Below are 72089 nucleotides of genomic sequence, written 5' to 3' on the forward strand. Positions count from 1 at the left end.
TTTTTATATTAATTTCTCAGACCTATGTTTCTCCTTCCCAGTGTGAACTTTAGAAGATGGAGCTAGCAGCCCCTCTAGTTCACCATGTTATTTAAAAAAAAAAAAAAAATACAGCCCGTGGCATGTGAGATTCATGCACATATCCAGCAAATATTTATACAATGTTTACTATGTTCCCAGCCCTGTTCTCTGTGCTGAGGATAACAGAAGTGAACAAAACAGACTAAAGTCCCTCTCCTCGAGGGATTACACTAGTGGGGACAGACAGAAAATAAACAAGTAAAATCTAGTGCATGTCAGTTGGTGATAAGTGATGTGGAAGCTAGGTAAAGGGGTACAGCTTAAAATAGGTCAGTCAAAGCAGACATCATCCAGCAGATGATAACGAGTTGAAGTCCAAGTTGGTGATGGAGTGAGCCCCACATATCCGAGGGCAGTTTTCTAAGCAAGAAGAATCACAAGGGAAAAGTTCTGACCAGGAAATGAATTGGTAACTTGAAGAACAGTGAAGAAACATGTCATCGTGCCTGGGCAAAAAGACCCAATGGAAAAGGGGAAGGAGAAGAGGTCAGAAAGGTATCACCATGTACGGTCAGTGCACAGACTTTGCATTTTCCTCTGAATGAAATAGAACACTAGAGGTTTTAAGCGGAAAAGTGGTATAATATACTTAGGTGTAAAGGATCATTTCAATTACTATGTTGAGACCAGAGCTGGGAGTGGGTCAAGGGTACTTGAGAGAAGAGCAATTAGGAAGCTATTGCAAGAATCCATGTGTGGTATTATTGTGGCTTATACTAAGGGTCTGGAGAAAGTCTAATTCTGGATATACTCTGAAGGTAGAACCAACAGGCTTTGCTACAGGTTTTGCTGTAGGGGTGATATGGAAAAAGAAATCATAGATGACTCTAAGGTTTCTAGTGTGAGCAAAAAGAAGAATGGACAAGATAGAAGGAGACACAAATTTGGGACAAGATAGAGTTCAGTCTAGAATGTGTTATGTTTGAATTGTCTCTTCATTATCATCATGAAGATGCCAGGGAGAAAGTGACACATGAGCCTGGAAAGAAAGGAAGAAATTGGGTGCCTGGGTGGCTCAGTGGGTTAAGTTTCTGCCTTTGGCTCAGGTCATGATCCCAGGGTCCTGGGATCAAGCCTCGCATTGGGCTTTCTGCTCAGTAGGGAGCCTGCTTCCCCCATTCTCTCTCTGCCTGCCTCTCTGCCTAGTTGTGATTTCTCTCTCTGTCAAACAAATAAATAAAATCTTTTAAAAAATGAAAGGGGGAAATCCAGGGTTGGGATATAAATATGTGTTGTCAACATCTAGATGGTATTATTGCACTAAGTCCAGATGAGATTGCCCAGAGAGGGAATTTAATCAGGAGAGTTGCTCTGGGGCACTCCAACATTTAGAGGTCGAAGAGTTGCAGAAAATGTAGTGAAGACCAAGGAGATGCAACCAATAAGACCAGAAGAAAATACGGATGCCAAGTAGGTAAATGTTTCAAGGATAAAGGAGTGATTAAGTGTGTCAAATTGTGCTGGGAGAAACCAGGTGAGCTAAGGGCTGAGAACTGACCACTGCATTTTGCAGCATGGAATTCTTCGTAACCTTGACTATGCACATTTCTACTTTATGTTTGCCCAACTTGTTTTTCCAACGAAACAGAAATGCTCTAAAATTTCCTCTTGCTACTGTATTTGTGATACTTTGTCCTTGTATTTCCAATCATTTTTTTCTTTATATATGTCAATGAAATGTCATTTGGCTCATAAATTTTCCTAAGAATTTTATCTTCATTGAACTTTCCTCTTAATAATAAAAAAAAAATTTCCTGTTTAAAGCTTTTCTTTGAATTCTACTTTTCTTTGAATTCTATCTTATTGTGAACTCTGAGTTAATACCTTTTAGAACTACACCAAAATCAGACAAGGTCCACAGATGTTACAACAGAATTGGAAGAAGAGTGTAAGGTACAAAGCAATTGAGTGAGAACTGGAAACTTGTTTTACTGTTCTAGAGCAATTGTTTTTTCTTGGAGAAGAAGCCAAAGCATGAATGTAATTTTTAGATTTCTATTCAGAGCTGCTATGATAAGCAGCCTCCCTGCTGATGGGCCAATCTTCTTGCACCACTTACTGATCTTGACCCTCTGCTTCCCACCACAACCCCCCCACCCAGCCCCCCACCAGTACTCCTCATCCTCTGTATCTCATGAGTTATCTAGCTACAAGCTAACCATGGTGACTCTTCTCTGCTTAGACATCACTTTGGTTGGACTAAAACTCATGAGAATCTTCTCAGTCCTACAGTTCATGTATCTTGCTTCATCTTCTGGATCTATACCCTCCTTACCCACCCAGTACTGTCCTAGAACCATTCATTGTGTTTTGTCATAGGCTATGTTTTCCTCTCTAAAATATTGGACTTCTTCTTTACATTAACTGATGAAGGCTCACTCATTTTCCAAGACTCTTCTTAAAAGTCTGCCTGTCTCAGTGTGAACCTTTCCTCAGGCAGAATTGGCCTCATCTCTCCATTGATTTGTCCCACAATTTGTTGCCATCTCTATGGTGACCATAATCTTGTTGCATTGCTATTAGTTGCTTCCTTCTCTGCTGGAGCACCTGGAGGACGGTGATTGCACCCAGAACAGGACCTGATACCCCATGAGTGCTTAGTATATACTTGTGAACTAAGAAAAATCAACTGCTAAATATATTAATATTTAATCAAGACAACTGCAATAAAAACTTATATTTTAGTCTGTGAACAGACAACTGCAAAAGATTTTTTAAAAAGTAGAGGTTAAATTTTAAGTAGTATCATTCCTGATGGATCCCATAAAATCATAATACTTTCTTTTTTCATCTCCAGTGTATCTGTTTAAATATATAAGTGGTCATTTAATGAACAAAGTGCCCTGGCATCACAGTGCTTAACTTGAACATTTTTTTTTTTTAGCACACCAGGGAATCTAACCTTGAGGGTTGTAAGTCTACCCTTGAGTGGCTTTAATCTCCCACAACAACCAAGACCCAATGCTTACTTATCGGAATCTGCTTCAGATAATGGTATACATAACTATTTTTAAAAGCCATCTATAAATTTCCGTAAATAAACACACTAGGAAAAAGGAAATATTTGGAGATACTTTATTTATATGATAGAGAAATCTCGCATGAAAGTCTTGATCATTTCATTAATTCACAAAAAGGACTATCTCAGTTAAAATTAAAGGAAAAGATTCACACCAAGCCATAAGGACTTATTTTGTCTCCTTTTCTTCCCCCTGTAATATGAACAAAAATATGTTAAATTCTAACTCAATAAATGGGTGCAGAAGGTAACTGGTTCTATTATTTTACATCAGAGAAATACTAAATAGAAAGGAAGGTCTTCTGATGGCATTCTCTGAAAACTTAGAAACAACCCAAGAGAATTTTGAGGTTGTTGAGTCACTGATTTACCATTATGGATGCAACTTTGCTCTGGTGTTTTTAACATAAACTTTTTGTTGAATCACATTTATTTTTAAGAAAAGAATTTAACAGTGGGTCTTAGGACATATTTCACTATGGACCAATATTTTGGGAGAATGCTCACTCTATTTATCCTTGTCTGAACTTTTTGTTACCTGAAGTAATTTAAACTCCCAAAGCAGCACGAGTCTTTGAAATCAGTTTTGGACCCTGAAAATTAAAAACGAATAAAAGTTATCAAACAAAGAGATGAAGGACTGTGTCAGGTATACAGGTAACTCTCCATTATCCAGAGGTGAATTCAAGTACATCTCTGATGCCAACAAGCTGGGACAATGGAAGTCAGAGGAAAAAAAAATCTACCCATACTACAGCAGAGAGAGTTTGTTCTAACAATGCCACTCTCCAAATTGTGACCAATCGTCACCACAGCCCTCACCTTCCTCCACTAGTCAGTCATAGAAATTGGAAAGTTTGCAGACAAAGTACAGTCACCACGAGTTAACGGTCTCTATAACTACGTGAATGTCTTCTCTCGTCAAGGGACATTTATCCGAAATGGTTTACATCAAACCTCTTTTACCAGTTTTGTCTTATCTGATTTAGTTACCTGTGTTCCATCCCCTTCTACTAAAAACACAGCCACACTGGTAAATGTACACTTGGCAAAAAACGCAGAATCACAGGATATCTTTTAAAATTATAAAGATGCTGCGCCGCTAGGTGGATTAGTGGTTTAAGTGTCTGCCTTCAGCTCAGGTCATGAGTCAGGGTCCTGGGATCAAGCTCCCATTGGTGGGGGGGGAATGGTGTCCCTGCTCAGTGGGGAGCCTGCTTCTCCCTCTCCCTCTGCAGCTCCCCCTGCTCGTACAAATCCAGTTAAAATTGCTAAATGATAAGCTTAAGATAATTCCTCATCACTAGTCTGTTGGAATACCAAGGCATACTCCTAAATGAGTTCAAAATGTTTTTTATAAAAAAATTTCCCCAATATCTTGTTTGCACAATTATTTTGCTATTAAATCCTTTTAATCCATTTAGCTGAATTGATCAGTTTTAGGCCAGAGACTGTCTAAATTATCATCAATTAATTATATGTTCACTTTATAGTTTCCTCTACCAGGAAACAAATCAAACTTACTAATTCTCTTAACATATTTGAAAATTACAGTTCTTCCTAATATTTAGTGAGAAAATTGGGATTATTTCTTACATAGCACAAAATCCTTCAATCTACTTCTTAATAAATTAAAATCCTCTGGCATTATTTTCAAGGTCTAGATTAGTGAACTATTCTTTTCATTATGTATTACAGAAAACACACTAACAAGGATTTCAAGTGTGAAAATGAACTGCACATACCTCGTCCTCAAAGCAGGCATCCTGCTCTTGGCCTTGGCAGCACTTTTCCAGTAGAGCAGAGAAATCTGCAATGACAGCCTCAAGTTGTTCTTCTGTTATTTGTGGCTTTTGCTTCACAAGGTTAATGAGAAATCTATAATTTAAACAAAAGAGAAATCTGTTACGCAAAGGTACTTTTCTAAAGCCTTCCTAGTGCAAGGAAATTTTCCTAGTGCAAATTTTCCTAGTGGAAAATTTTTAAAGCCCTTGTGACCCTTCACCACAAACCCTCATTCCATCAACCCCTACCAGACTTACAAGTTATACTATGTCCAATGCCTTCTTCAGAAAGACGGAGGCTAGAAATAAGCAGGTGCTCCACTGCTCTGGGTTTGTGCAGATTGTGGGTGAAACATGATTTTATAGTTGTACCATACTTAGGTGTAGTAAGGCATGGTCTTTTTCTTACTTGTCTCCTTTCCAGTTCTCCACTCTAAAGTACATCTTGTCTATACTCAAAAGCCCAGATCTCCAAACTCCTGCCGTCCATAATTATCACACCCTTAACTGAGCATTGGCTCCACCAAACACCTACACTACTCAATTAGCAACACCTTCATGTGGGAATTAATATTGACCAGGGAATAGGGAAGACTTGTCAGAGGAGGCAGCATTCTTACCGTCCCTTGGAACATGACATAGGTTGTGACAGCAGAAAAGGGAAGATCAAGATCTCCGAAATGAAGGGAGAGCAAGTGAGTATTAAATGTATGGGAATTGGAGAACATAAGTTGCATTGACTTGGATTACCATCACCAGTACAGAATGCCTCCCACAATGAACTGAAATGTGCATTCCATCTCACAACACTCATACTTCATGGCTGAATCAAATATTATACTTATTCTCTTCAAAAAGTAAACAGAGTGAAAAAAAAAAGAGTCAATGGTGTTTTTCAAGTGTTTTGGAATGGAAGTACCCAAACTTACTGCCAAGACATATCCTAATCTCCAAAATAGATTGCCTGCTTTCCCTCAGTCCCAACACATAACACAACAAGAGTTACAATGAAGACTATTTTTACAAACAAAAAATTGTCTGCCCTTGTGAATTTTTCCAGATCTATGTTCCAAGGAGGCTGTGAAGACACTGAAACAGAACTATTTTAAAAGCCACCTTCAGTGTTTTGAGGCAGTAATGTTCTCCTAAGAAGCCCAAGATTGTCGGGTGTGTAAGATAGAAATCTCAACTACTATTTCTTGTCATTGGTCTTCTCCATGCTAGCAAACGATGATTTCTTACTGTTGCTTCATTGTTTGCAGTGCCACACCCTGAGCTTGGCACAGATCCTTATGGAAGATGAATTTATCGGCAGAGAAGGGTGAAGGGGTGTATGTTTCGTCCACCACTAAGCTGCTGAAACACGGCCTCCTGTTGGCGTATGAAGAAGAGCAGCACTGGCCGACGCCAGGGTTTACAGGAGTCTCCTCATGCCTGATGCACAATTGTCCAATAATAAGATCAGCCTGGTTGGGAGAATGTGGAAGAAGACAGCAAGGCGATTCAACATTAGCCACTAAGTGACTCAGGTTTCCAGACAAGCATTGCAATTTTTAATGCCCAGTAATATATAATTAATAATACAGAAAAATTTGTTATCTATGGAGGGTCATGTGTTGCCACATTGCGGATTCATTTTTACCCGTCTGTTTGGTATCAACCTCACGATTCAGAGGCAGGTATTCCCGAGGTAACATTGGAGATAGCCCTTTCACATAGTTGTCGGCTGTTTGAAATGCATTTCCAATTACGTACCTACTTCCAAAAGGGAAACAATTATCTGCCCTAACCCAAGAAATCAATATAGGGCTTAAATTTTTCATGTATATCTAGCTGAGCCTTCCGTCTTATTTTTGGGATCCAGAGACTTGCTTTCTGAAGGAAAGAATTGAGCAAGCCTAGCCTGTCCGCATACATACATATATACCCACCTGCATGCATATGGCTAATATACAATCTTAACTGAAAAAACGTAAGTCTGGGGTGCTGGATGGCTCAGTCAGTTAAGTGTCTGACTCTTGATTTTGGCTCAGATCATGATCTCAGGGTCATGGGATCATCCTGGATTCTGTGATCAGTGGGGAGTCTCTTTTGAAGATTCTGTCTCTCCCTCTCCACCTGCCTCTTTCTTGCCTTCCCAAGCACACTCACTGTCTCTCTCAAATAAATAAATAAATCTTAAAAAAAAAAAAAAAAAAGAAGGAAAAGAAAAGAAAGAAGGCTAAAGTGTGTTTGTGTGTGTGTGTCTTTTAGGGCTTTCCTAATGTAGACTCCTCCTACCTTCCACACTTCAGAGATATTTTTTAAACACCTAGCAATAACTCGCAATAACTCGTAATAACGCAAGATGTTTTGTGTGCGCACTGTGTTTCGGGCCAGTGCTGAACGAGTTACAAGGATTACCTCATTTAAGACAGTCATCCTATGTGGGTGGTACAACTCTTATTCCTAAATGTCAGCTGAAAAAGCTCAAGCCTAGAGATAAAACTCGCCTTCCAGAGTGACACTACTAACAAGTGGTGCAAGTGGGAAGCGGGTGTGGGCAGGAGGCTTCCAGAACCGACACTTCTGGTCGGTTACAACATCCTGTGTCCCTGCAGCCTCTCAACGTGTGGAATTCAATAAATGATAAAGAAGGTGCTGAATCACAGGGATCTTTTTACTCCTAACTTTTGGTGGAAAATTCTGAGACATGATGACTAGCTAATTCCTAGTAATTCAAGTAGTTCCTCACCATCAGAAAGAGGAAAAGGGCAACAATGAATGTACAATCGGATTCGCAATTGTGATTTTAAGGGAAAAAATAATGAACGAGAATTCAGCCTATAATCTTAGGTATGACGTCAGTGACACTAGAAAGTCATGCTACTATTCAGAAGGACTTACCCTGTTCTATACTCTTTCCCTTGTTAAGGGGTGGGGGGAATATCCCTAATGTAATAAGATGATATTACAAAAGGCAAACATATAGGTATGGCTGAAAATAAAGTGACTAATTTTCATCTCTCAGAAGTGAAGCTTTCATTTTTTTAACCCAATTCACATTTTTTTCACTGTGTCCATTAGACCGAACTCAGTGCTCATGGGTGCAAAGCAGCGTAACTGAGATATATGTGTGAACTAGATGTAAGGGGATAATAGCACAGCAGCAGCAGAGGTGTATGAGACCCGCAAGGAAACTCTGAAGAAGGTATGGCCTTGGGTGCTGGAGCTTGGGCTATGGAAAGACGTGCATATGCATCCAAATATCAGACCCACCATTTCCTAGCTGGAAGAGCTTGTCCTAACATAACTTATTTGAGCCTCATTGTCTTTATCTATAAAGTGAAGATGGTAATGGGGCATATCAAAAGGGAGTATTATAATCATTAAATGAGATAATACTTTTTAAAAAAAAAAAAAAGTACAGTATGGGTCTTTAATGTAATCCTGAAAAATTTCTATGTTATTAGGGTGAAGTAACGGTCGCCATGTTGGTTTAGGAAAGGTGTCAGTGAGAGGCAGGGTCTCAAGGTGTAGGGGAGTTTGAAATCCAATAGACTGTCGCCTTGGCTTTCCTTTTCTTCTTCTTAGTCATCTTCTTTTTCTTAACAGTAGAGTATTTAGTGAACCAAAAGAAGAAATCACAAACTGGATGACGTGTTGGTTAGTCTGTCTTTCTCGTCCATAAAGCTTGCTAGAACAGTGTTGGATACACTGGCTGCACGCCCACTGGCCATTCTAGAGGGACGGGAAGGCTGGCCACACGCCCACTGTTCAGAGCTGAGTGCACAGCCTCTCCAGCTGAACGAGTTGAACTAGTGTGGTAAAGCCATCTCCACAGCAGTTTTTACCATTTCCTCTAAGTGGGAATCATGAGACTGTTTCAAGCCAAATGGGGCAGAAACACAACGGGACTAAACAAAACACTCACCGCTCCTTCGCCACAAGCCAACTGTTTGTCCTCACTGAGTTGGCAACAAGTAGCTGCTGCCGTTGCCATTTTCCTGGTAAAGGCCATCAGCTCAGGTGGGGTCAGCTGAGGGGCCTTCTTTGTGTATGCAACAAGAAACCTGGAAGAAGCATTTTTCACCAAATCCTGAGTCATTCGTGAGTTTGGGGGCTCCTCACTCCTCCAACACCCTTTTTGGTATTAGCAGCCCTGAAATCAGCTCATTTGTTTTATGCACATGACACTAAAACCACCTTTCAAGATGCATTTACTCTAACCACCACCACGGCACTTCTTTTCTATCAACATATCACAATGTGAAAACAGACTCGGGATGGTAGGCTGACTTCCACTGCCTACGTCAAAGCCTCAGTGATTTTAATTTTGATCTACTCCTTGTTTCAACAATGACAGACTCCAAAAATCTGCACAGCTGGGGGAAGCCAAAGCCAGTACCAAAGATCATTCACAAGTCATTCTTCTTCCTCCCTAAAAGAGCGAAATGGGGATGCCCACCTCCTCCCAAGGGAAACTGGGTGATCAGAGTACATTGATTTTTCAATCTGAAAAGGGGCCTGAAATTAGAGTAGTGTTGGGTGACTAATCAGGTTGGTATTTCCCTCACTAGCTCATCATTTTAAATCACGAAAAATACTGTTTAAAAAAACTTACGCATTTTGTAAGTAATATTCTCCTAGTTTCTGGAAGAGGCCACAGCTTCTCTTTGCCAATGCTTGGCTTTCTTGGATATATTTCTCTAATTCTTCTTCCTGAAAATACCAGCATTATTACATAATTTTTTTCTCTTCCTGGACACAAAACTTCGTATGTAAAAATGAATCAATAACATATTATTTTATTATGACACCAACCTTAGAAAAAAGTAATTCTAGACATTTTTTAAATACTAAAGATAACGAAGTATGAATTGGGAGAATTAAAACAAATGGACTTTGGGGAGATTAAAACTTTGTGACTCACACAGAATCCAATCTTTGGATAAAGGACTACAGCTCTTTCTGTACAAATGCCTGCTTTTCTGGAACTGTTCAACGATGAATATTAGTTTTATTCTGTGTGTCAAGGAAATTTTGGTTACCATTTTTACTTCTAAAGTAGACCACTAGTTGTTTACTACTATTTAATAACTACTTAATATCTAGGTGACTACTAAATAGAATAGCTAGGTACTAGTTAATAACTGGATGCTTTCAAACAAAAAGCATTTTTGATGGGTAACCTCCATGAAGCGTTTCAGACTCTCCTTATAGCTAGAGCACTTTACCCCTTTATCCCGGCAATCAAGAGGGTTTTCAGACTGGGAGCACTTCTCCAATAATTCCTGGTATCCTTTAGCAACTCTTAGAATAACTGGGACAGCAAGTTTCGTATGTCTTCTCGAATATTCATAAGTAAATCTGAAATAAGTGTGAAAAATATCCTGTTACTGGAACTATGAGACTTTATTCCCATGTTATATGGAATGCAAAAGTGAAAATTAAAATACATAAACCTGGAAGTCAAATTATGACTTGTACTATACGCATGGTAAAACCATTAATACAAATAACAACCCCTCCAATTGTTCTAAAATGGTATTTTGTTTTCTTCTGCATTCTTCACCTGGGTTTTTCAATTATGAACTTCACAGTCATTCATTCAACAAATGTTTTTTCCAGCACCTACTCTATGTAAGTGTTTCTCCAGGCAATAAGGATTCAATAATGTATACGATAAAATGCCTGACCTCTCAAAAGCATACCTTATAGGGAGACAAAAGCAATCTTTTCTTAAACAAGAAATAGGTCATCAAACTCAGGTGGTGATAAATCAGTGAAAAGAAATGAAGGAAGATATGATAGAGGGGAAAAGGGACTCCTGATTGACAGCATTGTTTAGGAAATGTCACTTTGGGCCTCTCTTTCGAAACAGAACCTGGGTGAGGGAAACCACATAAGGATCTGGGCGAAGATCATTCTCAGCTGAGAAAATTTCTACTGCAAAGAACCTTTCTAAGTGAAGAACAATTTCTGTTAAACAATTAGCGTTGGATGTGCAGGTGGGTCGATTTAAAGATAATTCTTGGATTTACTAATTGTATTTCCAAGTTATAGAAGTAAGTCATATTAATTCTGCCACCAATAAATTGTCAATGCAGCTTTCTTCAATCTGGACTTTGCTCTTGTGTGCGTAATTTTACTGAGCAGTGCAAACAATGTGTGAATGTCCAGTCTGAAAGCAACGATAAAGTGATATCCTTAGGGAATATTAAAAAGAAAATTGGGCCTTTTTTTTTTTCATTATTACATTAGAAGCAGACTCTTAAATTTATAAAGGCCTTTGGTGATCATTAAGCATAATATCTTTAGAGTTGCACAAATCCCTCCTCTGATGGTGTCCATAGACACACACTGTACACTAAAGGACAATGTATTAACTTGACGGTTTGCTTCCCTTAAAAGCAAATAGAATGGGAACACGTCCTATCAGTTACAGTGATACAATCAACTACTATGCTGCAAGTGTCTCAACATATGTTTTGATTTTCTTACAAAAACAAAAACAAAAAAAAAAACATACATTAAATAAATAGCAAATAAACTGTTCTAATGAAAGCCCTTCTATCTATCACTGAGTTACACTTTGAGGGAAAGTTCTTAAAATATGCCCAATGAAAAAGCACATTCTTCACCCTGAGCCCTTCTTATCACAAAACATTTATATCATATTTGGTAGCTCAGTGGTGGTCTTCATATGAGTAATCCATATGAAGATGGCACAACAATGCTTCTGATGCCAGAGAAATTGATACAAAATAAAATATAACTTCAGCTAATTACAGCAACAGTGAAAGCTTCATCGGTATAGGATAGGTCCCATTTCCTTGTTCCCTACTTACCTGCTTAAATATATTTTGGCTCAGAACATTCTAGCATCAACCTCACATACTAAGCTCAAAAACCATAGCCATCATTCCCCATTTCAGCCACACAGAGCTGTCAGCTACATCCTAATCTTTACTTATGTGAACATACATTTACAGAGTGCATTACCTTGCCATGAAAAGATCTTTTTCCCTTGAAGAAAATTGGTTGAAATCTCTCTCTCCTAAAAACCTATTTAGATTTGGAGATAAGCCTTCAGGTTTGTCATCATTTTCTGCATGAATTATGCATTGGCCAAGTTCAAGCATGGGCAATTTGCAGCATTCTGCTATTTTGCTTGACAGAATATCTTGTTGAGAACATATGTAGGACATAATTTTTTCCTGTAATACGAAAAATAAAGTATAAGTTTTAAAGGTTTATTCTTTAATGCAGGACCTCGGGGCCAGCTTTAGAAAGGAAGGAAAGGAGCCTGGGAGGGAGGAGAGAAAGGAGAGGTGTGGGGGAGAGGAAAGAAATAAGGAAGGGATAGGAAACAGGCATCCTACCTTGTCTCCCATTTTAGAGCTTTTTCACCCTGGCTTGCCTTTCCTCACTCCTTTTCACCTAACCCTTTTTTTCCGTTCTTCTTTTCATAGTTGTCAGCTAAAACCTATTTTATTGTATTAGGAAGACTTTTGAAACAAGAGAGAAATATCCTCTTCAAACTGAATGACAGGCACGTTGGTGTACATCTTCTATTCCTATTGAGATTTGCTACTGGACGACGTTTGCGGTCAACGTCCTAATAATACGGAGAGCAAACTTTCCGCTCCATTGCCAACAGAATGATCTGCAGTGACCCGCTGTGACCTCCAGAGGGCAGGCTATAGATAATGAAATGGCAGCTCATCTAGGCGGCCAGAATGAAGCAGAGCGGCCACGTAAACTGTCAGGGGACTAAAAATGCTATGTATTCTCAATAAGGACAATTAGAAAGCATTATTCAGTCATTAAAATCAATTTACATGCCGTACTGAAATTAATTTTTCCATCTTAAAGGAAAAGGGTGGTTATGAGCTCCAAAAATGTTAAAATAATTTTTAAGTGCCTATAGAGATAATAGTAAAACTGTCAACTAAAACCAAGAAAACTAACTTCAAACAAAAACAAAAGAGTTCTTTTTATGGTGCCTGCTATGCAGGTAGAAAATTCTAAGAAGAAAAATAAATGAAATTGGAACTCTGTCTTTGGGACTATTCCCCCCGTTCCGCATACCAGGATCTCTGCCCAGGCTCGGACACCGTCCCCTTGGGACCTCTCACAGCCTCAGCTTCTGGATGCCTTCCAGGACTCTTTCAGCCAAACTGTGGAAGGACCCGCTGAAATAAGCATTTTATCCTCACATTTGATCTTTGGGAAACCATGTTCAAGCCCAGAATTTCAAGGCATTTTAATATCTAAGAGCAATGATTTTAAACTTTCTTGGAGAAGAAGGTGTCCCACCAGGGACTGGAGATAGAGTAATCTGGGGATAGACAGGCCTCTGGCACAGTAGGTAAGAAGCCTAAGATTGGCCCAAAATAGATGAAAGCCACACTGCTTAGTTGGTGACCAACTATGGCATGCACAGGGTTCTGTGTTGGAGGGCTTGGGGCTTTGGTTTTTAATTCTCCTAGAGCCCTCTATCCATACTTCTCTTTGGCATGTTTAGCTTTGTACCTTGTAGAACAGTTTCTTGTGTTCTTTTTGTTTCTTGTGCTCCCTTGCTGTATTCACAGAACAGATCTATCTATCTGGTGGACATAAAAGAGCCCCTTCCTGTGCCAGGCATCCTGCTCTCAGCCTGTGGAGATAACAGTAAACAGAAGACAGCCCCTATGCGTCTCATCTCTACCAGACTAGAAACTCCCTGAGCGCGTGCCTTCCTAACAAGTGTTCGTCACAGCGTCTAGCACACAGAAAGGATTCAATATGTATTTTTCAAGTGAAATAGCAAGTGGATGGAAAAACAAATTTGTTGTGAATGAAGAGTCTGCCCCTCCCCCACCCCAAGATCCGATGTGGAGTTTACAGTCTACCTCGGAAGGAGGAAGGAAGGAGCACTGATGAGCTCGCGGGAGGAAAACATCGCTTACGTGAAGGTAGAAGATGGTTTCAGTGTCACTACCAAGAAGTCTGTAACTTTCCTCAGCCCCTGGGTTACCCTACCCTGGGACCGGCTCAGACAGCTTTCTCCCATCTAGAATGACAGTCAAGGAAGGAGGAGGAAGTGGAATCATCTCAGGAGGCAAGACTCTTTACCCCATCCTGCAGACATTCCAGCACGTTTCCTCCGCAACATTCCTCATGTATGTGGGCCACATCCAGGACCAGTTTCTGAATTTCAGTAAAATTCGCTTTGGAAAACTTTTGACTCAGTTTTGTAACGGTTCTAAAGGGGGGAAGGAAATGCAAGTCAATCCTGGTTATCTACCAACATCAAATAATAGAGCGTTAGTGTAGCTGCTGCTCCCAAGAGAAAGAACTGAAGTGCTCTGGCTATCTCAGAAGAAAAGCTAAAGGGTTCTAAGTCCTGTCAATTCCAGCCTGATCTTTCATGGCAATTGCTTTCTAAATTGACCTGTCCCCACAAGTAGTTTGGACATGATTCATTTGTCTTTAACACTTTTTCTGTGAATCTAGAGGAAATCTATCTTTCCACTGTTCATCCACGACGCTGGGTGTTTGGAGTGACCCTCGTGAGTTGGCAGGAAAAAAATAAAAGGACAGACAATTAAAAAATAGAAAATTCCATGAGAATAACAATCATTTTTTTACTTAGGAGAAAAAGCATTTTGTGGGAATACAGGAAAGGGTGTATATGGGCAAATCGATGAACTGAGACAAGAAAGTACAGCAGACCCAACACCCAGACATGCCAACATGCCAAGCCACGTCGTGTGGCCCAAAAGGGACGTTAGAAGTAAAAAGTCTTGTAACTTCTACATATTTCCTTAAATTTTAAGAGATCTCTAGATGAAGGAAGCAACTGTAGTGTTGCTGCTTCTGACAAAGGTAGATTTTCTTTATGAATGAATAACATTTAAAGGTAATCACTTATGGATAGTGACTATAATATTTTAATTTATGTTTTATTAGTAAGATAAACTGAAAGCAATTTATGAATCAATTCATGAATCAATCTAATAGCATTGGAAGGTATTTAAAGCAACATCTGACCTATTCCAAGAAAAAAATTTCAGTCTTGGAACTAACTCCATGACTACAAACCTTAATCTAGATCTCCGCTATGTACAATATGCTTAAATGCATAATTTACCAAGCAAAGAAATAAATAAACTGTGAATGCATGGACTTAATACTCTTCCGTTGACATTTCAGATATTTTCCCCGACTAGAAATGTCTCATCATAAAAGTTGAAGCACTTGAAGCCAGTTATGTAGTATCAAATTTTCTAGTGGCCCCATTAAAAGGTAAAAAAGGAAACAGTTAAATCCATCTTAATAATATTTTTGACCCCACTATGTCAGAAATAATACCAGTTCAACCTACAATTTCATTCCTCTGTGGAAGCTAAAAAATAAAACAAATGAATAACAGAATCAGACCTACAAACATAGAGAACAAACTGACGGCTGCCAGAGAAGTGGGGCATTAACACGAGCAACTTGAGTGCGGGGAGCAGGAGACACGGGCTTCCACTTATGGGATGAAAAAGTCGTGGGAATAAAAGGCACAGCAGAAGGAGTCCAGTTAATGATATTGTGATAGCGTTGTCTGGTGGCAGAGGGTGGCAACACTTGTGAGTAGACCATAACTTATGGAGAAATTGAATCACTATGCTGTATACCCGAACTAATGTAACATTGCGTGTCAACTACATCGGAATCAAAAAATTCTTTAAAAAAATTTCAGTATGCAATTAGCATAAAAACCTATTAAGAAGATATTAAATGTTCTCTTTCTCATACTAAGTCTGTAAAATCTGGTATGTCTTTGCCACCTGGAGCACACAGTTCCTTATTCACTGCCTGGGAGCTGAGTACAGGGAGCCGCAGCCGTGCCGTGTCGCACAGCCTAGACCATTGGTGATTCTGATTCTGAAACACCTGATGTCAAAGTCTCAACTGTCCGCATACAGACAATCCAAGATCACTGGCCTAGCAGACAAATAGGTGTAAGGAAAATAAATCCGGATCAGGACCTAGAAAACTGGGTTCTGCTGACAGGCAGTGTGGCTTGAGTAAAGGTCTCTCATCTCCCTGGGTCCCAGTTTAGTCATATGTAAAAATGAAGCAGCTGAACTAGATGATTAACTGTTTGGGCTTTTTTTTTTTTAATTCCTCTTTATCCTACAACAGAGATTGAATATGAGATAGAGGTCAATTAAGTAGGCTTTAACAAGTGTTAAGCAGTAAAGCAGGATTGGAAGGAGACTTGTGGAGAAGGACACCTGCTGTGCCCGGAGAGGTGGGTAGGGTTTGGAAGGGAGGTGGGGCAGCTTGGTAGTTGGGGCTAAAGTAGATGACTGTCATGTGAAGACATAGGGAAGGGATGCTTGGGCTGACTTATCATAAGATCGCCTTTTTTTTCTGAGAAAGGGTAATTTTTCGGGTGCCTGGGTGGCTCGGCTCAAGTCATGATCCCCGGGTCTTGGGATCGAGCCCCGCATCGGGCTCTCTGCTCAGCGGGGAGCCTGCTTCCTCCTCTCTCTCTGCCTGCCTCTCTGCTTACTTGTGATTTCTTTTATGTCAAATAAATAATTAAAATCTTAAAAAAAAAAAAAGTGTTAAGCAGCAAGTCCGTGGGTTAGCTTCCTTCCAATCCTGGGGTTTCATGATCCTAAGCCATGAGCTCTTATCAAAGGAACTTTCATTCTCTACCTCGGTGACAATGAGAAAAATGAGCTCAAACAGCAAAATGGTAGTTTTGCAGATCTCACCTTCTTCCCTAGATACAGCTTAAACTTACATGGCTCGGAAGGTTCGGGGTCCAAAATTTTTCATCACTGCACATATATGTTGATTTAACAAACTGCTGTCTCTTAATTCTTTTGTAATCAATGCTGTCTAGATACAGAAGAAACGAGATGTTAGGAAAGGATGTATTGTCCTTTACAGGTGCTGATAATTAGAAAAATAACCTGTACAGGTAAACCATCAAACCATAAGAAATTTTTACTAAAATTTAAATGTGATACATTTTTATGGACCTTTCTTCATTCTTTCTTGTAGATTGGTTTATATACATCGAAGCCAGACAGATGAATTTAGAAGACCTTAAAAGACCTTAAAACAAGGACATTATAACTTTCTTGGCATAATGAGTGAACAACTGTACTTTTAAATGAATTGAAACCTGATAATTTCTTAAACATTTGTCACAAAAAAAAAAAAAAAAAAGTCACAGCCTGCAATTCTGGGAATAGTCACAGTTCTTAGGAAGTTTTTCTTATTAGGCTTCTGGTGGCAACTGATAAATTGTGGGTGTTATTCTAGCTCTCAAACTTAAGCTACTCGCTTCTCTAAACCAGTGTCCTTTGGTTAGATAATGATATTTACACCTCAGATTTGTCCTGGGGATCAAAAGAAATAATGAGTGATAAAGTATTTGTCATAGTTTTCTTTTTCCCTCTGTCCTTTTGTGCCTCCTTTTCTCTTCCTGCTGATTCTACCCAATCTTCTACCTCCTATTCCTCTCTCTTTCATTTATGTTACCAGCCATGCACACCCCTGTCTTCTTTTATCTCCAGCCCCCCATACCCATGTCTTTTGTCTTGTAATAATTATTGGTCTAAAGAATGAATACAAAACAGCAAGTCCAGCTGTTTTAGCCCAAAGAACATCAGACTGCTGAAATATGCTTGATTCTGAAGATGGTATTGTGCATGCAAAGCATATTCCATTTTTAACTTTGTTTGGTTTTAATGAGTCATAGACAGATTAAAGTATTGCTTCAGATATCTGTACAAATAGAATACCTTTGTTTGGAAGCATTCTACTGCATTTTCAGCTTTGCAGCAAGCTGGAATCATTTTGCCATAGTGGCCAGCCAAAGAAAGAATCGTGGGTGCATACAGAAAGGGGTGCCTTCTTGCTATCTCATAGATGTACCTATGAAACAAAAAGATGCTGTAAGATTTGCAAACGTATATCTTTTTAAAAACTACTAGAACTGGACTCTGGAATTTGTTTAAAGAGTCAAAAAACAGTCATAATTTTTTCCATGTGCTGACAAAAATTTTACTTACTACAGATCCTCAGGGGGAGAAACACTCTGACCACCAATACTATATTTTAACATGAGAATCAAATAGGCAGAAATGCTGACTATAATTCCTATCAAGGTGTCCATTTCAATAAACACACTCACACATGTTTGGAGGGCAAGAAATCCAGACCACCACTAAGTAAAACAGAAAAGTGGAGTCTTTTTCTCCTCATCAGTACAGAATGGAATCATCCACGGTGACAGTCTCCGTAGCAGAGATGGTCTAAGGGCAGGCTCTCTCGTTCTCTGGCTCAGATGTGTAAGACAGATGTGATGGAGAGTTCAATATAGGATTCCCCAACAGAGAACCTGAGATCAAGTCCCTGCTTGGGAATGTACTAGCACTGTGCCCTTGGCCCTCAGTTCGAATTATCTTAACTTTCTAAACTTCAGTTTTCTCATCTGCATAATGGGAGGAAGAAGAATGATGGGAGAGGACAGGAGACTTCAAAGGCAGGCCATGAGCATTAATCTGATCAGACATGCCAAGAACCCATGGTCCTACAACATCTTAACTGCTTGGTAATTGCTAGCCATGCTTCTGTACCTTAAACCTTCCTGGAGCTCTAAATTTTTTTTTATTTCCAGGAAATTTGGTAAACATGAAACACCAAATATTTGACTCCAGAAGGAGTCACTTTGTGTGGTACTAAAATATTCTTGGGTGAGCTAAAATGGAGAGATTAAATGGGTTTAAAAAAAAAAAAAAGGTTCATCTCAAGATACTAAGGGAACAACTGGTGGGTCTGGTGTGTGGTCTCTACCACATCTACCAGGGGTGCTGTGGAAACAAAGTTGCACTGACAATGGCTCCCCTAATTGCCCAGGGCCTCGGCAAATGCAACACTATTACCACTTCTCCATGGTTTAGAGTACTTCCATAAATTGCAGAAATATAGATTCTGCTTGATCCTGCTCTCCTACAGAAGTTTTAATCTACTTTTAAATGGGATCTTTACCTGTTCATGAACATATCCCTGCTTCCTTCATATGCTTTACAACTGGTGACAGGTTCTGGAACTTGGAGGGGCGGGATGGATGCTGGTGCCGCCTTTTTGTGTGCTAGTAAACAGTTCTGTCTCTCCTCGTCACTTTGGCTGCAGCAATCTGAAAGTCCATATTTTTCAGAAATTTCCTTCTCATGGCAAATTTTTTCCAGAAAGACAGACAGCTAGAAGAAAGATTGGAATTTTTTATTTGTTTCTTAAATGTATCTATTTTAAAGAGAGAGTGACAGAAAGAGCTCACGAGTGGGGGTCGGAGCCGAAGGAGAGGGAGAAGCACACTACCTGGGAGATGGGGCTGAATGTGGGGCTGCATGTGGAGCTGGATGTGGGGCTGGACATGGGGTTTGACATGGGGTTTGACGTGGGGTTTGAGCCCAGGACTCTGGGATCATGATCTGAGCCAAAGGCAGATGCTTAACTGACTGAGCCACCCAGGCACCCCAAGAAAGGCTTGCTTTTAATGAAGGCAACTGAGTTTACCTTGAAATTCTGTAAAACACGTATTTCTAATATCCCAGATCAGAACTACAGACTAAAAAAACAATTCCCTATACAAATCCCAATATGTTTAATTTCAACCTATGAGAAATTCCTTTCATGCCTTTTGGGAAATGGCATTTTAGTTTCCAACCTTGAGAAATACATATGACTCTTAGACAAAATTACTTTCTCTTAAAAAGGAAAAGGCCATACAATATTTTATTTCCCCCCCCCAAAAAAAATTGAAATAGTTCTTCCCTTTTATATTACAAACAGTTTGCCTCCATGATGTCTATAAGCTTTTTAAAAAATACATAAACCACTTTTTTTGTTGCTTTAATTTTACCAAAATCAGATGATGGTGTCACGAGTCTAAAGAATGCCTCTGAGAGGGAGGCTGAGTGGCTTAGTCTGTTAGGCAACTGCCTTTCTCTAAGGTCATGATTTTGGAGTGTTGGGATCAAGTCCCACATTGGGCTGCCTGCTTGGTGAGGAGTCTGCTTCTCCCTCTGACCCTCTTTTCTCTCTCTCTCATTCTCTCTCAAATAAATAAATAAAATCTTAAAACAAACAAACAAACAAGAATGCCTCTGAGAAATACATGTTTCACTCTTCTCAGGAAATTTTTATTTGGCTTTTATTAACTGCTAAAATTTAAGGAACCTTAGAAATTTTAAGTAAGATTTTCAATTCCCAATCCACATAAAAATTATGCCTTTAAGTTTATAATGATAAATCACCAACCGGTAACATCACTGTGAACCTCTCATTGGAGGTAAAATTGCAATATGGAATGTATTTTGCTTAATTCATATATATTTTTAGATTAGCAAGACAAGACAAAAAATAGAGATGCAAAACAAGGAGTTTTATTAAGTTATTAGTTTCAAAGTTGGAAAGTATTCTGTATCTTTTAAAGGGCATCTCCTCTACAGTATTCCAGATATATTGACTTTTGGCCATTCATCAACCCCACCATGATAGAAAATTCTTTGGCTTTTTGTTCCATAAGTGGCTAACTCTAATCATCATTAAGTTCCTAGTTTTTCCCACTGAGATAACATAAACAATCATAACTATGATTTATTGATCTTCTACATTAAGAGATACTAAAAAAACTATTCATTGTTTAACTAAAATTCGAAGTTAGTTGAGTTCTATATTTTGTTATTCTCGTTTGCTAATTCTGGCAACCTTCAGTATGTGCTATGCTGCTCACAGAGTGTAACGAACCCACGAAGTGTGGCTGTTTGGAGCTCGATGACCTAGTTTAAGTCCTCGCTCTCATCTCCCTTAAAAACGTCACCTAACCTCTCTGTATCTCAGCTTCCTCAACCAGAAGAATAGCATTTACCTGCTGGGATTATTTTAAAGATTTAATGAATTCATATTTGTAGGCGAAGTGGATACTCGACCAGTGAGCCCAGCAAGGGTCTCTCGGCTCACTGGCCTTCAACTGATTCATCCGGGCTATGCTTTAGGTCATAAACTATTTTTATTATCAATAGCTATGTCACACTCTCTAGAATAATGCCTGTCACGTTGTGTGAGTAATAAAAACTAACTTCTACTATTATTACGTCTATTTTTATGACAACCCTGAAATGGAAGCTATTATTATTCTTTATTTTATAGATAAGGCAACTAAATCTCAGAGAAGTTAAGTAACATGTTCATGGTCACCGAGATACTGAAATTTCAGAACCTTAGCTCTTAGTCCCTGTGCTTCTATTGTCTCTTTACAACAGGTACCCACTCTTCTCTGCCCTCTTTAGCAATTCACAGTTAATTCGACTCCTCCTTCATGTAGCAGCTCCTCAAATATTTAAATGTGTTTCTCATTCCACCCCTGTGTCTGCTCCTCTGCCTGCTAAACTTTGGTCAAATATCATGGCGGGATTTTACTACTACTAGTAGTAGTAGTAGTAGTATTGATATTAGTATTATTAGTATTCACTCACCTGGCCTTCTAAACAACCTACAGGCTGCTCACTGCCAGTCGATTTCTCAATTACAGTCAGTGTATCTTTCACCATTTTGCTTACATCTTTGTAAGTGGCTTCTTGAACAAACTGAGCAAAAAATATGGTAGCTCTGAAACAAATTACATAAGAATACTTAAGAAACAGAAATGTCAAGCTGCTTTTTCTCAAGAGTAGTTTTGGTTTTGGTTTTCTGTTAAGTGACCTGTGTAGGGGATAACTTTTGCTAAAAATTTATGTGAAATTAGGTTCTAGTCATCCAGAAAGAAATGTCCATCTCCTGGCTCCTTGACCCCAAAATATACACATATCTATTAAAAAATCAAAGTGGAATTGCAGGAGCACTGAGTGTTAGATGCAAACAATGAATCATGGGAACACTACATCAAAAACTAGTGATGTACTGTACGGTGACTAACATAATGCAATTAAAAAAAAATGTGGAATTCCCATAATAGTGGTTCCTGCTTTTGTGGTCACCCACTGCAATGTACCTATAACTCAGGGCATCTATATTCTATAGTTCCTTTTAAATTTAAGCAAAGAATTTGTCATTAGACCTCTGCGTATAACTACTCCCAGTCTGATCAAGATCTGATCCAAGGTGGTGTTCCTAAATTGATTCAAAGAATAGCTTTAACAGGTTTCTGGGCGCAAGTAGTAGCAATAACATACTACTTCAAATTCCTTATTAGAAACTTCAGTAGTGTGGAATAGACAGCAATCAAAAGAAAAATACACTCTACAAATAGTAGAAAGTAGAACATTTTACCTCCTATTATCTGCTACTAAGATTTACATAGTATTCAGAATAGAGACTATTGCAATATCATCTCATTGGTGTTCATTTATATCTATATGGTGGTTACCACTGGTATGATACTCATCTTGAGTTGCTAGGATCCGATTTGGTTTTTCCCAGGGAATTTCAAGGAATCAGGGTTACTATCTAAGGCGTGGGCCAACAGCTCAACCTCTTCAAAATCAATTTGATATTCAGTATAAGAAATGTCTTCAATTTGTTTTTATACTTTTTAGAACTCATAGGGCTATCCAGCTTCATATAATTACCTCACTAAAATTATCATTGGTTCATATTTGAAGTGCATTTATATGAGCAAAACTTACAGGTCGACTAAATTCACCTCTGCAGAACATTGGGAAGAATCCAAGATGGAAACTGAAAGGCAAGACAGACTCCATGAGAAATGGCGTTTTCAACCGCAAGCAGGAAAACGATCATTATTTTGCAGAAATGTGTGTGTTTAAGTTAGAACGATACAATTTTGGAACAATTTAGAACTATACAATTTTGTATTTCAGTTAAAACTATACAATTTCAGAACAATGCAACCGAGATGACATCAAGGAGCATCTATCCAAACACCTTCATTTTTAACTTGAGAAGACTAGGAGAGCAAGGAATGGCTAAGTTAACAAGAATAATTGATGATAGAGTTACCACTAAAACCCAGTTGTTTGGTTTCCAGTTGTTTACTGTCGTGTTCTAATCGGCTTGGAAATCAAAGGATTAAAAAGACATTTCAGTCCTCCTTTTGAACATTGTTACACCATAGTTCGCCTGTTTATTTATATCACAGTCACACCATTTTTTCTTTAGTCTAATAATGGTCCATTTTTCTGAAGTGAAGAATTAAGATATTACTTACTTTATCAGTCTGAGGAGGTTTTATATGTGAAGGAACCAGAATTATAGCCTCATATATAAAGTTAGAGATATAATATAGATACATATACTTCAAAGTTAATGTGTATACCAATTAAATAAATAATATAATGTACAAAATATGAATTCCATGTGGACTATATAAGCCATTCAGAGGTAACGTTAAACACCACTGTGATTTTGTAAACCTCTTGTAAAGTCACAAGTTTATCATTCATTTAAAGATGTTCATCATTAAATATTTTTCCTCTGTGTGGAACAGTAAATATAAATAAATCATGACAAAGAATAAATGAAAAATTAAGAACTTTGGTATAGGGAAAAGACAAAAAAGAAAACACAAAATATCTTACCTATTCCATATGCATTTCTATGCACTGTTCTGGATTCAGAAAAATTTAGTAGGAAAATTAAAGGAATTGATACCACCCACTTCATGGTTGCTATTTTGTTGTTGGCAATGATGGGGGGAATATGTTGAAAATAATGCTGTAATTCTTTTATACCCTTCTCAAGCAATGCCTGTTAATTAGTAATCTTTTGTTAGTGTATGGGGATATCTGTTACTTTATTTCCTTAGGTTGCAAATGGGACAACTTGTCGATAATTAACAGCCCAGGGATTATTTGCATTTTATGTTCAAGGACACAGACTTCTTTTGGGAGGGAAAAAAGGGAGAAAAACTTGCAAATGCATCCTATTTTGCAAATATAACAAGTACTCTTCTCGATCTACAGAATATTTAAAGAAATATTTTTCCTAAATTGCACAATTATTAATTTCTTTCAAATTAAAAAGTTAGTGAAGCCATGAAGACTCCAGACTTCCTGTGAAATTCAACTCAATGCATTCATTCATTTAAAGAATATTCAGTGAATACCTGTCATATGCCAGGCACAGGACACTGTATTTGACCAACTCAAATTTCAATGAAGAATACATTGCTTGATTATTACGTTTAGCTCAAAAACCCTTTTCACCCGATTTTATGTCAGCAAGGTCCCATTTTTAGTATACTGTGTATGGCTTAACAGAAAACTTTGAGCACACACTCTGATGAACAAAGCCCTGTAATAATTTTGTTACGAAATAGTCTTGCATGTATATCTAAATGGAAGTGGATCAGTTTCACTGTTCATTCAGCAGCTCAAAATGACGATGTTAATACTAAGGAGCACTTACAAAAGCCACCTGATTCTAGGAGTCTTTCCCTCCTGTCTGCTGTCAGGGCTCTTCATCTTAGCGGTACATTTAGAGAAACTTTTAAAATCTCTGTTGCCTAGACTACACCTCACACCAATTTAATCAGTACGTTTAGAGGTGAGACTACACATCTGTATTTTCTAAAACTTCACAGATTATTCACTCTTCCAAAATTAAGATGACAAAAAAAAAAATAATGAACTTCAGGCAAAATTAAATAATAAGGTGTCTTCGTTGAGTGCAGTAATGTGAAGCCATCAACCTTTTGTGGAAGAATATTTAATGATATGGACCTAGGTTCATATTATGTCACCAAATAAAAAAAAAAGCAGGAAAAAGATATCACATAATCCCATTTTTTGTACTTCTCCTGTCCTTTCCCCTACTTCAAAAAAAGTGTAGAAGACAGAAATAGTAGATCACAAATTTCAACACTGGGTTTCTCTAAGTGGTAGAATTACAAGTGAATTTCTCTTTCTCACTCTTTCTTTCAAAACTTGTCCAATAAAAAGCTGATTATATAATTTAAAAATAAAGTTTCAAAAATTGAGTGTATTTCTTAAAAGTAAATTATATTGCATAAGTCAAAGAAAGACAAATACCACATGATTTCACTCATACGTGGAATTTAAGAAGCAAAACAAACAATCAAAAGGAAAATTAGAAGAAAGAGGCAAACCAAGAAACTGACTCTTAATTATAGACAACAAACTGATGGTCACCATTGGGAAGTGAGTGGGAAGATGGATAAAATAGGTAGTGCTTGAGAATTAAGGAGGGAACTTGTTCCACTGAGCACTGGGTGATGTGTGGAAGTGATGCATCACTAAATTGTACACCGAAACTAGTATTATACTGTATGTTAACTATCTGAAATTTAAATTAAAAAACTTTAAAAAATAAATTTTACTGCAATTCATTAGGGCAAACATGTAGGCAAAGGTTTATCAATGCCTTTTTATATAAACTTCTAGCACTTCCAGGAGCTACAATGATTTAACATAGCATGGATAAGTTCTTCATTGCTGGTTAAGTAATTCCCATTCGTTTGATAGTTTTTGTTTATTTTCTGCTACACCTTGCCACCTTGGGTTTTTGTCTCCTAAGGAACACGCTGCCAGGAACAAACCATTTTCCTTCCTCTGTAGTGAGATGTGTGACTGACCTTGTCTGCCCACTTAAGTATGAATGGGTCACTACTCTCCCATTGTCCCATGAAGAGGGCTCTTTACTCAAATATATGAAAGAAACAGCATTAATTATGAGGAACTGAACCCATTTTACGGATCAAACTGTAAACAGTGTTGCTGGGCAGGGGCAAAACATCCCAAAGCCTTTCACAGTGCCTGGTTCATAATCAACCCTTAATAACATTTACTGAGTGAATGCTGAATGTGTATGTTCAAAGACAGGAATTGAAGGTAGAGGAAGCGGTTGCATTTGGCAAATCTCAGATTCTATAAGCTCTGTTATCTTTGTGACTTGATGAACCATATTTCAAGTTTTATGCTAATGTATATATATAATCAATCTGCAAGGCTGGACAATCTAATCTCCTCCTTCCATCAAAAGATTAGAGGGGTCATAGGCAAAACGCCTGGCAAATAGTAGGCATTTACTAAAGCGTGATTACTTCAATATACTAAATCGACACATAGACACACAGCTACAAATAATATGTACACATCAAGCCAAGATATATTCTACCAGCCACCCACTCATCAGGACTGACGAGACTAGAGCAGGGCTGACAACCTGCTGTCAGTCCAGGTCCTATTTGAATCTTTCCTCTGATAATGAGCTGGTTTTGTGCCATCCTTCGATCTCCTTCCACACTTCTTTACAGAGCAGGTTGCTGTCATTCCCTGCCCTGGGATCAGAAAGGCAGTAAAGTGTCACTGTTAGATAAGCTAGGTCAGGCACCTGGTTTGAATTTTTTCCCTACCCCTTAGCCCAGCACGACTTCAGTGAGCTATCAAATTCTTCTGAGCTTTACTTTCATCATCCATAAAATGAAGGTAATGATCATACCTCCTTCATGACTGATGAGAATTAAATAAATTAATGAGTGTACATGGCTCAGAATAGGGTCTTGTACCAAGTAGCACTTAATAAATGGAAGTTTTATGTATTCATTCAAAAAGTTGAAGTCTGTATACCAGACTTTGATGGGAATCAGCGGAATTTCTCACTGGGTGTAAAGAGCAAGGACTCTTTCTGTTAGCCTGTTCCCTAGGAGATGAACCTAGGGTGGCCACATGTAGCAGAAAATGAATGGAAACCATCAAATGAATGGGAATTTTACTTGACAAGTAACAGACATCATCCCCGCCCTCACGGAGCTACACCTAGTAGGAGAGACGGACCATTACATCAGCAATCACAACGAGGTGATGATACAGTGATGGACGGGGTGAAAAGAGGAACAGCTGACATTTTTCAGGGAGGTTAAGGAAGGCTTTGCAGAATAAGTAAACTCTCAGTGGAGACCAGTAGAAAAAAAAGGAGGTGGGCCAAATAAAGGGAGGGAAGAATGTCCCAGGCAAATGTAGAAAGCAGTGCAAAGGCCCAGAGGTAAGAGCATGGCATATTTAAGGTCTCAAAGACCTTTTTTTTTTTTTTTTTTTTTAAATCAAGTTTACACCTCATCCCAAGGGAATGGCAGACAAAAGAGGGAACTGATAAAAATCACATTTGTGTTTTGCAACCATTTCTCTTGTTATAAAAGGGAACAAGTTCATGAAAGAGACTGCTTACGAAGCTTTTGCAATAAAGTGGTCCAGGAAGTAGCCTGGATAAGAGTAGTGCTAATGGAAAATGACAGTTGTGGGTAGAGTCCAGTGATATGAGTGAGACAAATCCACAGGGACTTACTTATTGAACAAACATTCAGTTTGGGATACACTGAGCTTAAGACAGAGTGGCCAGTTTATTCAAAAATTCAGGGTTGTGCCCTGTTGACTTAGTGTAATTATTAAGCAGAACACCTTGGTTTTACATGTGGAAGTGTCTTTAAGACCTCCAGGTGGAGAAGTTGATGCGCAGGTGAATAGCGCTCCTTGTCCTTTGGGACAAGATCAAGGCTGGAGATGGAGATTCAGGAATCATCAACTTGCAGACGGCCGTTGCAGCCATGTGACTGGAGGAGAAAGAGAGATCACAGTGAAAAGAGGTACCCTGAGGAACACCAGATTTTAAGAGACAACAAGAAAGAAGAGCTTTGAACCACAGTTTGCCTACTAACTGCAAACAACCCTTGATCTATATGTGTCATGGATCAAAGTGTAGCCCTAAGTACACATTTCAGGTCAAACGCTTTTCCGTTGCTGACCCTGTTTAGTTTTACATAAATCTACGAAAATGAAAATGTCCTAAAGTAACGTAACATGGTAAAGTCGATTTTGGTATCAGACAGATTCTAATCTCGGCTGTGCCAGTTAATTATTTGTCATATAACAGTAGACAAATAATTTCTGATTCTTAGTTTTCTTATCTATATAATGAAATGATGTCTCCCCTGAATTTTTACATATAGATGAAATAATGTATTTAAAGTATCTGATACCTAAAGACATTTTTTTCAATAACAATAATTATTATCATGATTACACGGTTGTTATGAGTATTAAGTATTTTTTTTTAAAGATTTTATTTATTTATTTGACAGAGAGAAATCACAAGTAGATGGAGAGGCAGGAAGAGAGAGAGAGAGGGAAGCAGGCTCCCTGCTGAGCAGAGAGCCCGATGCGGGACTCGATCCCAGGACCCTGAGATCATGACCTGAGCCGAAGGCAGCGGCTTAACCCACTGAGCCACCCAGGCGCCCCGAGTATTAAGTATTAGATGGGCTCTTCATCGAAGCAGTTAAGCTGTACATGTGGTTACTAGAAAAATGCCTTCCCCTCAGACAATACCAGATGCGTTATTCTTCTAGGATCTGTTTTGATTTTTGTTGGTTTGAGTGGGTAGTTGCTTGAAAGTTTGTTTTTCTTCTTTTATCTTTTATGTCACTTCCCCGCCTCATCGGTGCCTATTAAACCTTTACCCATCCTTTAAGGTCTGTATCAAATAATTTTCCATGAATGTATACCTGATTGCTCCCTAACTGGAAAAGAATCCTCTTGGGGCACCTGGGTGGCTCCATCAGTTAAGCTCTGCCTTTGGCTCAGGTCATGATCCCAGGGTCCTGGGTTCAAGTCCCGTATCGGGCTCCCTACTCCATGAGGAGCCTGCTTATCCCTCTCCCACTCCCTCTGCTTGTGTTCCCTCTCTTTCTCTGTGTCTCTCTCTGTCAAATAAATAAAATCTTAAATAAATAAATAAATGATAAAATCTTAAAAAAAAAAAAAAAACCCTCTCACCTTTGACAACTTCTAACCCCCTTTAGATTGTATTCACATGGGACTTCTTTGACCTACTATCATGTTTGTAAACTTATGCGATTCTTCCCAGATAGCTGACTTCTTGGATTCAAGGACTCCTCTCTGTCACTCCTACAATGCTTAGCACGCTGGCACAAAGCAGAAGCTTTGTAAGGAGGAAATGCATGGCACTGAGTTAGATGCTGCGGCCAGGATTTATGCACTAAATCAGGGATTTATGCCCTCAGTCATTCATTTGACTCAAATACACTTCTCGTGCTGGCATTTGTATTTTCTCTGATACTTAGCGTCCAGAGGCCCTGGGACAGATCTGTGAGGAGGACATTACCTAGTCTTGTGTGGAAGCTGATGAGTCTTGTTGCAAGTCCTGTAGCTTAAAGCAAACTCCACAAAGCAGAGGTGACCCACATTCCAGTAGGATGAATGTTTTCAAAGACCTGCAGCCCAGCTGGGCCCTCCTGTCCCTTCATATTTAATGACATTTAGCCTCATGCTGATTCCACCTACAGCAGGCCACCAGAATCGCCACCGTCACCGCCGTCCCCTCCCCATCCCCCCGCAGTTTTCTAAGAATCCCAGAGTAGGGGAGGACAGCTTGCATTTATCCTCGACACCTCTGGTTCTTATTCCCTGGTGCTGTTAAATTTTCTGTACATAGGCTTTATCTTCTCTCCTATACATGTCCTACTTCCCTGTCCTGAACCGCATGTTGCTTATCACCCAATTGCTTTTTCACAGAGCCCACAACCCAAGTTCGTATCAAAGAACTTGAAACCAAACACGAAAAGGACTTTTCAGCTGTATCAATACCACCTGACTCCTCGCGGAGCCCCGGCCAAACTCCTCCTTTTCTCGAGCTCTGCCCCCTCCGCGTTCTTATCTTTTCTCATCTGGCTCCGCTGCCGACTCCCCTTCTTATTACTGTTTTCGGGCAGAGTATATCGTCTCTCCCTCTGTTTAATTTGAGGCCTGTCTAAGTGACTCTTTGGAAGGAGGAGGCCAACTTTCACATTTGCTGACTACCACTGCCCCCGGCCCCCACATGCCCCAAAAAGCTATCAAAGTATTTTCCTTCATTCCTTCACCAAAGGGATTTTGCCTCTGGTTTTCAGGGAGAAAACGTGTTTTTCTTCCCTTCTAGACCGAGAACAAAGTGCGAGGGATCAGAGTCAGAAAAGGCTGGCAATCCGCCTGCCCCACTGGAAAGGGTCACAGTGTCACAAGGTCAGTAAGGTGAAGGAAGACATCAGTGTGAGACAAGCAGAGATAGAGCAAAGTCAGTAAGACATCAGTATGAGACAAGCAGAGATAGAGCAGTCAGTTAAGGGTCAATTGGAAATACACTTCACAAAAACCTATGTTCCATTAACAACATTTTTCCTTATATGGGTCTGCTGCTCCTGCTAGGCTAGTCACGGGTCCTTGAAATAGCTGAACTGACCCACATACTCAAACAGATGATAAACAGTTTGAGGGAAACAATCGTGCTTTGAGCCCATCTCCAACAAGTCCTAGAACAATAACTTGTACAGGAAAAGCACTTTCTACTTTTTGGCAACGGCATATACTTTCTCTGATGAGGAAACACTATGACCCGTCTCCCCCTAGCTGCGATAGCCATGCCACTTTATGAGAAGCAGCAAAAGAGGTCTTTGGCCTTCTCCATCAGCGGCATAACTGCTGGATACGCCCTTTCCTGAGCAAGGTTGGGAAATGGCTCATTGTCATAGGAAATGTAGTAGAATCCCCTCTGTGAACCAGAGATTTCATATAACTGTTATGGACTGAATGCTTGTGCCCTCTCAAAATTCATGTGTTGAAGCCCTCTACCCCCATGTGATGGTATTTGGAGATGGGGCCTTTGGGAGGTAATTAAGTTTAGACAAGGTCGTGAGGGTAGGACATTCATTCAACATGGGATGAGTGTATGAATAAGAATGCATACAAGAGAGTCTCTCTCTCTCTCTTTATCTCTCCTGCCATGTCCTCACATTGCAAGAAGGTGGCCATCTGCAAGCCAGGGAGATAACACCCGCTGGAAACTGAATCTTGGACTTTCCAAAACACAGGAAAATAAATTTTGATTTAAGCTACTCGGGCTATGGTATTTTGTGTTACATCCCTGTAAATATACATTCTTTTCATAGGAAATACATGGAATAAAAAAAACCTAGAATTCTTTATTATCTACTGTTCTTAAGCAAATTGCACTGCTTCCCAGAACATAGACCTTGTATTTCTAAACAAGTCCTCTTTATTTAGGGCAATGCCGCTTGCCTTTGATGTTCCTAAAAAAGAAAAAGAACATATGTGTTTCCAGTATTGTGTGGGAGATAAGAAGCCTGTGAGTGGATTGCATTGTGGCCCCACAATTTCTGTCATGAGAAAGGTAATAAAATGGGCTACAGCATATCTCCATTTCCTTCCTCAATACTTCAAATTCATCCTTGCATTGAGTCAGTTTTGTCTCAAGCAATGACTCTGTGGTCCACCCCATCACAAAGTTAGAGAGGCCAGCTCTCTTACCCGAGACAATTTGGAATATAGAAGAGCCAATCCTTCAGCATTGAAAAAAAAAAAAAAAGTGGTAGATCCAATATCTGAATATTTTTGGTGGTGATCTACATTTTTTTTTCTTATTGCAATTTTAAAAAACAGAAATCAAGGGATCGTCTTTCCGGTGATGCAGAGTCCTCTTAATTATGGCACATGTTCTGCTTGATAGCCACTGGAGCTAACCTCTGCACACTGCTGCCTCATGGCTTCTGCTCTTGTGCCCAAGTGCCAAGCCCAAAGGCATGGGCTGGCTGTATCTGAAACTTCAGAGTGTTCTTCTGCCTTGTTGATGTCTCCTTCCATCGCTAGAAGTGCTTGTGATACTCACTGTGTGGTTCCTCACATCACTAGGCCAATTACTTTACCGGGGGTGGGTGAGAGCTTTCACCCACCCACACAGGATGGACTTCCTCTCCCGGCCACGTACTACAACCCCGTGATACTGCTCCTTAGTTTCCAGTGACACTGTCTTTAATTCAGTTCCCCCCTTGAAATTCTTGAGACCAGCTCTTTAAGGAAACAGCCTTTAGGGTGCAGGTATCAAGTGACTGAACAAAGGAAGAAATATGCATCAGACAGAATTGAGTAAGACCTGAGTGGAGACAAAAAGTAAATATGGAAAAAGAATCTGTTGATTTGCATGTGGTATTTTTCATACGTTGCCCTGGTAACTGTAAATAGTCTAGTGCTAAAGAAATTACATGAGGTTCACATGAATTAAGTGAACAAAATGCATCAATATAAGTGCCAACCACATACATAACATTTTATAAACAAAAATAATTTATTAGTCAGAAAAAGGATTCTACTTTTTCTAAAAGACATATCGCAAAATGCTAAAGCACTTTCTTTGGTGTCACACGACTGTTCATGTACTTATTTGTCAGTTATTCACCTGAGAGATAATTTGAATAATTTTAGATCAATTGAGCTGATGCAAAAGTGACACCATCATATGGAACATCACTAGGTCGATAAGCTATAAACATTCAGTTCTGGAGTTATTGTAATTTGGGGTAATCTTCATTAATTCACATTTTTAAATAAAATGTTTCATTGTTATTATCCTAAGTCACAAATGCATGATTCAAATTTGCATAAAATTCATTTTACTACATTTACTGTTTTGGAAGTACAAGAAATTATTGTAAGCCAAGATTCCATGATTTGTAGTTTAGAATATTTATAACACTTAGCATAAATCAATTTATTCTTCTAATTTTTATTGAATATGCATTATGCACCAGGTTATGTTAAGTGCCAGGAGAGATACAGGGACTTCCAATTTGTGTCCCTTCTTGTGAGAAAAACTATCTAGTTGAAGAGAGAGACACAAATGAACTGATACCATTAAATAGGCTTGCACCTAAGAGTCCGCACCATGTGTGTTCAAATTCCAGGTCTAGGACTCAGATTTTACATGTTTAAAGTAGATATAAAAGCTACTATAACTATAATAAAGTATGAATGTTATAATAATTTAAGTTCAAAAAGTGAAACGGCATCAGGGAAGGAAGTGACTAACTTAATGAGGGAAGCTTCCTCAAAGAAGGTGGCCTTTGAGTTAGATTAAGCAAATAAAGAAGAGAGAGAAAGACATCTGAGGTAGAAGGAAAAGCACCCATAAAAAAGCAAACCACATTGAGATATCACCTTACACCAGTTAGAATGGCCAAAATTAGCAAAACAGGAAACAGCATGTGTTGGAGGGGATGTGGAGAAAGGGGAACCTTCTTACACTGTTGGTGGGAATGCAAGTTGGTGCAGCCACCTTGGAGAGCATTGTGGAGGTTCCTCAAGAAATTAAAAATAGAGCTTCCCTATGACCCTGCAATTGCACTACTGGGTATTTACCCCAAAGATACAGATGGAGTGAAAAGAAGGGCCATCTCTACCCCAATGTTCATAGCAGCAATGGCCATGGTCGCCAAACTGTGGAAAGAACCAAGATGCCCTTCAACGGACGAATGGATAAGGAAGATGTGGTTCATATACACTATGGAGTATTATGCTTCCATCAGAAAGGATGAATACCCAACTTTTGTGGCAACACGGATGGGACTGGAAGAGATTATGCTGAGTGAATTAAGTCAAGCAGAGAGAGTCAATTATCATATGGTCTCACTTATTTGTGGAGCATAACAAATAGTATGGAGGACAAGAAGAGTTAGAGAGGAGAAGGTAGTTGGGGGAAATTGGAAGGGGAGGTGAACCATGAGAGACTATGGACTCTGAAAAACAATCTGAGGGATTTGAAGGGGCGGGGGGTGGGAGGTTGGGGGAACCAGGTGGTGGGTATTAGAGAGGGCACGGATTGCAAGGAGCACTGGGTGTGGTGCAAAAACAAGGAATACTGTTATGTTGGGGAAAAAAAAAAAAAAAAGCATGGTGTGGGGCACCTGGTCGGCTCAGTGGGTTAAGCCTCTGCCTTCGGCTCAGGTCATGATCTCAGGGTCCTGGGATTGAGCCCTGCATCAGGCTCTCTGCTCAGCAGGGACCCTGCTTCCACCCACCCCACCTCACCCCGCCTACCTCTCTGCCTACTTGTGCTTTCTCTCTGTGTCAAATAATTAAATAAAATCTTTTTTAAAAAAGTATGGTGTGTTAAGGAATAGTATGAAGTTCAAACTTCTTGGAGTCTTGAAGGGAAGGTACAAGAAGAGATAGGAAAAATAATCACTTTAGAAGGGGCTGAAAAGGAACAAAGAGAGTCTTCAGGAGAGAAGGTGAGAAGCAAGGGTGGAAAATGTGTGATTCCCTGTGCAGTGTCCACATAGCCCACACATCGGTATAAAACAGTGCTCATCACCTGTGGACCACCCCTTCAGAATCTAAATACCTAAAATGTTAACAACAGTAATGGAAATATCTGGGCTTGTGCTTTTCAACTCCAGGAGGTACTCTTCACATCTTAGTCCATATTAATGATGTCCTCTGGGTTTATGCAAAACCAGCATGAGCCCATGTGACATATACTAATTTATTCCTTAAGATGTAAAATAATGAATAGAGAGAGAAGTGATGCATACATCTTGTTTATGGTGTAGTCAGTGTACATGAGCGTTCTTCCTCATGTCCAGACAGCGTATTTTCTTGTTCAGGTCCAAATACCATCTCCTTGTTGGTACTATCTTCTTTATTCAAATGCATCTCATTCCTGGCTAATTTTCCATCTGCCTTCTCAAAAGAAATGTAGCAATGCTGTTATTATTCATGAGGTGATGGCTCCTTGGAGTCTATTTGTATTGAAACAAATAAATCTCCCTTTTTGCCTCTGTAGTTCTCAATTATCGTCTATTTAATATAGTACTGGTTGTATCATTATTTACAATGATGCATCATTCATCATGTCACCATGAATTCTGGCTCCCAGTGATTCTCTTGAATGCTATCATTGTGCTTCTTTGATGATAACCACGAATGCAAGTCTCTGGTCATCTTAATTTATCATTATGACTTTCTTGGCATAAACATAGATCAGCATATCTTCCACCCATATTTTCTACTGAATTCTTTGATCATAATTACTGCATTTCTAGAGTGCAATCTCTTTCAATGTTAACTGCACTCCTGGTTTCCATACACAACCACCAACAGGGATGATAGATGAAACAAGAAGAGTGATTCCATTCCTGCAAGTGATCAGTGGTAGGGTTTAAGAGAGTTGGCAGGAGAACATGACGGAACCAAACTGACAGGTAAGAGAAGACACCAACTGGGAGGGCCTAGTGGCATTGCAGAGCAATTGTCTCCAAAGTCCTTGAAACAGATAGACATGTCCACCCCTGAAGACTACATGACACTTGATGTGGAGTTTGCGGAGAGTTGGAGTGACCACCTTGGGTGCCGGTGGAAGGGAGTACATAAAGGACGCCTGTCACCACCTACCACCTTTGTGTATGGTAGACAGAAGCTATCTTATTGGAACGCATACAGAAAAAAGCTGCTGGATGGGCCCATGCATGCAGCTCAAGCCAAAAGTCAGTCAATCTCCCAGACCCTAAATTCATCTTGTTTCCAATGTAAGTGAATGATTCAACCAGAACTTGGAAGTCACAACCTCACTGAAGAGGACACAAGAGAAATGGAACTAAGAACCTTTGAAAAATGGGGTTTTGACTGGAAATTAAAAGGTATCTAGACAGTGTACTCTAGGTAAATTTGCCTCATATGGAGGTATGGGCCAATAATTCTGAAACTTCTTAATATGTATCCCAAGGTTTAACAGCTAAGTACACGCATGGTAGGTAATGGGAGCCAAATTTGTCACCTTCAGAAAGGGAAGTAACAAATATGCAAGAAAGGAAGGCTTGAATGAACTTCGTGTTTCTGGGAGTGGTCAGAGACATCAGTATGAACTCATCTGTAGATAGATGATAGATAGATAGATAGATAGATAGATGACAGATAATATGCAATAACTACAAGTATACGTGTGTACAGGGGTTAGTACACACCCATATTTTTTAGCTCTCTTCCATGAAAAAGTCTAGAAGCAGTGAGTCCATGTTAACAAGTGCAACCAGTGCTCAGATTATTGTTTATATACCATTATCTATTCAATAGAACTAATGCTCCTTGAAGAAATGGCTGTTTCCGGGTCTGGGAAAGGGAAAATAACAAGACGAGCCTGACGCAGCTCAAAATGCCGGAAAGTAAAGAAGTGCTCAAAAAACCAAGTTTGGGGGGCCGGTCAGAGGGACACAGACGCTGAACAGAAAGGACTCACACAGGCCAAAGCTGAAATAATTTGAGCAACAAAACACATAATGTAGCATTGAATTATAACCCCCAGTACAAAGTAAACATACACAAATTCATACTCATATAAAGTGAATTAATAAATAAATGGAGTAAAGGGACAAATCTTTCCTACAGAAGAATTCTAAATAATACATGTCCACACTCCCCCTCTCAGGAGCTTCATCCTCTCCCTCCCTCAGTTTGAGTGTAGGCCAGATATAGAGAAGGATTTTCAAAAATAGCGTATGGATAGGGAAAAATAGTAACTTTAGACTGGAAAAACTTGGCAAACACTACCTTAACCAAGTGCTCAATCCTAACATCCCTGGCAATAAATCATATGAACAGCATGTGCTCCCTCGTATGAAAGGGAGAGCATACCATTTCCCTCTCTCTCTCTCTCTCTCATACACACACACACATAAACGCACACATCAGTGTGTCTGCACCATTCTGGCGGCCCAAATGTTTCCACTGTGCAGCAAAGGAACACTGCAACAGCCGCCCAGCCAGAATAATGCGCTTGCCAGGCTGTCCTGTCAGATGTAAGCAGGCCTTGGGCTCCTGGACCACTCAGACTCAAACGTCTGAGCTCCCCAGGGGAATCCGAACTCTCAGGAAGCAGGGAAACTGAACTCTGGGAGTTCCATGTTTTGAAGCATCTTTGTCCAAAAGTTGTAAGTCCCCCTTCGCTTGCTGAGTGACAATACCCCCCAGAAAGGTCACGCAGACTTGTTTCTTTGTGGGTCCCGTTCTGGGAAAGCATCTTATTCAAAATTTTCTAGATCTGTCTCCAGAGTCTTAGACAAGCCAGTGCCTACCATCTCCACTTCTCCCCTTCTGGGCTTTCTCCCCACTTCGTGATGATTGCATCCAATGTGGAGAAGTATTTTATATAGTCAGTGGTGAGGCCAAAGTAGGTAGTGGGTAGAAGGGTAGGCTGTGGGATACAATATTCCAGGAATGGAAGGAGACTTTTTTTTTTCTTTTTGCAAGCTTCATACTTATGATGAAACTCTAAACATCATTATTAGGAAAAAATAAGCAGGTTGTGGATGGCAAGTACATATGAAATCAGCGCTATAAAAATTTCTGAAGTACATGAATTAATGAGGCTATAAATAACTTTAGGCATGTAAACTCATAGATAATTGTCTGATATCAGTGTTTACCTCTGGGAACAGGGACAAAAGGCTCAGTTTTGGGTGTAACATCTCAGCTCTTGCAAGAACATTTTCTCTTCCAACTCTTGCACTCCCTCAATACTAGATATCTTGCTCACTCTTTGTTGTGCCTTTGTCTAGATCTCCTGTTCCCCCCCCTCCCCAACAATGCTTCTCCAAACTGCTTAAGCTTCTTAAACTGTTCAAGTATTGCCATCCTAGACTGATTCACTTTTCTTGGAGGCTCAGTTTTTCTCCCTAGTTCAATTAACCATCCTTACAATCATCTCTATCCTCTTTGTCCCTCACATTTCTTAGTCTTAGTAGTAAAGAAAAGCCTATACCAGTTTACATCCTTTTATTCAGAATTATCATAATGTTAAAATATTCCCTTGAATGCTTACGACCCATAACTCAGAAGATTATTAATGTTTCTTTTAATCAGCCCCTAAAGAACTAGATGGAAGTGGGACAGAAAGAATAGTGGGATATTCACAGAACCTACAAAATTTTCAGGCTGGCAATACATCCGTGAAAAATAACAGTCCTAGACAACAACATCAGATTCTTTTCATTTTTTTATTAATTACAGCACAGAGAAGAGGGGCAAAAATGTTTAAAGAAATTTGTGTTCTTTAGTCAGAGGGTTGGTTTCACACCAACAGAAAAGAAAAACAGATGAGTAAGCTCTAGGTCTTCATTTCTCTTTCTTTCTCTTACTCTCAGGGCAGACTGAAAGGCAAAAAGAAAAATATAAGTACTGTTTGCAAAGTGGTATGAGTTTTTGAAATCTATTCAAATGAATGTTGAATTTTTTGGATTCTCTTCCTGCAATTTCCACTAAAGAAAATCATTCAGCCTGTCCTGGACTCTGAATTCTTCTCTTGGGCTAGGGGAGAGGAAACACCAATAATATTGTAAAGTCCTCCCTTCGTCACTGGTGTCATCATCTCCTCAGGCTTCAAAGTCCCAAGCTTTTCATCATCACTTCTCAGAGTCACTTGATTAACACCTACTTCTTACCTAAATTAATTACCAACAAAACAAATGTTTTTTCCAAGTTAGACCTTTCAGAAGAAAATCTTGCCATTTAGTATGAAAACAAAACTACATCTTGAAAAGATCAAACTCACAGGACATACAAAGTTGCTTCCTCACTTGAATGCATGATCTGTAGGTACTACCAGGTGGGCAAAGAGCAAGTGAAAACCTCACAGTGGGGACAGACCTCATGTCAGTTTGGAAAATATGAAAATAATTCATGCTAGAAAATAGCTGGACAATCTGCTTTAAAAAAGAGAATCGATACTCTCTTTCTTAATTTCCCCCAAAATATGACAACAAAAAGGGGTGAAATATGTTTATGTTCAAACGTTTAAATTTTAAAGTGGGCCTTAGTAGCAAGCTATTCACTATAAAGTGCAAGTTCACATAAGGTAGGTCTGTCATACTCTTCAATGAAATCAGTCTTCTACTGGACTGTTAGATTGAACCATTCCACTGTTTTTTACCTTAAAAATGCACTTTCATATGGTCCAGCCTGATACCTAAAATGCCCACTGCGAAACCACTGCTCAGTTGAATGGTTCTGTCTACTGTGTCCCATTAGGTCAGAATGGGACACTGGCTAACTCTCAAGCTTTGGTTTGCATTTTGAATTGTGGATCCACCTCTCAAGAGCTGGGTTGTCCTTGTAAATTATGGAACCCATGTCTATCTGTGCCTTCAATTTCTCATCTGAAAAATGTGAAAAAAATGACACTCAATTTAGGCAACTATTCTGAGAATTAAATAAGTTAATATATATAACGGTCTTAGACATGACTAGTACTGGTCTATGGGGCTCTTGGCAAATGGTTGTCAATATTTGCCATTTTAATAGCAACTATTATAATTACTTTTTTATTTTTTATAATTACTTTTTTAAAACAGAAATTCAAAGTATAGTTACCTGAGATGTTTGTGATGATGTTCTTTTAGGCTAAGGCAGCTTGAGCGGCAGCAACAAGTTTTGGACCCTGAATACAGAGAAATGACAGATTTGGGGAAAGTGTAAGCATCACTATTACAATAAAAAGTTAACATTTATACAGCCACTTGTGATTACAAACTAATTTTACATGAATCCCATTCTTTAATTCTAGTTTAGTACCAGAATCTCTACAAGGAAGTTTACTGACATCCATTGTTCCCAAAGGAATAAAAACATCACCCTCAAGTCAGAGGGGAAATATTAAATGATTCAGACACTTAAATAAATTTCCTCCATTAAGCTATAACATCAAACTCAGATTAAACCCAATCACAAACCAGCAGTTTTCAAGAACATGTTTCAATAAATTGATATTTTGTTCAAAGACTACAGCCTTACAAATATTTCTATCTATGTTCCTAAACATCACAACCTTGGAAAAAGAATAAATTCTAGGAACATCTACTGATATGCTCCAGTGCAATAGGAGGTAAAAAATGAGAGACATTTAAGTAATTTTGTCAGATAATTGTGTAATTCTATGTATAACTGGAATAAGATTCTGGTCCTGAATGTACTGTGTCCTTTGGATATATAAACCCCTAAGCCGTGGCCAGATCAAATGCAACAAGAAAGGAAATTAGCCATATTGCCCCGAAGAGACTCCAGTACCTCCTCAGCGAAGCAGCCCTCTTTGTTCTCAGCTGCGCAGCACTTGTCCACAAAGGCTCCAAAATCCCCCATAACAGTTTTCAGTTGTTCTTCAGTTGCCTTGGGTTTGTGTTTCAACAGCTCAACAAGTGCACTGTATTTGAATGAAAACAAAACAACAGCAACAAAAATCAGGAAAAAAGTTGACCTCCATAAAGAAAGACATGGAATGAGTAAATCACAGGATTAAAAGGCACAGTGTAGGGAATAGAGTCAGTGGTACTGTAGGAACGCGGTATGGTGGCAGACGGGATCTACACTTATGTCAAGTCGCTATGTTGTACACCTGAAAATAATTTGATATTGTGTGTCAAATATGCATCGATTGTTTTAAAAAGGGAAAGAGAAAAACGGAGATGGTAAAGACAGTTGTATTATTGTTTAAGTTTATAAGTCTTAAAGCCAGGCAACTCTGAGCTTGAGGCCCAAGCTTACCACTATACGATTTAATATTCTCATTTGCTTAATGAGGAGACTAAAAGCCATCTTCATAGGGATGGTGGAAGGATCAAATGAGATAATCAATGTAAACTGTTTGACATAAGTAATATCAATAAATCTCAATAAGTCAATAGTCAGTAAGTCTTGTCAGTAAGTCTCTAGGAAGGATATGTCATTGCACTTATACATTATTCAGATTTTAGAAGCTTTACCATATTAAAAAGAAAAAATTTTATACCATAGTGAATTGAATTTTCTAGTGATTTAAGAGCTGAAACTGATTCTTAAAAGAAATCAGAGGAGCAGACAAACCATGAGAGACTGTGGACTTTGAGAAACAAACTGAGGGTTTTGGAAGGGAGAGGACTGAGAGGATGGGGGAGCCTGCTGGTGGGTGTTAAGGAGGGCACGTACTGTGTGGAGCACTGGGTGTGGTGCATAAACAATGAACCTTGGAACACTGAAAAAAATATAATGAAATTAAGATTTTTTTTTAAAAAAGCTTAGTTATCTTGTTAGACTCCATTTAAAAGTTTCTAATCTGAAAGTGTTTATGTTTGGTCCATGAAATTTACCCCCATTTAGTTAATACTGGGAAGGCCATAGGTAATAAAATCATCTAAACTTATGTGAGCTGATGGTTCTAGCTCCTTGACATCCACAGAGATAAAATAGTGCTAGAGAGATAAGGGTTTTGCAATATTATTCATAAGTCTATGGCTATGATTAGAACCCCCAAGATGATAACATACGGTGCTAAATTTCATGCACTTGTGACCCCTATTGAGAGCAATAGGGTGTACAGCCTCAGAACTCATTTTTCTAGATGTTTTTCATCCAACTTGCATTCTCAAAAGTTGTATGTTGAGGATATGCCTTGTCTGTGGGTTGCCATAGAACAAACTTAAAATAATTATTCATGCCTAGAAATATATTCTCTTATGATTTCTACTGACTAATTTGACATTTGCACAAATCCATCAGTTAATTGTTCATCTTTTTCTACTGGACTTTTCTTAAGACCTTATTCCACTCTAGCTTTTATCCACAAGACCATTCTGAATGATTTGTAGGGAAGATTCCAATATAGAGGTTTATTGCTAGGAAAACAAAAAGCTATAGATTTTATTCTTGACATTTGTATCAGCTTACTAACAAGTTCAATACTTAAATACTATTTTCCAAAAAAATATAATCACTACTTCAGAAAAAGTTACACATTTCAATGTACAATTCTCACTCCCAAGCTTATAGTAATGAAATACTACTCACGATTGTTTCTTCACTTGTTTCTCAGCATCGGGAAGTGTGCATAAATCTGCATGGAAGGTGAATGTTTCAGCATTAAACTCTTTGGGAACATATGTCTCATCGCCTGCCAGAGCAGAAAAGCATGGTCGTCTGTTCACCAAGGACTCCGAGCAGCATTTGGTGACTCTATCGCTCACTGGGGTCTTCTCATGCAACACGCACAACCGGTTCAGGACCACGGCCAGCTGAAGGACAGTGCGGGAGAGCAGACATTCAAAAGAAAAATAGCAATAGTTTTCCCTTTACTTTCCAATGGACCAAAGACGTATTATATTTTACCTAGCAATAGTGAATCCAAGGTCGATTGGAGGAAGTGATTTTGTTTCACTTTAGAACTACAGATAATGAGGGACTTTTAAAGTATGTTCTCTTTATGTCTACATTTTATATCTTTTTATGATATTTTATCTAAAGATATTCTCTTTATATCTACATTTTAATAATTCACTTGAGAACATAATTGATTTAAATAATTTGATGTGAGTCCTCAGATATGTACAGGAGTGGGAAGGAAACAGTCTTATACAGACACACATTTTTAAGAGACCCCAAAGAATATGAAAGTTTTTTAAGTTCCAGGATGAAACACTGAAAACTCATGGAATTTTGGTCAATTTATCATTTGGGGGATCTTGGACAAATCTTCATGCAGGACAATAGAGGTGACCAAGTCCTGGGTGCCACTACCAAATACACACACATGCACGTGTATGCGCACACATGTTAGTTCACCCCTGTTTCAGAAAGTTAGCTTCGTCCATATCTAAAGGCAAAAATTCATCATTATTAACTTATTATACTTGAAAGACTTACATAATCTTCAGCACAGGACATTCTTTCTGTTTCGGGTTTGGTACAACACCTGGTGCCCACTTTTCCTAGTTTTCTTGAGACCTCCACAAGAGTTGGAGTTGACACTTGGGGGAGTTTCTTGGTGTAACGAACTAAGAGCCTGGAACAAAATCACTCACATGTTTTCATGTTTTCTCTAACATAGCAGGTCAAGCAGAGAACACTTAGCCAAAATTAACTAAAATAATTATCCATTCATAAAATCACCTTTGTCTCCAGGTTGGTTGAATAGTATAGGGGAAGACCTTGTCCTGAGTAACTAGTTAAGCTTATCTTTGTTTCCACCTGTGCTGTATCATTCTAAGAAAGTAACTTATTATAATTCAGTGATATTAATATATTTATTTATTGCTTCTTTCTTTCCATAAAACCTACTGGGGTCTTAATATATATCAGCACCCTGCTAAATTTGAAAGGTAGGTATAAGTTTTCTCATCTATAAAACGGGAAAAGTTATATCTGACTCATAAGGATGGTGCAAGTATTAAATTAAAATAAATCAACCTGGCATGGGACCCAGCACATAATAATCACTTACTAAGAATTCCAATCACCACTGAAAGTCATTTATGGCTGCAATCTGCTCAAGGGAAGAGATGATATCTGGTTCACTGTTGTTACACCTAGCACCCGTAGTTGGAAGAGTGCTAACATAGGTAAACCAAACAATAAATATCGACTGAATAGATGTGTCTCTTATCTTTACCTCCACAGATAAGGCTCTATGTGGATCAGGACATTAGTCCATCAGCTTATACATTACTTCTTGAGCTACTATTATTTAAAGCCTACCACTTCCTCCTTTGTAAAGCATTGCTACATTTTGGTTGCCGGTAAGCTATTCCTTAACCTCCAAGGGGCATCCTCATTTCCTACATTGCATGATTGGCTATTTTCCCTTTTCAATCTCAAGAGACCAGTTTTTTAAACTGCACTCAAATATAGGCCTCTCCTTCCCATTAATCATTTTATCTCTCCCCCTCTAGTCTTTCTTGATGGAGAGAGATTAGAAGGCTATAATGTATTTTTGTGATAAAATTTCCATGATAGGTGGTATACATATTAAGTCTTCAATAATTACAGCTTGATCAAGAAAAAGAAAACAACTGGGCACCTGGGTGGCTCAGTGGGTTAAGCTGTTGCCTTCGGCTCAGGTCATGATCTCAGGGTCCTGGGATCGAGTCCCCCATCGGGCTCTCTGCTCTGCAGGGAGCCTGCTTCCTCCTCTCTCTCTCTGTCTGCCTCTCTGCCTACTTGTGATCTCTCTCTGTCAAGTAAATAAATAAAATATTTAAAAGAAAAAAAAGAAAACAACTGATAAACTAAAATACTTACGCATTTTGGAAGCCATATTCTCCAAGTTTTTCAAAAAGTTCACAGTTTACTTTGACTAAATTCTGAGGCTCTTCCACAAGAGGTTTAAATTCGTCAAACTGAAAGATAAAAGAATTGTGTCAACAGAATTCCACCTGAGCACCACACACAGATTCTTTTTCACGACTGCAGGCAGAATGAGATCCTTCCTCCTTCTGCCCAAAGCCATGTAAATAGATCTTTGATGTCAAATTTATCACAATATGTCCAAACTGTTTATTTGGCAAGGGTGTATAGTATAAGAGATTAAGACTACTCAGGCTCTGGACTGTGACTGCTGGTGTCTGAGCTGGGCCGTCCAACTCACTTTCTAACTGTGTAATTACACCTCCTGTATTTCCAAGCTTCAGAACCCTCACTGTTAAAATGAGAATTAACAAAAAAGAAAGGAGAAAAGGAAAAATAAAGAAAGAAAATTCGGATAAAGATGGTATTCACCTTTAGAATTGTTCTACAAACCATTTGAGTTAATGAAATTAAAACAGTGCCTGGTAGGTAATAAAAGCTTAGTAAATAAATGATAACTATGGCTATATCATTATAATTAAGCCAGCTCTCCAGATGGATTCTGAGTTCCCTGAGATAAGAGATTTTACCTTGGTCATAGGCTCCAGTATGGTGCCCGGCGTATAGTGAGTTCTGGATAGAGGAAAGAATAACTTTCCTGTGATTCTAAAGTTTGGAAACCACTATATATGCCGGGAGTGTTAAATAGCTTAAACATGTTAAAATCCTCTTAAAGCATCGCTAAATATGGCCCAAATCCTCAAGGTTTCCCTTCCTTACTTCATGTCTTATAAAGCAATTTCTACACTTTTTCCCCCAGATCTGAAAATATTCTAAATGAATAGATTTCATAATCGTCCTTAAGATGCTAATTCTTGATAGTTGATAAATCTTGGGATCTGATTAACCTTGTATCTAAGCTAAGTCTCTTAACTTACAATTCAATTTATCTTATTTTGTCCTCAGGAGCATTAAAAAAAAAGAAAAAGAATGACGAAGATTTGTGAAATTAGAGATTGCTCCCTTCAGATCTTTCCTTTCTTGGCTCTTCTAGGTCTTACTAACCATTCTATTTAGAGTTATTTTTTCTGTAAGGTTTAAAAACACAGGATTGAAGCCATGTCAAGAAAAGATCTAAATTGCACTATGTAGCAATTCACATGCTTGGATTACTTCTCTTTCTCATTATTAAGGATCATGAGCGGGAGCACCACACTGTTTCCCACTAAGGAACCTACCACTTTGCCATAGCAACTAGGAGGATCAGCAGTGGCACAACACTTCTCCAGAGTGGCTTCATATTCCTTGGCAAGTCTCAACAGCAAAGAGACAGAGTATTCAGGATGCCTTCTTGAATATTCATACAAAAACCTAGTTCAGATGAAAATAAAATAGATTTCATTGGGCAAATGAGCAAGAAAGATCACATAACTCACCTCAAGAGTGACTGGTATCCCAAAGGTCTGAATTTGACTAGACCCCATGCAGGGAAGCTTCATGGCTAAGAGGCTGCAGTTCAGAATTACAGCTACCTGCATTCAAATCCTGCCTGTGGCACTTAGTTTGCTGTATCACCTTAAGCAACTTGTTAAAACCATCACAGCCTTAGTTGCCTTCTCTGTAGCACGTGGATGATAACAGTACCTATCTCATAAGATGGTTTGCGGGAAATACATGACGTGATCTTTGTAAAGTACACACTGTGTGGCACATATTAAATGTTTGATGAGTGACACCTAATATTATTATGTATATTTCTTGTAACTTGGACTATACCTCAAAAGGGTTCTGATAAATAAATAGAGATGTATTCTTGAATTTTTCTTTTTCCTCTTTATAGAAGGGAAATCTTGAAGGGTACACGATTTTGTGAAATATATAGCAACATTACACTATTATAATCCAACAATAAGAATGCAAAGTTTATCACCACACTTACTGATTACATATAATCACTTATTTTGTCACTTAATTTCATGTTGCCTTGCCATGCTACTGTATTCCTGGTCTGTTCAACCAAATATAAGACATGTGGTAGCAGACCGCAAAATTCCTCTTATACTTCCTTATATAGATAGATAAATGGGAGGTAGATAGATAGATACAGAAATACAGTGATGTAAAGATGTACTACATATATTCACACATATCTATTATAGTAAGTTCAAGAAATACTCTTTGAAGGAATAAATAAATAAATAAATAATATGTTCATAATTAATGTATACAAAAAATATTTCTAGAGTATTCCCAAAAATATCCCAGAAAATGAATGGGGTCAGAATAAAGATAGAAACTTCTCTATTCTCTTCTCTACTGTCTGAGTTTTTGCCTTAAGCATGTATTAATCTGTAATAATTTTTTAAACTAATCAATTTTCCCTCAAAATTTAAAAGCTAGGAGAGGGAAGGATAAAGAAGCATTGTAGACAACATGGAAACTGTAGCAATGTCAAAGGAAAGCCTAGTTTATCTTTCCAAATCCCGAGACCATCTAAAAACTATGGAAAGATTATTCCTTATCCACTTACGTGCCCAGGAACACATCTTTTGCCTCCTGATAGTTTTTGCAAACCTCCTTATCTTCAACAAAATCAGCAGCTAATGGGGTCAGGTCACCAGGCAACTCATCTCTTTCCACCTCTGCAAGGCACTGGGATTTTTCCAACAAAGGCTTATCACAGCATTCCTTCAGTTTAGTGGAGATTGAATCCTGATTTTCACATATGTACTTGGCCATATCCGCCTATAAGCAAGTCGATAAAAATTTTTCAATGTAAATGGACATCACTGCACTTTCTCCCCAGATCTTTATTATGTTGGCAAAATATGTTTACTGTGTTCTAAGACCATACATATACCAACATGACTTCTATAAATACTTTCAGTTCATGTTCCTAAGACTAGGGACTCAGAACTACTAAAATATTGTCAATTAATTACAAAAGACTGGTCAGTAACAAGGAGCCATCTCAGTTCTTATTAGTTTTATACTTTGACTGTCAAGTCATTTAAGGTTCTAAATTAAAACTCAGTACTATTTTTCCAAATAGTCCTCTCACGCATTTTGAAACCAAATAACTAAATAAAATGTGAGAGATCTTTGAAAAATTAGTCAAAGACCCATAGTCACAGGCCCCACTTACGCATATAAAATTTTTGTCTTAAATTTTTCAGAAAGTATTCTGAGAGATTAAGATGCTGGTATTTGGTCATATTTTTAAATTTGGAAAAAAGTGATGTCATGCTAAATATGTGTATAGTTAACACAGATGGTTAACTAAAAGAGAATAAAAAGGTGGAAACTACATAATTTCCAAAGATCTCTTTGTGGTAGCTCTTCTCCAACTCCACCCCCTCCCAAAAATGTCTGCTTAGAAATCTCCCTTGGTAGGTGCTGTCAGTGTAAGCCTTTGTCCTCACAATATGACTGAAAGGGTTACAAATTAGTGAATGTCTTTGTCAGATCATTTAGTGAGTGGGATAGCCAGGTTAAAAAAAAAAAAAAAAAAAGGTACCACAAGGCAGGGAAAGAATTGAGCAGATGAGACATAGAAAACAATCTCAACCCACTATCGGCCCCATGGATAACACAAAGCAAATTCATCCTACCAGCTGAGGCCCGTAAGTTACTAACAGAGCAGACTGTGGATTCTTTACCCTGTCATCTGCACATTCAAGAAGGTCACCATGGCAGCATTCCTTGTGGACTTTGGTAAGATCTGTCACCAACTTGGAAACCTCTGCAAAGTCAGCTTTGGGGAATTTCTGGCTCAGGCGAGCTACTGACCTAAAAAGAAAATTCCCCTTGTGAAAACATGATTAACATGTCAAAGTATTAGGAAAATGCTACTCAAAACAAGAAAATTCATGATAAAATAACATATAGATATAACTTGTAAAAATCCATTTGTTCTTATTTTCATGCTAGTTCTGAACCACATGGTTATCTGAGAGCAAAATGTTTCCTTAGGTCACAACTAGCTATTGTAAGGGTGTGTGTGGTGGATAAAAGTCCAGCAATTCATGAAAGCGGAAATCAAAGAGAGATTCTAGAAGGGGCAACATGTGGAGAGCTATCCGGTTTGAAGCCCAGATCTGACTTCTAGATGTGGTTGTGTCACTCATTAGCAGTGGGACACTAGGCAAGTTACATAGCCTCTCTGAACCTCAGCCTCTCCACGGTCATGACAGCATGCTACACGGAAGGACTGAGGTGAGGACTAAATCAGTCAATCTGTATGATTGACTGAATGAACCAAGACATTGATCCAGCGAGGATCTAAGCCTCCTGCCAACAGGGAGAAGGCTAATATCCACGTGCTTTCCCAAATCATGTTAACATTTCCTTCATCGGATCAAAGTTCCTTCTTCCCCCAAACCAATCACAACCTGTTCAACTGCATTTCGTTTCATGTTGGGGGTGTTTGGTTTACTGATTTAGTTAGTTGATCTTGGTGGCATGGGGGTAGGGATGGCCGGCAAAGATAGCTCAAACGATGGTTTCTGGAGAGCTTAGAATGTCTGCTATTTTCATTTTATCTCTTCTTGCTGTTGATTCATTGTTGACTAGCAAGTGAGGGATGGGGAAGGGGATTTCTCTTGGCTTAGAAATTGAAGGATGCTCCTAGAACCAGTGAAGGAATATAAAAACAGAGACCCAGACAAAACCAAGGGATTAACAACAGAGCTAGAGCTATGAGAAAATGAGAACTAATCCTGATGGCTAAATTAATTACCAGAACATAAAAGGAAAAACATTTCCAGATAATTGGTGTTGTTTGGGGGAATAAAATTAAGTAGCAGACCCTGATAACTGCTCTATAGAAAGAGTGGATCATTAGAATAAGGTCCCTAAGTCTTTCTAAAAAAGTGGAATTTAAAATATTGTCCTAGAAGGACAAAAAAAGATACCTTCTAAATTCTGTGACCACCTAGAAAAAATGTGATAAAAAATAATGAGGAATTGTCACTGATGCTCGGATTTTCACCACTGTCAAATTTCTACATTTTAAACAACCAGGAAGATGTATGTGAAAGTACCTCCATAAAATGCCATATAAATGTACATTTTTGTCAACTGAACCATAACCACTTACATCATTATAAAGATTCAAACTAAGTTTAAAATACCATGCTTTGAAGGCTCTATCTCCGAATTTCTGGAGGCTGGCACACTTGAATCTTTCTCTGGCAGATGAAACCAGTACTTTTTCCCTCAAAGCCTCAGTCTGCAAAAAGAAATGATTTGGGAGAAATTAGAAAAGGAAAGTTCTATGCAAAGCACTCCCTCATAAGTTCAGATAAGACTGTGCCGAATTAAAATTTAAAGAGATAATTTACACCTAAATTCCCAAGCCACCTGCTATTAGCAAATAATTATTTTGCTATGCAGGGAGAGCAACATCAGTCAGGTCCTATTGGAAAACTCTACGCAGTTAGGAACCAGAATAGAGACATCACCAAGGAAAAGGGCGCTGACAGGAAATGTGGAAGAGAGTCCACTAATACCGCAGAAAATATAGCTTTGCTGAGTTCTCAGTTTTGCATATAATTTATCTCAACCCCTCCTCCACCAACTCTCACAACTCCCTAGAATAGGGAGGAATGCTTTTTTGACCATGTACAGGAGTTTATATCAGAGACACAAATTCCCTAAATCTAGCCATGAGATGCTCAAAGATTTGATATGAATCAGTCCTCCCGTTCCCCTGCACAATACCTTGGGTGTCAGACAGGCAGCCTTATCCGCAGCTTGGCAGCATTCTGCAAAAACTCCTTTGTATTGTTGAGCATAGTAAAGGAGTTCCGGGGCATAAAAGTAAGGATGTCTTCTGGCAACTTCATACAGGTATCTACATTTTCAAAAAGAAAAACGGGCAGTCATGTTTCTACAGCAAACAGTGGTATGGGAACAACTGTAATCAACATTCTCACCTAATTTACCAGCTAATCTCAATATGTACATGACGACTTGCCTTGGTCATTCTGAAAGTCAGTGAAATGTTGAACTTCTGTATATAAATTATGTCCAGACATCTATATGTTTTATGTATATGTACACATATATACACACACATAGGTATAAAATAGTTAAACTTTGGTGATGCAATGTTTTTGACTAAAATAAAATCAATTCTGAGAATAACTAAATATATATCTTCATCATATTTTATCACAGACCAATCTCTCCATTTTTGTTTGTTTTTTTACAGATCATGTCCTCCTTCAATGAACTCTAAAAGCTCTTTGATCCCATTTTTTTCATCCTGGATAATTCTGTAGTATCAGATCTTACTGCTTTGAAAATTGTCAGAATAAAAGCTTCAAAGAGTTCATGTCAAGAATATTTTTTACTATAGTAACAGCTATAAGTCTTGAACTTTTTTCATAATTTTTCATTTTGAAACATAAAAAGCAGATGACTTACTTTCCCAGAAACTTCTGTTCATTTTCCTGAAAGGCAGTGCACATGACCTCAGGGTCTGGGGTCACCAGCGGAGGGAAGCCTGGGTTATCATCCTTGTGGGTCAGGAAGCACTCATTTCTCTCAGGCTCCTGTTTCTCACAGCAGTCAGCCAGCTCGCCATACTTTTCACGAAGAGAAGCAACTGTACACAGTTTGTCTCCAAAGAGAGTGTGCTAGGTGGAAGAAAGCAGGCTTCAGGTCACCGGGAGATATTTTATTTTCTTTGTACCCAAAGGGCAGTATAAAAAATTGAAAGTATGGGTAAACCTTGGTTAGGAAATCATATACACGTATACTTTTTTCTCAGGGTTAGAGAGTTTCCCTTGATTTGACCATGTATGGGAATTTTGTAAGAATTGACCATCACCTGACTACTTAGGGTAGGTAGGGCAGAAGGGCAACACAAAAGAATGAACATGGCACTTATTTCTACATAATGCTACAGGTTAGGAGAGCTGATTAAAAAAAAAAAATCAAGGGAAAATAATCCTCTAAGTAGCAAGTGAATTCACAGTAGGGAAGAAAGTATTCAGATAGTTTTTCATTTGATGTGCTCCTTTCTGAAAGGTCCAACTTTTAAGTAGATACTATTCAAAAACTGAAGAGTAACACAATTTACTGTATATTAATTATTATGTAAAATGTAGATCTTTTTTATTCTAGAAACATTTGCCTCAAAACACATACCATTAAATGTATTCTTTCTGTCCCTATTAATTTTTTATTATAAAAGTAATTGGCTCTGCAGGGAAAATATACTGCTGAAGATAGAATTTATTAATTTTCTGAAAAATACATTTTTAAAAATTCATATTTATAGCCATAACTTTGTGTTAAAAGTATTGAGTTGAAGTACTGATTCTAACTGGAGAGAAAGATAAATAGAGAGAAAGAAATAAGAGAGGGAGAGGTGGGGCACCTGGGTGGCTCAGGGGGTTAAAGCCTCTGCCTTCAGCTCAGGTCATGATCCCAGAATCCTGGGATTGAGCCCCACATTGGGCTCTCTGCACAGCTGGAAGCCTGCTTCCTCCTCTCTCCCTGCCTGCCTCTCTGACTACTTGTGGTCTCTGTCTATCAAATAAATAAATAAAATCTTAAAAAAAAAAAAAAAAGAGGGGGAGAGATTTCAGTGATAAACACTGGCCTTGCCCTGGACAGGTATACACATGTTAAGTGGTGAGAGAAACATAAACCTCTCCCTGAATTCAACACCTACATGGAAATACCAAAAGTTCAAAGTCCTTCAAAATGAATAAATGCCTATTTTTTATTCTATGTAAAAATATAAATATCCCTAAAATGAGGACTATATCACTGTACTATTATTTTACCTAAGAAACAAAATCAACACAGAAATCAGGTGAGTGTCTCCGGAAGTTAAAAACCACGCTCCTACCCCCTTACACTGTTGGTGGGAATGCAAGTTGGTGCAGCCTCTTTGGAGAGCATTGTGGAGGTTCCTCAAGAAATTAAAAATAGAACTTCCCTATGACCCTGCAATTGCACTCCTGGGTATTTACCCCAAAGATACAGATGTCGTGAAAAGAAGGGCCAACTCTACCCCAATGTTTATAGCAGCAATGGCCACGGTCTCCAAACTATGGAAAGAACCAAGATGCCCTTCAACGGAGGAATGGATGAGGAAGATGTGGTCCATATACACTATGGAGTATGATGCCTCCATCAGAAAGGATGAATACCCAACTTTTGTGGCAACACGGATGGGACTGGAAGAGATTCTGCTGAGTGAAATAAGTCAAGCAGAGAGAGTCAATTATCATATGGTTTCACTTATTTGTGGAGCATAGCAAATAGCATGGAGGACATGGGGAATTAGAGAGGAGAAGGGAAGGGGGAAATTGGAAAGGGAGGTGAACCATGAGAGACTATGGACTGAAAAACAATCTGAGGGTTTTGAAGGGGTGGGGGTTGGGAGGTCAGGGTACCAGTGATGGGTATTAGAGAGGGCACAGATTGCATGGAGCACTGGGTATGGTGCAAAAATAATGAATACCGTTATGCTGAAAATAAATAATAAATAAATTTTAAAAAAATTAAATTCAAAAAAAAAAAAAAAACCCACACTCTCACTGTTAACCTCACTGAAAAGAAATCAAACCTCAGATTTTAAAAAGAGACTTCTACAAATCACAACTGTCCATTTAAATACACTGTAACTGTTGTACGTGGTCTTCCCAAAGAAATATTTCTAAAACTGTGAGTCTAGCTGGACCATCTCTGCCATAGAAGAAACAAAGGCTATCCTCACTTCTGAGAGTCGCTTACAAATTAATAATTGAGGAAACAAAAGTGGCATTGTTTTTCCTTTGAAATGATCAGGATTACTTATAAGAAGAAGAAATAATACTCAAAATCAAAATGTACTTACAAGAGATTTGCCGCAGTCGGCCCCAGACTGGTCAGCAGCACAACCCTTTGCAAACTCAGTCATTTCCTTTGCTAATTTCACATGGTCTTCAAACGGGCACTGCTGGAGATACTGAGAAAAGGCAACCAGCACCCTGAAACAAAGGACAAATATAAAAATGTAGCATGGGGCAGGTGGGCGGCTCAGTCAGTTAAGCGTCAACCTTCAGCTCAGGTAGTGATCCCAGCATCTGAAGATGGAGCCCGGTGTGGGGTTCTCTACTCAGCGGGGAGCCTGCTTCTCCTTCTCCCGTCACCCCTTCCCTGCTTGTGCTGGTGTGCGCTCGCTTGCTCTCGCTCGCTCTCTCAAATGAATAAATAAAATCTTTAAAAAAAAATGTAACAGGGTGAAGTGTTAATATAAAGTATCTTGCTTTATATTGCATATATCTATATATTATATATAATATATATATTTTATATATCTTGCTGGACAACACACTGTGTCTGTATATGTTCTATATTTTATACATCTCACTATTAGCCAGAAAGTCTATCCACATCAACTGTTATCTGAAGCCTAACCAGGCATATGTGGCTTTCTGAGCAAAGCAGACATGTATTTACACCATGTTTAAATACATGTGTGTGCCTGTCAGGAGATGTAAAAACATAGAGCAGGCAAGTGAAATGTATTTTAAATAAATCTAATTATTAAGACTAGGGACATTACCTAGGTCCTTTGACTATTTAAAACCAAAAAACCAAAGCCACACACACCTCTCACTTAATCAGGCTGTACCATGAGATTGGCCTTTAAAAAGTAAAATGCTTTCTCATTTTGTACTAAATCTAAAAATATTAAAATGCTCTCAAGAAACTACATACCTCTTTGCTAGGTAAAGGAATTTAGTAAGTGAGCCGCAAAAGGAACCATATATTAAATTCTTTCTCATGCAGGTTATGGAAGAGTTCCGGAGCCACACTGTCCAGTACAGTGGCCAGTAGCCACATGTGGCTGCATAGGTTTAAATAAATCAAAATTAAATGCAACTTTAATTTCTGACCCTCAGCTGCACTTGCCACATTTAAAGTGTTCAATAGCCACATGTGGCCAGTGGCTGCCATATTAAACAGCACTGATGCAGAATATTTCCATCAATGCAGAAAACTCTATTAGATAGGATGGTTCTAGAAGATGGGCTCTGATGACAGGGGAATATAAGAACTTCAGACTAATAACTAACACTATTAGGGACATTAAATTTGACTGCTGGGTTTTTTCTGTTTTTTTTTGTTTTTGTTTTTGTTTTTTAACTTACAGGCCTTTGAAATGTTCTTCTCCCAAATCATTGTACCGATGAGCAATCTCACTCTGTTCTGGAGAGGAAAAAAGAAAAAACAAAACAGACTTACTTACATTCTGAAGAAAACAACTTAGTTATATAGTACTTTTTGTGTTTCTCTCCATGTGACTTAGGTATTCATTTGCTCCAAAATACTGGCCTCAGATCCCTACAGAAAATCTTGGGTTGGTGGTGAACTACTTCTTCTGCATTAAAACAGATGAGTTGTTCAATCACCGATGATACTATTTGAAAAATCATTAAAATTGTTAAATACTTATAGCTTTATATTCAAACTTGGATAAGATCTAATGTTCTTGCGTTGTCTATTAACAGCTTCTGAAAGGACAGTCTAAAATGAAAAATATAAATACAAGTTCTATTTATAAGATTAACAACACAGGTTTTTGTTTTTTTATAAATCAAGATGCAGCCTTTGGGAATTGGAGCTATGAATTCTAACATCAACTATATTCTGCGAAGTTTGTCTCTCTGCCTAAGTTCCTTCATGTGCAGAAGGAAGTTACAGCTACTAAGCAATTCTCACTATTTTTTTTTTCACTTAGGATGTTAGAAATATATAAATAAGATAACTTCCTGGGCACCTGGATGACTCAGTCAGTTAAGTCTCTGCCACCTCTCAGGTCATGATGGTCCCGGGCTGCTAAGTGGGGAGTCTGTTTCTCCCTTTGCCTCTGTCTGTCCCCCCGCTGGGCTCTCTTTCTCTCAATCCCTCTGTCTCTCTTAAATAAATCAATAAAATCTTAAAAAAAAAAAAAAAAAAACTTCCTGAGGGATCACAGATACAAAATATCATCACCATCTAGAAATGTATGCTAAAGGAAAATGCTTCTTTAAAGATGCAGGGTTTTCTAAAATTTTTTCTTATTAGGAAAATAAAGTAAAAGCTGAATAATAGGAAAATAGAATTCTTACGTGCTTCTCGACGAGTCACGCCCCTGGAATAAGCAGAGCTAAAGAGAAAGAGGAGGGAAATAAAAGTTACCCACTTCATTGTGCCAAAGGCTTGTGGGGTTGATAGAAAAGGTAAGAGGAACAGAGAGAAATTCGCACTAATATACTTCTTTATCCAATAATTGTAGATTATTAACCAGACTCATCTTTGTATTTCATTGGTCCCCGACTGATTACAAAATTCATATTATTCTTGCCAAAAAAACTATTTGACTAAATCCGTTGCGTATGTTTGCCGTTTGGAACTGTTTTCTCTACAAGACGACCTTGTTAATTCATTAGTTATGTAAAACATCTTATCAAATTTTACATAAGAGTTTAAACGATTTGTCCCTATTATTCATTACCATGTTCTTCAGCTGTGATTTACCATTTGACATTTTATTTTTTAATATTTGCAAAATTCTAACCAAACCAATGACTTAACTTGGAAATAAGACTTAATAAAAGAGCTAAGCTCTGAGCTGCATCTATTATTAACTCCAGGTATGCTTTTGTCAATAAATAATGAAAAATTCACACACATACATGAGGGCTTCCGTATCTTTTTCAGTCTCCTAAAATTGTTCTGTCTGAAAAAAGCTGATGTTTCCTCAAATGCAAACTAAGAGAAAGCCATAAGAACAGTAACAATGAAAATGGATGTTCAGAAGTTCTACACTCCCATCCCGGCTGTGGCCCACATGTGATTCAGGTCCTCTGGTAAGATACTTAGATGTAATGTAGGTATATCTCATGAATTTTCAGTTAAGGAGATATGGGGGGAAAAATGGATGCAATGACAGTAATGACAATCTTTACCATAAAAGGTATATAGGATAGGAACATCCAGGTGACTCAATTGGTCAAGTGTCCAACCCTTGATCTCAGGTCAGATTTTGATCTCAGGATTGTGAGTTCAAGCACCGTGTTGGGCTCCACACTGGGCAAGGAGCCGACTGGGGCGGGGGGATATATATATATATACACACACACACATATATATATGACAGGTTGAGGCTTGATTACACCTCTAGAGGTTAGAAGACTCCTAAACCTTTACCAGGTATCATATTCTTTCTAATCCTGTTTCCCCTTCCTTTCTCCCTTTTAATAAAAAACAGTCACATGTTTTTCTTTAATGTTACTTTTTATTTCAAAATAAATTTAACATCGTGTCTGAAAACAAAGCAAAGACGATTTTCAAAAAACAATTTTTTTCCAACTGCTGCCCTTATTCTCCCCACCCAGGATTATGATCCCTACCTATGAAGAGCTCCTCTCTTGCTGCCCTTTTGCTTTAAAGATAAGGAGCCACAAATTTCAACCAGTAGGAAAATTGACTTTCTCTGATACCACAAAACAATAATTCGTTTCAAACAGTCGATTCACGTAATTAAGTAACTGAGTCAGTCAATACTGTCGGTCAACATAGGCAGAGAGACTAACATATAGGCAGAGAGACTAACAAATACTGAAGAGAAGCATCACTTTTTTTGTTACGTCACATGATGAAAGGTATATACTTTCCATGATCATATTTTATTTTATGTCATTTTCAGGTATGGGTGCTAATTAAATAATTCAAACACAGAAGAGACTATAGATACATAGAAGATAGGAGACAAGAGGTGATAGATGATAGATTAGATAGATAGAGAGATAGATATAGACACAGTTTTCTTAAGTAGCACAAAGGAGACCTGCATATGGAGTCTGACTTATCTTTCATGCCACAGTTGAACAGAAATAAAAGAATGTCTGCCTGTGGAATTGTTCCTGTTGGGAAAATATTTTAACTCTGAAAGCCTATATTAGAAAAGACAAAAAGGATACTATTCTAACTTTTTAGCTTTGTAAATAGAAAAAACAATTCCTTTCTTTGTAAATTATATTTAATATATGTATTTTTTTTGCTTCCAAAAATGAGTAAGCATCTTTATTTGAAGTCAGTGTCCAACCCTAGGTTTTCTTTATATAAATACTTGAGGAAATCTTGATCAAACATGCTATTCATATCATTGAATGTAATTGTATCGCTAATTCACAAAACCAGGCCTTTGTCATGCACATTTATACTTTGTGAATGTTCTTTCATTTAACAAATGAAAATAATATTAGTGTCACCATCTACTTTGCACAACAATACTATATGGTAATACCATGGTAAATATAGAACACCAAAAAAAAAAAAAAATCAAATTCATCATTGTTCTAGAAACCTGACATTGATTTTCCTATATTTAATGAAGATTCCAAAGTTTTCAATCCCATAACTTCAAATATAAAATTAAAAACACCTGAATTTTTCCTTATGGTACCAATAAAGTGTTTCCACGGATGTATCCTTATTAGGGATTAGTAGATGGTTGAGAAATAACATACTTAATTCTTAACACTATCTGCATGCTTAAAATCTATCTTAATTAACAAGAAACACCAAAAAATACATTTTGTGGATTCCCAAAATAAGAGTTCCTGTATTTATCTTCTATTAGTTCTGCATGTACATTCTATACTGAAAGAAATAAAACCACATAACTGTTAGTTATTTCTAAGTATTCTGTTCTTCAAGCTTTTAAAATCTTATGTTTAGTTAGTCATCAAAGGATTCTGGAATGCAAGTAAATGTAAATGTTTAAACCAGGAGTTATAAATATGGCCTACAGAATCTAGTTTCTAAGTAAATAGGAAACTATCTCCAATGACTTTTAAACGTTTTCCCATTTTTGTGGAAGAATTTCAGAAAGAGAGTGTCCTTAAGAAAATTGCATCATATGGAAAGAATAATAATATTCTGATCATTTAAAAGAGAAAAATAACTCAATTGAAATATAAATATTACTAGAAATTATTAAATCTGAGTTTTAATCCCTTTTGTCCTGTGCTTTGTTTTTTTTGTTTTTTGTTTGTTTGTTTGTTGACAGGATAGACAAGCACAGTTGTTTTGTTTTTTAAAGATTTTATTTATTTATTTGACAGAGATCACAAGTAGGCAGAGAGGCAGGCAGAGAGAGGAGGAAGCAGGCTCCCTGCTGAGCAGAGAGTCTGATGCTGGGCTCAATCCCAGGATTCTGGGATCATGACCTGAGCCGAAGGCAGAGGCTTTAACCCACTGAGCCACCCAGACACCCTGAAAAGACATAGTTTTAAAGCATATGAAGCATCTCCTTGGACTAGTCCCTCACTTCCTTGTTACCTTAATCATAATCTTAAACTTATGCCTTTCTTCTATTCTGTGGATTCCAGAAGCTTTTCAGCAAGTCATTCCAACCAGGTTTCTCTCTGGCTGGCCAACTTCTTACTCCGGTCCTTAATGCTGTTTCCCTCTGGAACAGAGCACTACCTCCGAATTACCTTCTCTTAGAAATAAAGTGGAACATACATAAAATGTGAAAAAAAATGTCTAATAACAGCCTCAATATTTTAACAGACACTTTACAGAGACAACCACTGAACCCAAATTCACTCCAAAATACTAGAAATTTGGATCCATTTGGAAAGAAAAGTGGAGACAAGAGAATCTTTTCTTAGCCTTCTTCCTACTATCCTACGGACACGTGCAGACCCTCACTATCATGAAGGGCCTGGACTACTGTGTAAGGCATACAGAGAAGTAGACAAGTAGAAGACCCCAAAGCATGAACTAACTAGCTGAAACACTTAAGTGGTTTAATTTCTTAATTTCTTATTCACTTGTGAAGGTACATTACCCATTAAAAACAAGAAAATAAACTGTCCAAAATGTGTAGACTTTCATGGGTGTTTCTTTTTTTTTTATTTTAATAATTTTTTATTTTTTATAAACATATATTTTTATCCCCAGGGGTACAGGTCTGTGAATCACCAGGTTTACACACTTCACAGCACTCACCAAAGCACATACCCTCCCCAATGTTCATAATCCCACCCCCTTCTCCCAAACCCCCTCCCCCCAACAACCCTCAGTTTGTTTTGTGAGATTAAGAGTCCCTTATGGTTTGTCTCCCTCCCAATCCCATCTTGCTTCATTGATTCTTCTCCTACCCACTTAAGCCCCCATGTCGCATCACTACTTCCTCATATCAGGGAGATCATATGACAGTTGTCTTTCTCTGCTTGACTTATTTTGCTAAGCATGATACGCTCTAGTTCCATCCATGTTGTCGCAAATGGCAAGATTTCATTTCTTTTGATGGCTGCATAGTATTCCATTGTGTATATATACCACATCTTCTTGATCCATTCATCTGTTGATGGACATCTAGGTTCTTTCCATAGTTTGGCTATTGTGGATATTGCTGCTATAAACATTCGGGTGCACGTGCCCCTTTGGATCACTACGTTTGTATCTTTAGGGTAAATACCCAATAGTGCAATTGCTGGGTCATAGGGCAGTTCTATTTTCAACTTTTTGAGGAACCTCCATGCTGTTTTCCAGAGTGGCTGCACCAGCTTGCATTCCCACCAACAGTGTAGGAGGGTTCCCCTTTCTCCGCATCCTCGCCAGCATCTGTCATTTCCTGACTTGTTGATTTTAGCCATTCTGACTGGTGTGAGATGATATCTCATTGTGGTTTTGATTTGTATTTCTCATGGGTGTTTCTAATGTAAATTTAGAAAGTTGTAATGTGATCCCAGTATCAGCTGTCCCCTTATCTCCCTCCATAGGCCAATATTCCCCACAACACCACTGAGACCTCACAGAAGACAAGAGGAAGAACATTCACATTATAAAAACCACACTAGATGACCATCTTTGGCTTGTTCCATCTCTAAAGTCCCTCCCTCCAAAACTCGCATGACAGAAGGATTCCTTTTTCTTGTGGTACAATGCCTTTTCTCACGGTACACTGGGACTGTGAAATTTACTTCAAATTTTTACTATGCAGTTTAATTCAGCTCAATGCCAAATGCCAACTTCTAGCTCCAAGTTCAAACACACAGATCCATATAGATCTCCATGCCACATGGGTCAAGTTGGATGAAATTATCTTTAAGAACTCTTCACCTTGAACATTCTCTGATTCCATATTCCCACTGTCTCATTCTTATAGAATGAGAAAATGGCCTGACTGGTAGAAGGTAGAATGAATATATCAAGTTAAAGAATTGGGATCCAAATTTGAGAATTCGTTCATTGCTGACCTGCCCAATGGCTCCTCAGGCATAACCCTCTATCTAATTCAGGTTGACATTTTTTTTTAATTTTTTATTTTTTATAAACATATATTTTTATCCCCAGGGGTACAGGTCTGTGAATCACCAGGTTTACACACTTCACAGCACTCACCAAAGCACATACCCTCCCCAATGTTCATAATCCCACCCCCTTCTCCCAAACCCCCTCCCCCCAACAACCCTCAGTTTGTTTTGTGAGATTAAGAGTCCCTTATGGTTTGTCTCCCTCCCAATCCCATCTTGCTTCATTGATTCTTCTCCTACCCACTTAAGCCCCCATGTCGCATCACTACTTCCTCATATCAGGGAGATCATATGACAGTTGTCTTTCTCTGCTTGACTTATTTTGCTAAGCATGATACGCTCTAGTTCCATCCATGTTGTCGCAAATGGCAAGATTTCATTTCTTTTGATGGCTGCATAGTATTCCATTGTGTATATATACCACATCTTCTTGATCCATTCATCTGTTGATGGACATCTAGGTTCTTTCCATAGTTTGGCTATTGTGGATATTGCTGCTATAAACATTCGGGTGCACGTGCCCCTTTGGATCACTACGTTTGTATCTTTAGGGTAAATACCCAATAGTGCAATTGCTGGGTCATAGGGCAGTTCTATTTTCAACTTTTTGAGGAACCTCCATGCTGTTTTCCAGAGTGGCTGCACCAGCTTGCATTCCCACCAACAGTGTAGGAGGGTTCCCCTTTCTCCGCATCCTCGCCAGCATCTGTCATTTCCTGACTTGTTGATTTTAGCCATTCTGACTGGTGTGAGATGATATCTCATTGTGGTTTTGATTTGTATTTCTCATGGGTGTTTCTAATGTAAATTTAGAAAGTTGTAATGTGATCCCAGTATCAGCTGTCCCCTTATCTCCCTCCATAGGCCAATATTCCCCACAACACCACTGAGACCTCACAGAAGACAAGAGGAAGAACATTCACATTATAAAAACCACACTAGATGACCATCTTTGGCTTGTTCCATCTCTAAAGTCCCTCCCTCCAAAACTCGCATGACAGAAGGATTCCTTTTTCTTGTGGTACAATGCCTTTTCTCACGGTACACTGGGACTGTGAAATTTACTTCAAATTTTTACTATGCAGTTTAATTCAGCTCAATGCCAAATGCCAACTTCTAGCTCCAAGTTCAAACACACAGATCCATATAGATCTCCATGCCACATGGGTCAAGTTGGATGAAATTATCTTTAAGAACTCTTCACCTTGAACATTCTCTGATTCCATATTCCCACTGTCTCATTCTTATAGAATGAGAAAATGGCCTGACTGGTAGAAGGTAGAATGAATATATCAAGTTAAAGAATTGGGATCCAAATTTGAGAATTCGTTCATTGCTGACCTGCCCAATGGCTCCTCAGGCATAACCCTCTATCTAATTCAGGTTGACATTTTTTTTTAATTTTTTATTTTTTATAAACATATATTTTTATCCCCAGGGGTACAGGTCTGTGAATCACCAGGCCTAAACACTTCACAGCACTCACCAAAGCACATACCCTCCCCAATGTCCATAACCCCACCCCCTTCTCCCAAAACCCCTCCCCCCAGCAACCCTCAGTTTGTTTTGTGAGATTAAGATGGCCAACAGACACATGAAAAAGTGCTCCATATCACTCGGCATCAGGGAAATACAAATCAAAACCACAATGAGATATCACCTCACACCAGTCAGAATGGCTAAAATCAACAAGTCAGGAAATGACAGATGCTGGCGAGGATGCGGAGAAAGGGGAACCCTCCTACACTGTTGGTGGGAATGCAAGCTGGTGCAGCCACTCTGGAAAACAGCATGGAGGTTCCGCAAAATGTTGAAAATCAGGTTGACATTTTTAAGAAATAAAAAGATCTTTTAAACTTGCCTTATTACAAGTAAAATGACACTTTCCTACATCTTTTTATCATTTTTCCATTCCAAGAAAAATATAGCTAATGTCTGAAAGCCATGCTTATTCATTCTTCATATATGTTAACACCCAACAGAATCTATAACATATAAATTGAAATTGATGCTAGTAATTCTTCTCTCATAATAACATCTATGGATGGAAATCAAATAAATGAATACACTACTGAGAGTTTAAAAGTGCTTAGTCTACTCATATTCTATATTTTTCCAAACATAATTGAAGAGACTTACACCTAAAAAGAGGTTAATTTAAAGTTACAAAACTGGACTTTTTAAAATCTCTCACAAAACAACAAAGGTTGAGTAGCTAAAATATTCCTATGCTAAAATTTCAGTGGATTATACACCTAAAACTAATGTAACATTGCATGTCAGCTATACTTAAATTTTAAAAACTAACATGGGAGATGAATGGATAAATAATACATGATACATACATGTGTGTGTGCACATATATGTATATATGTGGTGGAATATTATTCAGTCATAAAAAAGAGTGAAATCTTGCCATTTATATGACATGGATGGAACTAGAGGGTATTATACTAAGTGAAATAAGCCAATCAGAGAATCATAAGTACCATATGATCTCACTCATATGTAGAATTTAAGAAACAAAGCAAACAAAGGGAAAAAAGAGAGAGACTAAGAAACAGACTCTAAAGAACAAATTCATGGTTACCAGAGGGGAGGTAAGTAGGGGATGGATGAAATAGGTGTTGGGGTTCAAGCAGACATTTGTCTTGATAAGTACTATGTATTGTGTAGAATTGTTGAATCATTGTATCACACACCTGAAACTAATATAACACTGTATGTTAAATATACTGGAATTAAAACAAGAAACTTAATTTATTTTTTTATTACGTTATGTTAGTCACATACAGTACGTTATTAGTTTTTGATGCAGTGTTCCAAGATTCACTATTTACATACAACACCCAGTACTTCATGCAATACGCGCCCTCCTTAAAAAACTAAAATAACTAACAACAACAAAAAAACTTCAGTGGACCAAGTTTAGAAAGTTTTCATTAAAGTGTGATTTTTTTTTTCTTGATGTCTTCTAAAGCTTAGAATTTGTTAGATGTTTTATAATCTCCCAGTGCTAGATTCTAACCAAAACTTCTCTGACCCACCACCCAGTTAAGCCTTGAAAGTTAAGTCTTGAAATTCTCACCAACTTTTCAAGTATCTGTGTATGGGCTAACATTAAAAGTGATTTTTTTAAGTGAATTATTTGATTAAAAAAAAACTCGTAACTCTTAAGAAATGTATTTAATAAATAATTGGACTACCTTTTTTTTAAAGAGAAATTCACTTGTAGCATGATTGTAACAAACCAGATAATGTAAATGTTTTCAAAATGATTTTTAAATATAATTATTGTATATTTTGAATTTTTCAAAATTAGTTTTTCATTATATAGACACTGAATAGAACAAAACTCTTTTACTAGAATAATATTTACAGGACTAAAGTTTTTGTGTATAAATATTGTTCATTTAATAATAATTTATTGCAACAAAAATATGCATTCAACTTGCATAAAGAAATAATTTCACTAACATATGATGTCAATAGTGGCACTCTGTTCAAAACACTTGATTTAGTTATGATACATGCAGTATATTTAACATCAATAGCTTAAATTATAAGACAAAATACAAATAATTACAATTTTAATTAAACTTTACTTATATATTCTCACTAAATATTCAATCACTAGAATTATATGAATTAATCTCATGGCATTTAATGTCTTAAAGGCAAATGGCTCTTACTGATGAGTCCAAATTTCTCTTTGTGGTTACATGGAAAATTGGCAAAAAAATGCACATCAAGAAAGATGGTATCTGAAGCAAACATTGTCCTGGCATCAACAAACCCACTATTTATTTAAGAACACCGGTGTTCCTGCTGACAGGGCACAATCCAGGAAATAAAGTTTTATGTCTATTTTAAGTAGCACAATCTAGTCTTTCATTCATGCAAAAAAGGTATCGACCACTGACGGTCAGGTATTTGCTAGGTTATGTGGACACAAGAGATTAATAAGACAGTGGCTGACTTCAAGGAGCCCACAGTCTAATAAGGGAGACACACATAGAAAGGTAATTATAACACAATATTGTAAATCAGTTTATGTAGGGTAAAAGATACTTTATCCTGGGGTGATAAAGTAGTAGCAGAGATGCTCTAAACACAAAGGCCATCTCATGAATAAATAAGATGTGTGGGCCCTTAACCTCTTAACTAACTGTAACTCAACAAACTGCATTTGCATTCTCTCGGTTCATTTTTGCTTGTGAAGTAACTCTTCCCAAAGGAATGGAGTGGGTAGGTATAGAACTAAAGGAAATAAAGAGGGTAGGAACATATGTAATTTCTAAATGTTTGATAAGAGACCAAAGAGCAGAAAGCAAAGAGGCCCCAATTTAGAATATGATGGAAATTTTTGCAGGAGTAAGAAAGAAAAGAAAGGCAGACCAGTAGGCAGAAAAGAAAAACAGAATTTGTAATTATTTGGATTTCCAAGTAAAGCTAAGGATGAGATTGGCCATTTTAATATTACAAGCATGCACAAAAAAATTGTTCTTATGGAAAATTACAAAATATACATAGGAAAACAGTTTACCTAAGATGATTGACAAAGCTGTAGAACACCTAAATATTTAGTGATGAAAAATTGTTCTTGATTCAAGACCTATTTATTTAACAATACTATGTGCTTAGAAGTCTGAGAGGGATGTTCTAAGGATCTAACTGTTAAGCTGAGAATATTTTAAACAGACATAAAGAATGAGGGTAGGAAATAGCCTTCCAGGCACAGAGGACATCATGTGCAAATGCTTGAGGCAAGAAAAAACATGAAAAAAACTGAGAAACTAGGCAGAGTTGGAGGGAAGAACTGTGTGAGATGAGATATGAGATTAGATGTCTAGCTACAGAATTTTTGTTTTACTCTGAAAGTAATGAGAAGAAGTTGAATGATTTTATTAGCTCAATTATAAAATCTAATTAATGCTTCAGAAAGATTACCTTGGCTCCAGCATCGGGAAGAGACTAGGGAGGGCAAGCATTTATTTGGGAAGACTAGTCAGGGAACTAAATCAATAATCTTAGCAACAGATGGTAAGATCTTGAGTTACATCAATGATGTAGAAACAAAGACACGTGGACAGACTGAAGAGATGTTTAGGGGCGGTACTGGCCTTGGACCCAAGCAAGTAATCCTCTTCTCTAAAAAATCCATGCTTTAGGAGGCCTCCTCTGGCTGTGTTCTGCCTCGGGGGACATAGCGTCTATAAAACCAAGGGTATGTGCCACCAAAACCTGTCTTCCTCCTTTCCTGAACCATGGTACAGTCACCCAGACCCTAGAACTCCCTGTCTAAAAAGGCTGAAATTTTTTGAGAGCCTAGAGGGTCTCTAACATGAGTACATCCTTTCAAGGGCAGACCAAGTCCCTAATGTTTTTACTTCTAGGCCTGAAGTGGCCAAGAGACAACTGTTTGGAGGAGGTATGGATAGAACTGGGACATCTGAGGAGGCATTTCTACATGAACATAACTGAGGTCTCTTCATACTATAGAATGAAGCCAGGGGTAGGCAGAAAGGAGAGATGGGCCACATGTTGGGGCTCATTCCTCCCAGTACAAAATTCCAAGAAGATAAAATTAGCAGGATTTGGTGGATTGAAAATAAGCTGTGAGAAAAATCAAGGTGTTATAATGATTTCTAGCTTTCTGCCTTGTATAATTCAATGATTATGGTATGACTCCTGGTCTATGGCACATTGGACAAAGATCATTAATATGATTTAGACATGTTTGATTTCAGACATCTTTGAGACATCTAAGAAGAGATGCCAAGTAGATGGCTACAGAGTCTAGAATTCAGTGGTGAGGCCTAACCTTAGAATATAATTTGAGTCATCAAGCACTGCAGGATTGAGATAGCCTGGGGAGAGAATAACATGAAACAAGGAGACACCCATTATGAAGTCCTGAGAAATACCAAAGATCAAAGACAATTTAAGAAACAAAAACTTTCTGTCCAAGAGGTATACCAGGTCTATTTAAATAGCCCAGTGATATACCCTGTTGGCCTAGGAGCTACATTCATTGTCCAGAATGTTGCTCAATTCTCAGCATGTGCCATACAGCTGGCATTTCTTTGCCCCCTCCATCCATATCCAACCATGTCCAAAGCCAATACTAACTCACATTTATATTCTTCTGTATTCAGTTTAGTTTAAGCAAATTTCAAATATGGAGTTCAAATCCCAAAATCTTTCCAATAATTCAACCATCCTGTGAAGCAAAGCCATCTGGAGAGAAACTGTCGGGGCCACTGACCGCATGGGTGCCGCTGCTTCTTCACTAGCCAAATGAAACGGACGGCTATGTTAATCTAAATTAGTCCATGTGTAAGTTATGCTTTGGTTCAATCTAACTACAACTTAAAATTCTAAGTACTCTCCTGGGAAATATAACATATGAAATGTGTCTACCAGGATGAGAGGAGAGGATAAGAGGATCATTCCTTTACTCGGTAGGAAAAATCTGGCTCAATCAGACATTAATACAGGCCTCTTTCTTTTTTAAACTCAAACATGTTTTATAGGGAAAAAGATCCTATTGCATACAATTTCTATTATTATTTGTTATCCACACTCTGTGGTATGTACAACTAACTTATTCATATGTTAGAGTCTATTTGTAGCCATGATCATCTAGGAAGAATTTCTATATCCTGTGAACTTTAACTTATCTTGACACCTAATAGCACAATCCTAAATCTATATTAGCTTGTTCCTTATCACCAGAAATTTCTGCAATCCATCAACTACTATAAGGTACTGGTTTTCAACTATCTTTAGAACAGTTTTTCAAACAAGGTCATGAAATTAATCTAGAGTATCATGGCCAGTATTTTTTAGTAAAATAAAACGAATTGAGTGGGTCAGAGTGCATTATATATAGTAGGATACATATTATTCTGTGAAATTTTTGCTATATACATCCATATTAGGTCACTGTGTAGAATGTACTTCTTACTGTGGTCACTGTCAAAAGACTTAAAGATCCTTTCTTCACCTTAAAATCTACTTCAAATAAGCTCAGTATGTCAGTATGTTCAGAATCAATTTGGCATTTTTCCTACCAGGACTCCCAATCTAATTCTTTTCCAATTTTGTCCATGTGGCTTATTATACCGTAATTCTCCATGTCACACATTTTATACTCTGATAGTAATTTTAACACCTCTTTCTCAATAATCTCAAGTATCCAGTCTGTCCCTCGATAGTTCTGATCCATCCTCCAAAATCTCACATTTATCCTTATGCCAGGACAGGTACACACGTTTGGTTCAAGCAATCACCAAATCATGCTTGAGTTATTACAATAAACTCAACTAACATACATACCTCAAGTCCCTGTCGACTCTCGCTAATCCTAAAATTTTCCTTTCCCTAAAATCTTGTAAAGTTTATTTTAAATAAATTCCAGGTTTCTTTTCCTAGTATTCAAAATGTTCAGAAATCTGTTTAGTTTATAATATCCATAAAAGCAGAGGCTCTATCATTCCCCATCACTGCAATGTCCCCAGTGGATAACACATGATCTGCATATAATATGTGTTCAATAATATTTGTTGAATGGATGAGGAAATAAATGAACAAATAAATGAAGAAACAGTCTCCGGTATCATATTTTCTCTTTCTCTGTTACATGTCAGGTCCTCCATTAAGTCAGTGATATTCACTGTAACATTTTTGCAAGCCTACAAAGTATCAAAGTATGCAACACTGTATAGGTGAGAAGGCTGTGCAAGGTGCGGAGAAGTCATCCCCTTGGTTTCCTAGAATGCAAGTTCATTTCCAGACCAAAGCATCTGCGTGCTAGGTTGTCTCCCACCATGATGGTTGCCCCTTGCTTTCTATTTATAGAAATCCTCCTCCTCTTCAGAACATAACTCAGAACATTCTCTCCCTAGTCTCATTCTTTTCACTCTCTTCTGATAATCTCTATTATTTTTTAGTTCTTAGTCATATCTTTTATATTTGTATGGTTTTATTAAATGTTAATTATTTTATAAGAATAAGGATTTTCTCAATTCATTGTATTCTTGACAAAATCTCAGTTTAGTATTAGACACTTAATAGATAGTTGTTAAACCCATGAATTAAATCAAATGAGTAAAAATTGCCAAGTTAATATTTTGTGGAAAACACTAAGGAAGTTTATTGAATATCCATCTCTAGCAGACTGAAGGTTCATGTAAGTAATCACATGCACTCTTGGCATGCCGTAGGTACTCCACAATTATTCGTTGCATGAATGAATGAACAGTCTCCAGTCCAGTGTCCACCAAGTCCTTGATATCCATGAAAGCATAATAAAAGTTCATGAGCTTATCATCAATATTGCAAATAATAGCAATAGAAAGTTTATGTTTATTCGTGGTAAGGAGACAAATGCAAAAATCTCATGTTACAAAGAGTACAGCGTAAACATGGGGAAGCAAAAGAAAGCAAGGAAGTATGCGACAATTGCAGCGAATGCTTAGTCTCTGAGATCAGAGGCTTAAAGAAAAGGATAGATTAAAACCTTAAAAAAAAAAAGAAAAGAAAAGAAAGATCGCAGTGCCCTCAAGGAAATAGAAGTCCCCGAACATCCTTACTGCTTATTCTTCCAATATAACACACAGCTGGGCCCACCTTACCACATCCTGGTTGATACCAACTTTATCAACTTTTCCATTTAAGTCAAACTTGACTTAGTACAGTCTATGATGGACTGTCTTTATGCCAAGTGTAAATCCCTTGTATAACTGACTGTGTAATGGCTGAAATTGAGAAACTGGGGCAGAAGTATCGAGTGGCTCTAAGAATTGCCAAGGATCCAAGATTTGAATGATTACCATGTACACACAAGGGAATCTATGCAGATGATTGCTTAGTAGAGAGTAACTCAGCAAGTGTTATACTGTGTTATATGGTGGCCACAGTTGACCAGGACCTTGAACGAAGGATCTGGTTGATCCCTGGAGTTCCCATCATGTACATTTCTAACCATAGGTACAACATTGAGCAGATGCCAGATGATTATGGAGCCTCTCTGTTCTAATTCTTTTTTTTTTTTAATTTCTTTTCAGTTTCCAGAATTCATTGTTTATGCAACCACACCCAGTGCTCCATGCAATACATGCCTTCCACAATACCCCCACCCCTTCAAAACCCTCAGTTTGTTTCTCAGAGTCCACAGTCTCTCATGGTCCGTCTCCCCCTCCAATTTCCCCCAACTCCCTTCTCCTCTCCATCTTCCCTTGTCCTCCATGTTATTCCTTATGCTCCACAAATAAGTGAAACCATATGATAATTGTCTCTGTTCTAATTCTTAAAAGATAGAGTTCCTCTGCCTTCCTTTACCAAGTTTTTCTGTTGCCAGTTCATATTAGCAACATGCTATAGCATGAACTGTTCTTCTTCCTTTTTTCCTCTGTTATGAACTGAGTATGATTAAATACACTCACTTTTTTATGTTGTTTTGAAATTGATATTTTGTATCATTTTAAATATTGTTGCACCTTTTTATAAATAAGATGATTGCTCATAAAAAAAATCACAAGTTAATTTACATTAGGTTAAAACTGTATCAACACTGTGGTGCTTGGGTGGTTCAGTTGGTTATAAGCTCTTGATCTCAGCATTGTGAATTCAAGCTCCATGTTGGGCTCCATGCCCAGATTCTACTTAAACAAGCAAACAAACAACCCGTATCAACTCTGTTAAGCACTGCTAAATACGTCAGAAGGAAAGTGACAGCCGTTTATTCCACATTTACAAAGTGCCTATAATGTGCCAATCCCTATCCTCAGCAACAAACAACCTTAAGAGGGCAGCACCGTTGTTATCTCTATTTTGCAAATAAGGAAACTGAAGTTAAAGTAAAGAAATTGAGATTAAGGAACTTGCCCAAGGTCAAAAGTTAGTGAGCAACAAAGCAAGGATTATGAACTCATGCATTCTTCATTCAGGAGAGCATAGATCTAATCTATGTATAGATTTATTCTAAGTATAGATCTAATCCATGATGTCTTTCAAAAACTAGAGCAGCTATTCTCTACTGAGAGTCCCTAAAAACTGTCATTCTTTTCACAAAACTACATCCTTTGGCACTGGCAGCCGAAATATGTTTTCCTTTGGTCTGAGCAGTAAAAATCTGGCATGAGGATCTATCCTTTTTGTTTTATGCTTTATTCCTTACTCCCCTAAAATAAGGTCTCCAAGTGTCACACAGGCCTTGCGTTTTATAATCCCAGTGGCTAGAGCAGCAAGATAGATAGTTGGTAGAGGTAACCATGTAAACCAGAGAGGAAGAGAGGCACCAGCCACCATGCTGGTCACCCAGCACTAAAATATCCATGACTATTTCAAATTTTAGGTAATCTGACAAAATGTAAAAGCTGGATTCCACTATTTCATATTATTTTATTCTACTCTTTTTAAAACAGTCATACAAAGCTTAATTTCAAAAAAATATCTTAACCAACATTCTCTTCAGTTATTGCTTTCCCACTTCTAGAAGACACGTAGAAAGAACACTCTTTCATAACTCTAAAAGCAAAGTCCTCTAACCCACACAAAGACCTGGTCCTCTAGGAGATTAGGTTTGAGTTTGTTTTCAGTTTAACTGTACTGACGATTGCCTTTCAAGCTGAGTAGGTTAGATGAGACATCTGTGGAATTTGTTTGAAGACAGATGGGTGCTCAGATACAAAAATGCTGGATTAAGCAGAGGCAGGGTGGACTGGAATGATAAATACAAATTTAAGCCACAGCAAAGGCAGCCACCAGGAAAAAAAACAAGGTACTCATGGTAATGAGTATCCTTTTCATAATTATCTAGAAGTGTTCTGGATGAGATGTACTGACACTTCATAGAATTGCTACTGCATATTTTTTACTCTCTTTCTCATTTTTAATCAGATCATTTGAATGAATATCTGGCATCTATTAGATTTCTCATAGATTTCTACTCTCTATGCTAGATAGTGTATGAGGCATTATCATACCTTCATAAAGAGCAGTTATTTCAACTCTCTGTGCCTTGATTTTCTCTCTTCCATATTGGGGATAATGTTAATTCATGGGTTTCCTATGAGGATTCAATTAACTAAAGCATGTCAAGTGTACACTGTGGCTAGCACATATTGGCACTCGATGAATTTTAGCTTGCATTCTCATTATTGCCATGAGAAAAAATAAACTAAGTTTCATACTAAAGAGTGTTCAAATGAAATTGTACGTATAAACACACAGATGAGAGTACGTTAACAAAGAAGACAAAACAGCATGCTTCTGACCACGGTCTGGTTGTCGGAGACACTGCAATTGTCCCCATAGCAAGGGCTGGAGAGAACTCTGAGGACAGTGTGTCAGAGACATGACTTGATCTAGGTGTAAGAATATGGATTCAACCTAGACATTTTGCTGTCCTCATTATTCAGACCAATACAATTTTAAGACACTAGAGCAAAATCATGGGACTGGAAAAGTCCTTAGAGATAATTGGCTCTGGACTCTCTGATTTAAAGGTTAAGAATTAGCATTGAATAAATAAATAAATAAATAAATAAATAAATAAATAAGGTGAGAATATAAAGACCAGTTAGACAGCCCATAACAACTATTTTTTGTTGGCCTCCCACCATCAGCCTTCATTCTAGGTGCTAGAGACTGAAGCATTGAGTAAAACATACATATTCCTTGAATTCAAAGAGATTATATCCCAGGGGGAAAGACAACAAATAAATAAGTAAATAAATGAATAAAGAGCTAATTTCACATACTGATAAGCTGAAGGTCATAAAATCAGGTACTGAGAAAGAATCTGACCAGTGAAGAGCTACAGCTTTATAAAAGGGTATCAGACAAGGCCTGCCTGAGGAGGTGACATTTCAGTTGAGTCTAAATGATGAAAAAGAGCAGGCATGGTGAGATTTGGGGCAGGAAGCAAGGGATGGTCAAA

General features: G+C 38.1%; 2 protein-coding genes, 1 long non-coding RNA gene and 1 pseudogene across 3 annotated transcripts; 2 read left to right on the forward strand and 2 right to left on the reverse strand.

Annotated features, from left to right (window-relative positions):
• Positions 1-250: 250 nt before the first annotated feature.
• LOC131823253 (uncharacterized) lies at positions 251-6248 on the forward strand. Its single transcript, XR_009350533.1, has 3 exons — positions 251-591; positions 5945-6051; positions 6147-6248. It is a non-coding gene; the product is annotated as an uncharacterized LOC131823253 (long non-coding RNA).
• On the reverse strand, positions 3143-23579 carry AFP (alpha fetoprotein). The gene is made up of 15 exons (XM_059159361.1): positions 23463-23579; positions 22551-22602; positions 21402-21534; positions 18913-19124; positions 17664-17796; positions 16655-16752; positions 13984-14113; positions 11869-12083; positions 10101-10233; positions 9488-9585; positions 8798-8936; positions 6127-6350; positions 4846-4978; positions 3639-3693; positions 3143-3293 (listed from the first exon to the last, which is right to left on the reverse strand). Exons 1-14 carry the CDS (start codon positions 23545-23547, stop codon positions 3649-3651), a joined length of 1830 nt encoding a protein of 609 aa, XP_059015344.1. The 5' UTR covers positions 23548-23579; the 3' UTR covers positions 3143-3293; positions 3639-3648.
• Positions 23580-37716: 14137 nt separating this feature from the next.
• On the reverse strand, positions 37717-55063 carry ALB (albumin). Its single transcript, XM_059159379.1, has 15 exons — positions 54941-55063; positions 53981-54038; positions 52681-52813; positions 50253-50464; positions 49545-49677; positions 48956-49053; positions 47483-47612; positions 46354-46568; positions 45062-45194; positions 43779-43876; positions 42405-42543; positions 41553-41776; positions 39801-39933; positions 39108-39174; positions 37717-37888 (listed from the first exon to the last, which is right to left on the reverse strand). Exons 1-14 carry the CDS (start codon positions 55017-55019, stop codon positions 39133-39135), a joined length of 1827 nt encoding a protein of 608 aa, XP_059015362.1. The 5' UTR covers positions 55020-55063; the 3' UTR covers positions 37717-37888; positions 39108-39132.
• Positions 55064-68571: 13508 nt separating this feature from the next.
• On the forward strand, positions 68572-69185 carry LOC131818972 (rRNA-processing protein FCF1 homolog; annotated as a pseudogene).
• Positions 69186-72089: the final 2904 nt, after the last annotated feature.

Source organism: Mustela lutreola, chromosome 1, assembly GCF_030435805.1.
Source record: "Mustela lutreola isolate mMusLut2 chromosome 1, mMusLut2.pri, whole genome shotgun sequence".
Taxonomy (NCBI): Eukaryota; Metazoa; Chordata; class Mammalia; order Carnivora; family Mustelidae; genus Mustela; species Mustela lutreola.

Coding starts and splice junctions, on each gene's coding strand:
- AFP (XM_059159361.1), bottom strand. CDS start 23,547: ATGAAGTGGGTGGTATCAATTCCTTTAATTTTCCTACTAAATTTTTCT. Junction 16,753..17,663: donor TAGAATGCTTCCAAACAAAG/GTATTCTATTTG, acceptor TTCTGTATCTAG/ACAGCATTGATTACAAAAGA. Junction 9,586..10,100: donor TTGATTGCCGGGATAAAGGG/GTAAAGTGCTCT, acceptor TGGTATTTTCAG/GAAGAAGAATTAGAGAAATA.
- ALB (XM_059159379.1), bottom strand. CDS start 55,019: ATGAAGTGGGTAACTTTTATTTCCCTCCTCTTTCTCTTTAGCTCTGCT. Junction 46,569..47,482: donor TTGAATGTGCAGATGACAGG/GTAAAGAATCCA, acceptor ACTTGCTTATAG/GCGGATATGGCCAAGTACAT. Junction 42,544..43,778: donor GAATATGGCTTCCAAAATGC/GTAAGTATTTTA, acceptor ATTTTGTTCCAG/GCTCTTAGTTCGTTACACCA.